This window comes from Rosa chinensis, chromosome 5 (genome assembly GCF_002994745.2).
Source record: "Rosa chinensis cultivar Old Blush chromosome 5, RchiOBHm-V2, whole genome shotgun sequence".
Taxonomy (NCBI): Eukaryota; Viridiplantae; Streptophyta; class Magnoliopsida; order Rosales; family Rosaceae; genus Rosa; species Rosa chinensis.
Window position 1 is genome coordinate 40,841,585 of NC_037092.1, and position 72,089 is coordinate 40,913,673.

Below are 72,089 nucleotides of genomic sequence, written 5' to 3' on the forward strand. Positions count from 1 at the left end.
AGAGCAAAGGAGAGAAGATGTTTGGTTGTTTAATCACGAGACAAATCAAGATTAAGAGATATTGACAATGAGGGGAAAATGATGTTTTTAATGTAATTCCCAAATCAGGTAACAAAACCAAATGAGAGAGATAATCGTGTGATCAGAGAAATAGGAAGATGATAAGAAGGAAGAGAGGTTCCAGTTTTCCACGGAGAGAGAGGAAAGAGATGGAAGGAGTCAAAAAGATATAATTGTAAGGGTAATGTCGGAAAGAAGTACAAGGAGAACAAAAGAAATTATTAAAAAGAAGAAGAGGGAGTGCAGAATGTGAGAAATTATTAAGTGGTCCTGGACCACCACGTGTCATGCTGACATGGTGGTCCTGACCAATACGCGCGCGACATGTGGACAGCTGCTAAATTGGCAGAATTCTCAATTATGTTTCACGGTTCCGTTTGCTATCCGTTTCAGAACTAATAAACTAAAACATAAACAGAAGTCGAGTAGTGAAACAATCAGAGGAAAAAAAATCCCCAGATCTAAACTGCTTAGCTCTTGTCTGTCAGATCTGAAAACTTCCAATCAGAGTTGGCTCATGGGTTGGAGTTGAGTGGAAAACGATTCCTCTGGGTGGCGAGACCTCCCAGAGCCGATGGTGCTTCGGGAAGCTTCTTCGAAGCTGGTGTTGATGGTGCCCTTACGGCGTCGTATCTGCCGGATGGGTTTTCGGAGAGGACACGAGGGGCAGGGCTGGTGACGGCGACGTGTACGGCCGACTTGCCCTATTTTTCTTGGTAAAGAGGAACCGTTTGAATACCTATCTGCAATTTTAGATTTTGTAGCAATCTGCGATTATGCCAACTTACCCATTTTCTCTTCTTATCTTGTGATTACGCCGACCTCAATGCCTATCTTTAAAGATGGTCCAAGCATAGCTATCTTTAGCAATTTCCATTTTGTTCATGATTTTTGTGACCAAACTTATGGTCCCAGCAATTTTGTTCTATCGGATTTTTCCTTGGTTGGGAAGGTTAATAATAATAGGGATTATATCTGTAGAAAACTGGAAATCTCCTTGATGATGCACTGTCTCTTTGTAGTCTTAGCTGGAAATTGGATTCTGGAAATTGGTTGGAAATCTCCTTCATTGTTTTTCTTATCTGTATTATGAATCTTCAAGTGAACCTTCGTGTGTTAATTGCTGGGTTAGGGTTATAAATTGAAGCTTTATGATTGCTTTTATGCTTATATTGGTTTCAATGTAAGCATTTGGGATTGCTGAATCAGATCAACTTGTTAATGGTGTTCCTTACGAATCCAGCTAGAACATGTAATGATATGGATTGTTGCGGGCCTGAGGCTGAATATTATGTTATTGAATATCAATAGTAATGTAATTGTACTGTAATGAATATCAATAGGATTTCTTAGAATTTGTTCGTAATGTCTTTGTTAAGGTGGTTTCTCCTAACTCTTCTTATTATGCTCAGTGTTCAAGATGAATATGAGGTTGTTCGGAAGGTTGGAAAAGGAAAGTACAGTGAGGTCTTCGAGGGTATAAATGTCACCAACAATGAAAAATGCGTGATCAAGATCCTTAGACCAGTCAAGAAAAAGGTGTGTGATTTTTTTTTAAGCTGTATAAATCCTACAGGTGTCCATGAGGTGTTTATATGTCTGCCGTATGTGTGTGTGTCAGAACAAGGTTTTTACCTTTTTGATGTATTGTTACCAAAACATTGGTAAGTAATAATAAATTTTGGGTATTCATGCAGACCTTTTAGATAAAAATATTACAGAATCTTTGTGGAGGTCCAAATATTGTGAAGCTGCTTGATATTGTCAGGCATGAGCTCTCAAAAACTCCTAGTTTAATCTTTGAACATGTCAACAGTACAGATTTCAAAGTGTTGTACCCCACACTGACAGATTACGACATTCGCTACTATATATATGAACTTCTCAAGGTTTCTCTCATCTGCTCCTCTTGCTACATATTCATTGTTTTTTCTATCAACTCTCATCCCCTTCCCCCCTTTTATACTTTGATAATTCTGCTGATGTGTAGAGCATAAATAGAATGGTCTGAGTGTAAAATATCTATTATCAAAACTTGTATTATCTCGGTTAGATTGTTGTTGCATATATCATTGTAGAAAAATAGTAGTTATGTGTGTAAATGAGTGCTTGCAGTGCAAAAATGATGAGGAAATTGTAGCTGTTCTAGCTCATGAGCTAGGCCATTGGAAGCTTAATCACAGTGTATACTTCTTCATTTCTATACAGGTATGTATGCTATAGTTTTTCTTGCAAATGTATGTCATTTTAGAAACTAGTAACATTTATGGCCGGTTGACTCTAAGTAAGCTCTTCAGTATTGTTGTGTGATTTTTCTTCATTGGTGCAGATCCGTACGCTGTTACACTTTGGGGGATATGCTCTCCTGAGAAACTCCAGCAGTCTGTTTCATACTTTGGGGGATATGCAGTCCTACTTTGTTGAATGGTCATTCGATGGGTTATAATAATAATGTGCTTCAGGGAAGCACCTTAAGTGGCTCAACATCAACAAATACAGATGACAAACCTTACGTGACATAAAAAGGTTAAACAAATGATCCAAACCTGGCTTGGTTGAGAATATGATCCGAATGGATGGTTTGGGACATAAGTGCTTCCAGATGTATGCTATGATCATAATGTACGATTAGAACTTTTAATTTAGATTCTAAAAAAAAAATGTCTAATTAAGTAATTGTAAGTACTTCAACAATGAGATCAACCAATACCTGACTCAAAAACATGCTAGTAAAAGAAACATTTGGCTGATAGAATGCTTTAGAATCAGAACCCTACAATAAATAAGAAAATTAGCTTACATAATTTTTAGTATAAATGAGATTCAAAAGAATCATAAAACTAACATACCATTTGGTCAATCATACTTGAACTCCTCAACACATTCAATGTGTTAAAGAAATTTGAATCATATGGTACGTGAAGGGAGGCCTGTAAATTGGAATCGTAAAATATTTAGGCTAGACAATGGAACACAGAAAGGTGAGTATCAGACATAAACAGCTTACTTGATTAGGTGGAGGCAAACATCCCTGAGTATTGATTGTCGACAAGCTCATAGATGGATAAAGCTACAAAATTTTGATCGAAAAATTAGTTTTTAGGATATATCCAATAACTAAGATTACTTAAATAAAGGCAAACTAAGTGTCAATCAGACATATTAACTTGCCTGATTAGATGGAGGCAAACATGGATGCACATTAGTGTTTGACAATCTCGTGCAAACCTTCTTACTAGATGAGACCGGATCTTCTGCTGGCCTCTCCTTTTGTTTCTTCTCACTATTACCTTTAGTAGATGAGACTGGATCTTTTGCTGCCCTAACCTTCTGTTTTTGCTGCTTTCCCGTACCGTCTTTTTTACTAGATGACACCGTATTCTTAGATGTATTCTTGTTTCGCTTCTCCACAGATGCTTTCCATCTATCATTACTCATCCCTTTTGGCCTTGCACATGGGGGATCCAATACTGGTGTCTCATTAACTGGGCAGCCACTTTCATTATCATCAGAAATAACATCATTCAAAGCCTCATTGCTTTCTTTGTGATCAAATCCTTTTGACTCTAGCTCATCTTTTTCAATTAATTCTTCCATCTCTTTCAACTTTTGCATTGCAATTTTACTACCTTTCTCTGTCATTGCAGCCTTGCTCAATATATCATAAGCTTTTCGAACCATATTATTTCGACGCAATACAACTGATGGTTTATCCTTTTGTTGTAATAATGCTTCATGTTCTTGTGCCCCAATTCCAGATTTTGCATCCTTTTTCCAACGCTTCAATATATATTGGGGTGGTATCTTAGTAACATTCCTGACATTCAATACCCTTAGAGCATGACGACACAACAATCCCATAGATTCAAACATCTTGCAGCTACATGTGATTGTGTCATCTGAAGAGTTTAGCTTCACAACATAAATTCTATTGCGACCCTCCTGACTCAATTCAAAAGTATGTACAGTTCCATTAGTATCAACTTCATCCATCTTGAATGCCATGCTAGCGGTAAGCTCAGTCCCAAATAAATTATAAATTTTTCTTGTATAAACTTTACCAGCATGATATAGTAGTTTAGTACTCCTCTTAGCAGTAGAAGGTACGCCATTTGTGCAACGAAAAGTCTCTTCTAATTCACTTGAGCGTGTGGCTTCTACTTGCTTATCATAGTGATGTACAAATTCAATAAGCCTCATTCTTGCAGCAGATATATGATGGAACACATTATTTGTGCTCTCACTTCTTTGTGAAGCTTGAATTCTAGCAGAAAAAGTGTCTAAGGTGAAGGCCGCACACCATTTTTCCCGTAGTGTATATAATCTCTTCAACCATTCATTCTCTGTAACATTAAATGTCACAAGTAACTCATCCCATGTAGACTGAAATTCTGCAACTGTTTCACAACCATAAAGACACTTATTGAACATCTTCTTAAAGTCAGGGATTCCTAAGTAGCTTGCTATATGTCTTGTTGCATTCAACGATATATGCCACAAGCATAAACGGTGACAAGTATCAGGAAAAACATCTCTAATGCCATTTGCCATTGCTTGACATTGATCAGTATAAATAGTCTTTGGTGGTTGATTTCCCATTGACTCTAAAAATGTTTCAAACAACCAATTAAATGAAGCAGTTGTCTCATCCAATAGAAAAGCACATCCAAATAATACATTTTTCCAATGGTTATTAACACCCACAAAAGGAGCACAAATCATGTTGTACCTGTTGGTTCTGTATGTAGTATCAAAAACTAATACATCTCCAAAGCACTCATAATCAAGTCTTGATCGGCCATCTCTCCAAAAGAAATTTGTCATTCGATTTTCTTGATCCACTTGCACTGAGTAAAAGAACATAGGATCTTCAGTTTGCTTACGCTTGAAAAGATTGATTAAGCTTTGAGCATCTCCAGCCTCAAACATAGCCATTTTCTCATTATTCACAAAATTATAGCAATCTCTTTTCGTAAACCCAACATTCTGAGATCCGCCAACTTCTTCTGCTAAATATGAGTATGTCTTTATGGTCCCTATACGAGCATCACGCATGGTCTTTATCACCCCTTTATGAGCTTCAGACATTTTTCTATTTGATCTTAAAAATGGTCTCTCTTCTGGCTTAGCAAGCTCGTGATTGTGCTCAGCATGAAAGTGAGAAACTCTCCACATGTCCTCTGCTAATGTAAATCGGATCATGGCTTTGCAACCTGTTCTTGTATCTAGCCTATCAGCCCTTTTGGTTTCTGAAGGATCACTATCCTGTTGAAAACCTTCTTTTGAACACATGAAGTTAATTTGTCGAACAACATTCTTTGCATCTCTTCTCTTTTTTCCCTTTCGAACACTAAACCCAATTCTTGTAGCATAACTATTATAGAATTCATAGGCTTCCACTTCACTACACACCATCTTTCCAAACAAATCATCTTCATCAAAACTTCCTTGACGATTCACAATGCTTGGATCTTCCCGGTTATTACCTTCATTATTCTCATCATCACTTTCCACATCAATGACTATAATTATATACAAGAATAAGAAAAGAAAGTTAGAACCAAAGTAGTGAGGCAGGTAGACATGGCAGCTAATTATATATCAACCAAGACTGTAGTATTTTGCTATATATATAGCTTTACTTACATTCTGATATCAACAATATATGGCCATAAATATATATATATATATATATATATATCAACCGTAGCTACTCAAGTATAAAAATAGCTTATCAACAATGGCCATAAATATATATATATATATATATATATATATATATATATATCAACCAGTACCGTAGCTACTCAAGTATAAAAATAGCTTTATAGCTTTATAGCTATATGATTGAAAAAATAGTTTTGTGATGGATGTTTCCCAAGTATTTTGCTATATAGCTTTACTCACATTCTGACATCAACCAATGCCCATAAAAAAAATAAAAATTCATAATGCTTTATAGCTTCAATACCATTATGTATACCAGTTGGAGAATCTTCACCATTTGAAGAGGATCATATCTACTTCACTCATATCCACAAAGAACTACCGTTAACTAAGGATCTTATGGTGTGTATTTTGTAAAAGATTTTTGTGATCAAACAAATCTCCAATCTAAAGGGACTGCTGTGTTTAAGTCATAGCATATGATGTCAAAGGGACTGCATGTTTAAGTATGCTATGACAAAGATAAAGTGATGGAAATTAAGAAAGAAGTTGCCTTTTCAGTTTTTCTCTTCTGAATGGGAAAAGCTGGAATCACAGCGGTTGCCAAAAAAAATAAACAAATCCCCAATCTAAACCTACCAAGGCCACCTTCGTCTTCAACAGAGATTACTGGTTTTTTTCCAACAGCTAAGGATATATACAACAGCTAAGGATATATCCCAAATTTAAAACCAAGCGTAACCCTAAAGTGGACTAAATATTCAATCCGATCCCTAATTATATATATATATATATATGTCGATTGCAAAAACGATCCTATAGCTAGATATATCGACACCATAAATTACATATAAAAGAAGAATGAAAAAGAACATCAATAGACCTACTTTCAATTTTCAGTAGTTATTTGAATGATTTTTCATTGATGACAACGTAGAATAAGGAGATAAAGTTTAACTTACTTGTATCAATTGCCATTGAAGATATTTGCTGAAGACCTCTCTTCTCCCGCTTCAGAGTTTTCTTTGAGATTGACTGTTCAGTAGAATAGAAGTGGTTTAGGTTTTTAGGTTTGAGACTCTTCAATTCTAAACGGCAAGCAAACGGAACCGTGAAACATAATTGAGAATTCTGTCAATTTAGCAGCTGTCCACATGTCGCGCGCGTATTGGTTGGGACCACCATGTCAGCATGACACGTGGTGGTCCAGGACCACTTAATAATTTCTCGCAGAATGTAATGTGGGGAGTGCAAATTTCACTCCCCTTTTTATATTTGTGCTAATAACGAGATTATTTTATTAATAAGGACAAACTTTAATGAGCTGTCATATGTCATGTTTTTTATTATTTATTTATATATATATATATATATCACATCAACAACTCATAATTACAACAACCAGTTTTCCTTGAGTTCGTCTTCTTTAGGTATCAATTATTGATTAATGGTTGTTGCCTATTTCTTAGGTATTTTTTTTCTTTGTAGAGAGGTAAAATTAAATGTAAAATTGTAAAAAAATTGAAAGAGATTCATAGAGTAAATTTGGAGGTGTGAATAGAACTACCTCTTTACAAAGTGAAGTCTCACACACACGACATTTTTTTAACCTGATTAACACTGATGCACATGGATCAGTTGTTGTGTCCTAATGTGAACAACAGAATAAGTCTAATGACTATGGTATTATCCGTGTTTTGAAATTCTGTCACACGTGTGTGAAAAGCTATATAATATAGTGTTAACGTCTTCGATCTCTTTAGTTGACAGTAAATTATCTGGATATATAGTTATCAGTAATATATTATTATTTCTCTTACTTACCATCAAACCAGCTTAACACTTGGGTCCTGCTTGCGTGAACAGCCAAACATCGTTTGTGAAAAAATTGCTGCAGAACTTTCTTCAACTATTTCCCCGAAACAGCTAACAGGAGACTATCAAAACAATATCATCAGAAATCTGTTGAGGAAACCACGCAAGTGTTCCATCTTGGTCTCAAGAGGTGGCCGAATGAAAGAAATAAGATAACAGTGAATTGGCCGGGCACACGAATTCCCACCAGAGATATACCAGTAGGTGGCAATGAAAAGTGGGTTTTAAACCTGTCAAATCTTCCGATTTAAATGCGGTTTATATTTGATTGAAGTCAAATATAGATGAAAGTTCCACTGAACCTCATAGCAATTGCTTCAAACTAAATAGATTTTCCGGAGTCTGTGAATTTGTTTCTGGGTTTGTAAATGGTCAATTGATATAACTTGCAAGTAGATACAACTTACTGCACTCTCTTTGGTTGGTCGCTCTTCACCATTTCTTCTGTACATCATTTGAGACCTCATTAGTTTAGTATGTCCCAATCAAATTCCTAGCTTCTACGTATGGATTTGATCAAGGATGGATTCGTGTGCAGTGCAGCTGTGGGCTAATCCTTTTCTTCCAGTCATCTTTATCAACCGATTTTGAACTCAATTAATAACATTAGTTAATTACAGAAGGAAATTCAAATAACTAATCTTCTCAAGGAAAATAATGAGAAATAAGAAGGAAACTGGGCACCACTAAGAGAAGCAATTCTTCAAGAAATCATGTAAAATTCTGTATAACAGCCGGCCATCGTATAATTTGCATTGGACTGTTGAAAACCAGATAACTAACCACATCTCTTGGAAACTGGTTGTTATGACCTTTCGGGTTCATTAATAAAACTCGCTATCGTAAAAGCAGTTGAACTTTCTGTGCATTAGGGTTACTCATTATAGTAAAGTTTCCCCTCAAGTTCCTGAACTAATCCCCCAGTTAATAGCAACTCTCGATTAGCTATAAATAACGCATTTCGGAGAGCAAAGTTATTTATCTCCAAAACCAACATCCTTTAGAGTTAAGACACAGCTTAAATTACATACCTAAGTTTACAGTTAAGCATGCCTTCTGCTCAGGACATGTTTGGGAAGGGTTCGAACGTACAAGGTAGCTCAGGAAATGGTAGTGTCTCTTCTCCACCATCTGGTCAACAGGTACGGGGCAGACCGAAAACGAAAACCAGGCATGGCAATTAAGCCATATGTTTTCAGGTCTCTGTAGCCTGTTCTTTTACTTCTGTCGTCTGTGTGTATATATATGTATGTAGGTTGATCAAACATACTTGGATTCTTGGTAACCAAAAAATAAATAAATTGTTACCATATGTGTGTGGGCTATACAAACAGATTACATTTGCATTTATAAATCATTTATTCTTTGTACAAATTTCAATACGATTCAAACGTGTAAACATTTAGTTTCAGTTGTTATACATTATTGTAGTGTGAGAATCCCACTTGTAATGGAAAGAAGAAATACAATGTATTTATTATTTCATTTTGTTATAAACTACGTTGTTGTTGATTCATTTCAAGTACGAATGTGAATCTATGCCTCTATATAATTTGTTTCGTGACCTCTATGAATGGCATCTACGAAGAGCAAGAGGAAGAACCATGAAAGCTTGATTCTAAACTTCTAATTCACATGGAGGTTGACAACGATGGAGGGATTTTATTTAATTTGGATCACGAATGTCTTTTTTATATGATTCTAGTTGTCTTGTCTCCATTATTTCATCAGAGACTGTACCGTGTGCTACTTGGTTTTGATTTTCATGTTGACATTACTCGTGACATTTATCCAAATGTCAACTTAATTAGCCATTTAGTGGTGTACGTGGTACGTACATATTGCTGTTGTCCGAGGTTAAACTCATCGATCTTTATGTATGTATACACATCGAGTACATCTTTTGGCATGAAATTTCTTAAGATAACATGCAATTGAAACATGTATTATACGCTAATACGAAATCCCGAATGTTCGTCGATCTCTCTGATCGTCAGTTTCTAATTTTAAAGATTAAAAAATTCTTTAAAAAAAATCAATTAAATTTGGGGATCAATAATGTCTAAATCGTCGGTTTGATTAATCAAGGCTTGAGGATAGCCGCACTGACCCTTATTAAAAAACAAAAAATGCAAATGGACTAGCCTCCTTCCATGCTTGCGGTTTGGTGGTGCCTATTTCGTATTATCGGACGGACGAATTGTCTATGTTTTTGGTTTGTAGGAGTGGTCTCTATTAATATTTGGCAAGCTATTGTAGGATTCATGGAGGTGGGATGCGACTCGTGGCAAAAGAAAGAAAAAAACATGTTATTATAACAATAGTCATTTGGAACACACCTACAAATAATTCACAAATTTTGGAGAAAAGCGTGTAATAGGTGCCCACTATTATTGAGAAGTTTTTAATTTCCCGACCAAAAAAAAAAAAGGCAAAGAAGTTTTTTAATTTCCCAGTATATTCCTTTGGGAATATTGGGAACAAAATCCGAGCGAAAATAGCGAGACTTTTTCAAATAAAAGAGAACGTGTGAGACGAATGGCGGGATTGGCGGTTTAGTGCTCATCCTGGGTTGCGTGAACAGCACCCAATCAACCACCGTCACTCCGTCAGTTCCAGCCGCAGCAGAATTTCTCATATATTTCGCAAACTGAAATAAAGAAATAAGAAACCAATGAATTTTGGGTGCACCTGTTGTATACCTACGTCGACGATGAACAAAGGTTTACAGACCCATCTGTCAAACCTTGCGATCTTAACGCGGTTTTATAAACCTCTTAGTAAATCCTTCAAGACATAATGCTTACAATATTCCAGACTCTCTGCAATATTTTTACGTAGACATTCACAAAGTACGACCTTGTTGCCTTGTTCATCTGTCTGGTTAATTTTCTGCGTCTGTAATTGTTGTTGTTTGGTCAGTACGTTTTGACCATTAATTTCTTCTTTAATTTGAGATCTTTGTTGATCCACCTACATACAGATCTTGTTTAGAACTGTTTTGCCTAGCTTGCTTCTAGGTTTCTGATCACGATGCACTTGTGATTTGTGTGCTGGTTTGGATAAAGTACATTAGTCAATTTCAAGGTTTTGAAATATCAAATATTAATCTGATTAAGGAAATTAACGAGAAATATGAGAGAAAGTACCATGAAGAAAATAGCAAATTTATCACGTAGATATTTTTTTCAGCCTTGCATTGAATCCCATGAGAATGTCCCGGTTGGTAGGACAGTTTGGTTTAGTTTCATAAAACTCATTAGGGCAAAATAAGTTGAATTTCATGTGTTGCTTGGATATTAGGGTACGTTACTCGTTATTGTAAAGTTCCCCCTAATTTCCCTGCCAAGCTCATATGTGTATAAATAGGCACATAATCAAAGCAGATAATTTGTATATCCAAAATCAGCATCCTTAAAGACACAAGATTAGTATCAACTAGTTACAAGCATAAACATGGCCTCTCCTCAAGAACTGTTTGGAAAGAGTTCAGGCGTACAGGGTAGTTCGAAGGGAAGTAGTGGATCTCAACCGACTGCTCAGGCGGTGTGCGGCAAATAAAAGGAGAAGCATGGCTGTGAAGAAAGGAGTTGTGCAGAATGATGTGTCCTCTATATATATGGAGGTTTCTAGTTAGCTAGTTGTTGTTATATGTGTGTGTGCTCTATAAACTGAGTAGATTAGATTTATATGTCTTCATTCTTTGTACACATTTCAATTCGATTCAAGATGTGAGCATTATTATTATTTCATTTAAGTTGTTATAGTTGTAAGTTGAATTCCACAATGTGTAATACATAGAACAAATATAATAGATTTATTTTATTTCAATTTGTTCATAAATTGTGTTGGCTCAATCACTTCTAATTTCTTGGATGGGGAATCTCAAAGGAAGAGAAAAACGCCATGAAAGCTAGCTCAGTTCTAATATGGAGCGAAGCTTTTGACTCTTACTTTAATTAGGGCCTGATCATTAATATGGTTCAAGTTTTGTCTTGTCTTCATTTTTCAATTAAAACCTGCTGGGAAAGGACATAGATTTGCTGCTTTTATTTTCATTCTGACTTGTATAACGCTTTCTTTATAAATACTAAGCCGAAAGAATTTTTCACCCACTTTGGCTTGATATAAATGTCAACCCTGCACGTGGATTGATTTCAGGGCGTAAAAGTTCGAATGAATTTCTTATGGAGTGTCCTACGAAATTATACATGTGTAGCCTTTTGGCATGAATTCTTTTAACACTCGTGTGTGTGTAGTAATCCCGAACTCTTAATCTTTTTTTTTTTTGATGAAACAAAGAAAATGCAAAGCTATAAAGTAGCTCCTCTAATACAAGTTATACAACATAAGTCAGACACATCAAAATACGAGGTATAAGCAACTGAAATAGGTAAAAGAGCAGGTCCAACCTCGTCACATCTATGGAATTACCTGAATGAGCCATAGAGTCAGCAAGAAAATTTACTTCACCGCAGAGATGTTTGAAGGAATTGAGTCAAAGTTAGCAGCAAGATGGCAGATATCTCAAACAAGAATACGAATCATTGATACTTTCTAATAAGATTTAGAATTTAGTTCCGCCTGCATTTTCCTAAAATCATGAAATTTAAGACTTCTTTTATAATTATGGTTATCTCAATCTCCAGTGTATCTTCAAGACAGATGAATGTCTACATCTCTAGATGTGGGTTCCGACTGTAGTAGTCTCCCTAAGACTATCTCCACTCTCCAGTAATGAAGCCCTTTTCAATATTTCATTATTGTTTGATTTTTTTTTTAATATATGATCTTATTAGTTTAATTATTCTAAATTAGATTTTTTTTTAGATGTAAACGTGTATAATTTCAATATAAGATAAAAGCACCTATGTGGCATCGTTCATAACTTTCGTACAAGATAAACTAGAAGATGAGAAATGATACAATGGTGTTCTTAGCTGACATTGGCTGCATAGCTTCAAATTGCTAGCTCTTGAGGTTGAGAATAATGTTAGCGAATGATGTGTTGTTTAATTTATTGTATCTTCTTGTTCCCTCTTCTTTTGTAAAAAAGTCCCATATTAATGAAATCTTCAGAGTTTCATTAAAAACGAAAAAAAGGTACATTTCAGATTTAAGTAAATGGATAAAGCATTAATTAGACTCTATATTGTATTACTTGCAATTGATTAAATTTGTGAACCAGTAGGTGCAACATTGTTTCCGAGGAAATGTTTTATTGCTCTTGAAGCATGTCACCACAAGAAGTTAGCAGATGGTAACCAATCTCAAGATTTATGCAGCTACTCGAAAAAGATGACAAATCTTACATTATTCAAAACTTACATCATCTTGTACATGTATTAGACTACTATTGATGAAGGACTACCAACTTCTAATCCTCAACTATTAAAGGATAAAAAAAGAAGTAAAAATCTCAAAATGATACAAAATATACTTCCGAACATCAAACTCATTCCACTACTAGAAAAAGGGCCTAAGGGGACACATACAATGAGGACATATGAAGGATTTGTGCCTTTAGATGATAAATAGGGACTCAAAGAAGATATATGTCCCTATATCATAAAAGGGACAAATAATGTGTCCCCATTTAACAAAAATACCCACTGCGCACAGGCAACCAGAAGTAATACGTATTTGTAATGCATCAATCACTATGAATCCATGTCTCATACTCTCTCTCTCTCTCTCTCTCTCTCTCTCTCTCTCTCTCTCTCTCTCTCTCTCTATCTCTCTCTCTCTCTCTCTCTCTCTCTCTCTCTCTCCGGAGTGTCATTTCTTCTATTTTCAACGTATATTATTGTGTATTAAGTTTTCAGATGCCTAAACACTGTGAGGTTTGTACGCGCAGCGAGAAAAAGAAGCTGATAGAGCGAGCGTTTTCTCTCCCGGTCGGACGATGCCGGAGTCCAGATCTGAAGTTAGATCAGCATAGCCTCTTATGACAGTATGGACAAGGGTTTGTGTTTGGTGGACGGAAGATCTGCTGTGCTGCTCTCCGACGTCGGGGCAGATCTACTATCTACGACTCTCTACCTCTGGTTCTCTCTCTCTGAAAACCCAAGGGTTGCAATATGTTGGGCTCTCTATCACTTTTACTTTTGAAAATGTTACTCTTTTCTTTTGAAAATAATTGCAAATATTTTGGCTTTCATGACTCGAATCAAAGAAAACTCTAGTTTGGATCCATGGTTTCTGTTTTGTGGAATGGAATAGAAACTCTATTTTGATAATGGGTTTTATTTTTATTAGTTTTAGGCAGATTTCAAAATTATTTGGGCTGCATTTGATGTGGGAAACCCTAAATAATTAGTTTTGGGCAACAAAGGACCCTCCACTTCTCTATGTGTGTTTCCTCTTCTCTAGTGGTCTATCTCAATATGAGTGAGGTGAACATCTCATATTACTAGTGGTCTATCAGCATTCTTTGTCCATACAAGATATATCTGGGATTTGAAGCCATTGACTTCAAGCAGAACCATGATTGCAGTAGATTGGACATTGGTTTACAATTGGTTTCCTCAAATTTTTTGCTACTAGCACATGTTAAGAATGCATATTTCTTTGTAATTTTTCTTGGGTTTTTGTTGGAATAGATCAATAGAACATATTAAGACTGCAAGTATTAGGATTAGAAGTGTTTTATCTTTGAAAGTTGATGGTCAGGAATTCAAAAGCTTATAAGAATTCAAGCTGTAAATAAGGAAAGGATATGTACCTGTTCATATAATTCAAAGTTGAATATTAACATCCTTATCTGGATTTCTTGTTAAAATCAGGGTTTTTGAGAAAACATCAACCATGGCTCTAGAAGAATGCTATTCACATCGATTTGTAAGTCTAATATCATGAGTGTAATGTAATTGGTGGAGATGTGGACCAAGTTTTGTTCCTGTATTGCATTATTCTAATTATTCATGCTTCTTCTAATGCTTATACATTTGTTTTGAAATTCAGAACTCTAAAGCCGGCCGAGATCTACTCCCGTTATTTATTTGTAATTTTGCCAGGTAACCCATTGTCAATGTAGCAGAAAGCAACTTTGCTGCTGCATTTTTACTTATTGAAATATCATGTCAGTCTTGTCTGATAAGGCTCTTTATATGAAGATGTTATTTGTTATTCGTTAGATTAGCTCTTTGTATATGTTCTGTGCTTGTTTCTCTGTTTTCATATTTTTCAGCATGATTAATACGATCCTTTCACATCGCGAGTATGGCCTTTGATACATATCCATATCTATACATATGTTCTTGTTAGCTTATATAATGATTTTGATATGAAATCATACAGTTTTGAGTGGTCGAGGAATTAATGAGTCTTCCACTTATTTGATAGGATGGTTAAGAGATTATCTATGGTTAAACTCTTCCCAACTTATTAATTGATATAACCCTTTTGGAATGAATAGTTTATCAGTCTGGGCGTGGATGTTCTTATTTGGACATCTTGTTTGGGCTACTGAATTTATGTTCTTAATTTCCTGGTGGGGTATTGGCAAGAATTGATTGAAACTTTAGCCTGGGCTCATGAACGCACACCTTTAGCTAATTTGATTCGATGGAGAGATAAACCGGCCGCTCTTTCTATTGTGCAAGCGAGATTAGTTAGCAATGTCTATTTTGAAATAATGCATTTCATTTTTTTTTTGTTGGGTGACTAACTATGTATATTTCTTGATACAAGTTGTTGATGATGTACATCATTTAACAATATATGCTGCCTGAAGAATGTCTGAGATTGTCTAAGGTTGTCTCTTATCATTTTTATTACTAGTATTCATTATTAACACTTACAAATATTCTGGCTTTGAAGACAACACTTTAGGCTTATGAAATAGTAGTGCATGTTACCTCTTATTTAGCAATACTTCTAACATTGTCAAGTTCTGTAATTCTCCTCTTTTATCATTTCTGCAGTTCAGAGAATGACTTGCATGCAGCCATGATGGAATTGATATAGATCATAACTTAGTTGATAGGAATTTGTAGGTTGGACTTCTAGAAACAGTTTTGGGGTTTGTTTATGTATTGCTGGATATTGGAACCTTAGAGATTGTTTAATGAAAAAGGTATATTGACAGTGTGATGATTGTGATGTATTCTCTTCTCTTATTTAGTGTATTCGGTTTTATTTTTTGAATTCTTTTTTTTTTTTTTGGCCTGGGTACTGAATTTGTTATGTTAAACTAGAAAAGAAGAAGATAAAAATAGACAAAAAATAAAAAAAATAAAAGATAAACCATGGGCACAGATGCAGAAAGTGTCCCTAATTGGTGTATTGTATTTGTAGAAGCGTGTAGTATTTGTAGGCATTTTTTGTACTCTATTTGTAGTTTGAGAAATCATGGGGCCCACTGTGTATTTTAGGGACATATAAGTTATTTATTCCATTTAGCAATAGGAACACCTGCAATAGGCACCCTACACTATCTGTCCCCTTTTGCATCAATGGGCACACATATCTGTCCCTATAGGTATCAATGGGGACACATATGATCTGTTCCCTTAGGTTCTTTTTCTAGTAGTGTTCCTTTATGTAGATGCAAGCATCTAATAATTTCCATTCTTCGATCACTTCCCTCTCTGCTGGTTCTTTAGGTTGACGCAATTTGATTTAGGTGAAAGGGTTTATGCAGGACTGTAAAAGACTTCAAGTCTGATAAATTACATGGGCATGGGTGCTTGGTCAATGGAGTTCTATATTGGCTATAGTAGAGACTTGTGGCAACGACTCAATCATAGTTAGTTGCACTTTCCAATTTGTACATATTCTTCATACGCTGTTCACTGAAACCGAAACTACCAAATAGAGACTGGATGATTGAAAACTTCAAAACTTGCAACACAATGCGTTAGTTCTATTTTGTAAACAAATCCAACATAGGTTCTCACAATCTCTTTTAATTAAACATACTATAAACTTCAACTTTTGGTTTACTTACTTTTAAATTTTATGAAATAATGTCACACACACACACACACATATATATATTTATTTATTTCTCAAGGAGATTTATATAGCAGTACAATCATGTACATATAAGGAAAAGTAATAAATCATATTCTAAGTTAACTATAGCACTAATGCTAATTGATACATAAAGTAAATTGTAATCAAACTAATTGATTTGAAACAGCTCATGTTAACACTCCCCCTCAAGTTGGTGCATAGATGTCCCGAATGACCAACTTGCCAAGTGAGTTATGAAATACTTTACTTGGAACAGCTTTAGTCAAAATGTCTGCAAGCTGGTCTTCAGTCTTCATGTGTGGCATGTCAATGATCTTTGACTCCAGCTTTTCCTTGATAAAGTGTCTGTTTACTTCAACATGTTTGGTTCTGTCATGTTGAACTAGATTATGTGCTATATGTATGGATGATTTGTTGTCACGAAATAGGTTCATAGCTTGTTTAGGTTCATAACTTGTTGGCATAAGTTCCCATGTACCGTTTTTCTCCAAGGCTTCCGTCTCAGTCTTCTTTGCTTGGGTCCATGCCTACCAAGGCTTCCTGCACTTTATTTAGAATGACAATGGTAGATAATTGGAATACAAACGATGTATATGACTCAGATATCTATGGGTCGATATATGATTGCTAATGGGATATTTAGCCTTGGCTTTAGGGTATGGTTCATAATTGATTTTGGCTTTTCCTCTCGTTGAGCGAGATGGTAATTGATATTTTGAGACCTTACTCCCTTCCAGGTTAGGTCTTTTTCAGGGTCACCTTCACTATGTATATGGTCATTAGACTCAATATTGGGCTCATCATGTATGGTATTCTCATTATGCACAACATCATTAGGCTCAAGATTAGGTATATCATGTATGTCATTATGAGGCTCAGGGTTAGACTTATCATGAAGAACATTATCTAATATGAGTGAAGGGTTTGAATTTACCTCAGGAGCATCCTCTGAAGATATAGGTACTGGTGTTGTATGAGTAAAGGTGTCCTCTGATGAGTTTGTCGTATCACCATTGTTTTGGCTTCCTTGAACATCTTTTTCCACAATAAAATGAAAGTCCTTGGATGTTGAAGAAGACTGCTCTTCCATATATATGTTCTCCCCTTGAAGAGGAGTATTCGGGGTAAAGAAAATATCAAGTTCACAAAAAGCGACATCCATGGTGACATGCATTTTGCGAGTGGAGAGATTATAGAATTTATATCATTTCTTGTACGAATTATATCCCACAAAAACACATTTTTCTGCACAAGCATCTAATCTACTCCTTTGATTCCAAGGAACATGGACAGAAGCCACACAACCAAAGATCCTGAGTGGAAGAGTGTGAGTAGGTGGAAGAGTAAAGAATTGTCCAAGAGCATCAAGTGGTGTTTTCTGGGTTATATGAAGGTGGTTTAAGAGCCCCTGTGGGTAAGCTATTCATAAGATAAGTGGTGGTAAGGATTGTATCACACCAAAGGTATTCAGGCATATGAGCACTGATCAAGATTGAGCGAGCCAGTTGAAGAATTTGGTGGTTCTTTCATTCAGCCACACCATTTTGTTGATGTATTTGAGGACATCTGGTATGATCAATAATACCATTTCTATGTAGGTACTCACAAAGGTCATGATTGACATATTCACCACCTGTGAAGACCCGAAATTTCAGTTAAATATTTTGTAATTCAATAATTGTTCAGTTATATGAATTATGAATTATGGGTGTGATTCGTATGTCGTTGCGAGAGAAATTTGGTTTTGAAATGATTTTATTTTCGAAACGAACGTTATTTAGGGGGGTCACTAAAATCGACTTTTTTTACGTAAGGAATTTGGGGAACTTCCTTCACGAAAGTTGTAGAGCTCGTCGATACGAGTTCGTGCATATGCGGAACGCAAATATCGGAATTCGTATGAAGAAGTTATAGCATTTGGAAAAGTTACCAAATTGGGTATATATATAAATGGAAAGTTTCCAAATTTAGAGTTTTCCATTTCTTTCGGCAGTACTGTTCATCTTTCTCTCTCTCTCTCTCTCTCTCTCTCTCTCTCCCCGAACCCGAGCTGAAAACAGAGCATAACTTCACCGGCCTATATCTCCCTCGTCCGGCCACCAAACGACTTGATTCCAAAACCAATTTTGCTCACCTTGACATTGTCTACAATTTCCCAGAAGATATCAAGGTGAAAAACGAACTGTGGAGATCGCTACAAGGCCGAGAAGCTACACAGCTCGAGCTGAAATCGCCCGAGCTGTTCCTCCCTTCGCCGGCTGATTTCTTCCTCCTCCGGCCACCAAACCACTTCCTTTGGCTTTGCCTCAACTTTACGCAGCTGCCTGTGGTAGCCTTGCCTAGTCTCGTGGCTTGTGCCGGTGGCGGCAGCACGTTTTTCCTTTCCGGCCGACTTGGGGTGCAAAGGGAATATCCCGAGTTCTAGGTCACCAATCTTCGAGATTCTTAGCTTGTTGAACTGCCCTTGAGTTTCTGATCAAGATTACAAAAGACCCGGACCGGAGGTGAACGTTTTCAGGCTCGTTGGAGCTCTCACCGGTTTCTGCAAAAATTCCAGCCAAACCGGACTGTTTTAGGTAATTTCGACCACTTCCATTCATTTTCTGACTTCGTGCTAGTTATGAAAGTTTCTCAGATCAATGAAACGAAGAGGAGTAGTCTGGCCCCGACGCCGTTGGCTGTTGTCGGCGGCGGCTCTGCCTCTAACTCCGGCGGCCTTTTCTGGCCACTTCCGGGAGTCCCAAGGGCAGTTTCTGCCCATTTTAATGTTCTACATGTTGTTACGATCATTTTGATATATATCATGTAAATTTGGAGATCGTATGATTAAGTTATGAATTTTACGATTTCGATCGATTTCGATCGTTCGATTTGTGATCTGTAAAGATCGGACCGTCCGATAGACTTGTAGTTTTGAATTATTGATCGTAGGACTGTCCCGATCACTTTTTGTGGTCACGGGTGAAGATCCGACCGCTGGATCTTCGTATAAGTGCGTTTTATGAATAGTGTGCTAAGTGGAGACCCTATTTGATTAGGTGATTGACGGTTTGAGTGGCGAACGATTGTGAATCGTATTTTGAGCTGTTAAGAAGACGCAGTAGGATTTGTAGTGAGTAAATCTCACATGGTTCATTTACGAAAGGAATTTCATTAATTACATTTAATTGTTATGTTTGAAAAATGATTTTAAGAAAATGAGTTTTTAAGTATATAAAAATGAATTTCTCGGTTTTTACTACGTGTGAACTATAGTTGGTATTAGTAGTCATTCCTGTCTGGGTGACTACGTATATATATATTTACGTGGAATATATATATATTGGATGTTATGGCATTGGGTGAAGTATTGATTTGAATGATTGATTTATCATTCCGAGCATTTCTCTTGAAGATATAAATTATCATATATTGTTGAGTTGATGTTGATAAAAAGTAATTGAGTAAAGTGTGATCCTTTCATTTATTGTCCATGAGAGACTTGAATCATTATTGATTGTGGTGTCGATTTATATCACTTGATTGATTTATGATTGGGGAAATTATTAAGCATGTGGGATTTGATTTTGATGATGGCTTGGAGACAAGAAACATATTATTTGGAATTGGTTTTGCTATTTGTTGAGGTTGTGGGAGATGAGGACATAATATTATGTGACGATCTGCGTGAGTACACGTGCAGTGATCTGTGTGAATACATGTGTGGTGACTAGTGTGAGGGTAAGTGATCGGACGCCATAATCCTAGGTGGATGACGGGTTACGATTGAGTAAGTGGGATCGGATGCCATAATCCTGAGTGGATGACGGGCTACGATTGAGTAAGTGAGTGGGACGCCATAATCCTGAGTGGATGACGGGTTACGATTGAGTAAGTAACTCGGACGCCATAATCCTGAGTGGATGACGGGCTACGATTGAGTAAGTGAGTGGGACGCCTTAATCCTGAGTGGATAACGGGCTACGATTGAGGTGTTTATATTGGATGCCATAACCCTAGGCGGTGACGGGCTACAATTGAAACTCATTATTTTGTGAGATTGTGTATGCGGAGTTGAAGGGTGAATTCTTGATTTTTGCGTGAGTTGGTTGATTTATTTATATATATTTCTTTTTCATTTCTATCGTGTGATTTCTTTATCTACTTTCTTTTTCATTCATTTGTTTGATTTTAATGTAATCTCCTGAACTAAACAATATGCAGGGGTTACTATGATTTTTATTGATTGTTTGAATGTGATCTCCTGAACCAAGTTTCTATGCAGGGATTACTATGATTTTTATTGATTGTTTGAATGTGATCTCCTGAACTAAGTTCTATGCAGGGATTACTAATTTTGTTTAATTCTTATTGTGTGTATGGTTGTGGGTTGTGATCCGTAGCGATCGTGAATGAGTTGAGATGCCATGTTTTTTGCAAACGCTTTATGTTGAGGGGAGTGAGTGTGATTTCGTGATTGTTCTGTTGAGGCAAATGATTGGTGATCTGATGGATTGTGGGGACGTAGAGTGTTTAACATATATATTTGGAGTTAATTGTGTAGTTGGAGTTTGTGGGAAAAGAGATAAAATGAATTGAGAGACAGAGCATGCGGGTGTTAGTTGGGTTGAAATGATTAAGCATGATATTGATTATTATGAACTTGACATTTGTGTTGTGATGATTGCTTATTGATTTTGTTAGACTGAGGTAGTGAAAGCATGTTTTTGTGGAATTAAATGTTAATGCTTTAATTGTCTCATGAATTGAGGAATTATAAGCATGAGTGACCTGAGTCATTTTATTTGAGTTTACTCATACGAGCTTAAAAAGCTTACCGGGATTGTTTTGTTCAACCCGGTGCACTATTCTATGGTGTAGGATTTATTGTGCAGGTTAGAATATCGATTAATCGTCGTCGAAGCTGAGGGGTACGTTCGGTAGCGTGGACGTCGAAGGGTAATCTTAGTTTTAAGTCTTCCGCTGTGTAGTGAGTTGTGGTGGGTGTGTTACTTATTGAATTGTCATTCAGTTTAATGTGTAAACTATTTATAATGTAATATGTGACTCTAGAGAACGGGTCTGTATTGACATTGTGGGTCAGGACATCTTTACTTGTTGTTCTTTAAAGAAAAATTTTCCTAGTGTTTAGTATTGATGTCTGAACCATCACGCCCTGTGTATTTACTCTGATAAGTAATTGTGTTTGAAAATTGGGGCGTGACACCACCATTGTTAGAACGAAAAACCTTGATAGGAGTTTGAAATTGAGTTTGAATCATGGCATGAAAAATCTTGAAAACATAATAAACCTCACTGTTATGTTTAATAAGTAAACCCAACACATTCGTGTACATTCATCAATGAAGAGTATAAACCAACGCATACTAGGAGGAGTAGCTGGGCAAGAGCCCTAAACATCAGAATGAATCAAATCAAATGGTGCACTGCTTTTATTGAAACTAGAATGGTAGGTTACACGATGACTTTTTCCCAAGATACAAGTCTCACACTAAAAATCAGATTCCTTACAACGTTGAAATATTGAAGGAAATAAATTTCTATGATAACTAAAGGATGGGTGTCCAAGTCTCTTATACCACAACCAGACTTTATCCTGATCAATAGAAGAGGTCTGGACTTTATTGACTTCACAAACACGACGGTCACCAGCAGATGTCATCTCCATGAAATGGAGCCCCCCTTTCTCAACATCACGACCAATCATCTCCCATGTGAGGATGTCCTGAAAAACACAATACCAAGGGTAAAGAATCACACAACAATAAAGAGTTCTAGTAATCTGACTGATAACATGTTACGGGAAAGGGAAGGGACAGGCAAAACTGTATCAAGAGTCATAGATGGAGTAACAGATACTGAACCAACACCAATAATGGGATATGAGTCACCATTGGCATTAGTGACACATGATCTGTGGGGTGAAGACAGGGGGTGGAGTATACTTGGGTCACGAGTCATATGATCCGTTGCACCCGAATCAATTATCCATGCATCATTCCAATTAAAGTCAGAAAGTTTTAGAGAACTAAGTGTACATGAATCAGTCATGAAGGCAATTAGTGCATTTGGATGTCCAGAAGTATCATCCTCTAAAGCAACACATACGAGATTAATCTCTGAATCTAGAAAGGCAACCTAGAGTGAGGCTTTGGCCTTAACTCTTGGTTTTGGACCAGTAGCATTCTTGAGAGTGGCTGCAATCACTAGTACAAAATCGAAAATAGACAACGTTACCTAGATAACGGTTTAATAAAAAAAGTTGTGGTTTTTTTTTTTTACAACGGTATAGTCAAAACCGTTATCTATAGATATTAAAAAAGTGTTGGTCTCTTGGTTAGAAATTTTCTCATTTTACTTGTACAACGGTGTGGTCGAAACCGTTATCTATAGTTAGTAACAAAGTGTTGGCCCCTTGGTAGAAATTTGTGAATTGAACTTATACAACGGTACTATCAAAATCGTTATCGATCTAAAAATATTAAAAGTGTTGGTCTCTTGATTAGAAATTTGTAAATATAACTTATACAACAGTACGATCAAAACCGTTATCGATCTACAAATATTAAAAGTGTTGGTCCCTTGGTTAGAAATTTATAAATTTAATATACAACGGTACGGTCAAAACCGTTATCAATTTGTAAATATTAAAAGTGTTGATCTATGATTAAAAATTTGTTTATTTAAAGGATTTTATTCTAATTCATCAAATCTAGGAAGTGAGAAACAAGATCCCAACAAGATCAATCCTAAGCTGTCATTAAAAAAAAAAAAAAAAAAAAGATCCCAAGCTATTGCGTTTAATTATGCTTTAGCTGGCCTTTTGATCCACCAAATTAAAAAGAAAAGTTTAATTAGCTAGGCCTGAATTCATCCACTAAAGAACAAAAGATAAGGCTTCAGACCAAGTAGGAACAACTTTCCAGAGTTAAACTTACTCTCAAGACTTTTCGGTGGACAGCAAACGTGACTAGCAGGGCTTCAACATCTAGCTCGAATAATGCGGGTCGATCTCTTTGGCAGCGCCTTTGGAAAGCACAGGTCCCGCCCAAGGTTAGATCTTTTCTTTGGAAACTTCTTAGAGGTATTCTGCCCACTCGTGCGAGGTTAGTACAAAAATGCTCCCTGCCTATTATTAATTGTCCTCTATGTGACCTTGAAGTGGAGGACGACATGCACTTGTTGAAAAATTGTAAGTTGGTCAATGAATTTTGGTTCTTTGGGCCACTGAACTTGAAGCCAAAGAATCAACAATCTACAAATTTTCTTGATTGGTTTATTAGTGTCTGCAATGCTCTACCTAGGGCCAAACAGGAGCTATTTTTCATGTTTCTTTGGGCTATTTGGACTGAGAGAAATAACGTGATTTGGAGGGGTACTTCTTTCCATCCACTTAATACTGCATGCTGGGCATCAAAGCTATTGGATGATTACAAGAAGGTGCATACTCCTAAGGACAACGTGAAGACGAAAAGGCCTCAGACTAAGTGGAAACATCCACCTAGTGGCAGACTCAAACTCAATACGGACGGGGCTTTCCACTTACATACTGGTCAGGGTGGTATAGGTTCTATCATTAGAAATGAGAATGGTATGTGTCTAGCAGCTATTGCACGTCCCTTTCACCATGCTGGAGCAGCACTGCAAATGGAACTGGAAGCTATGAGAGCTGGGCTACTTCTGATTATCCACCAAGGTTTGAATAATGTTGATATTGAGACTGATTGTGCAACGGTGGTTACTGCTCTCTTGAGTGACATGGAAGACTATTCAGAGGTAGGTTGTATAGTGGAAGATTGTAAATCTTATTTGCGAGCTATTTCTTCCATTCAGGTACAATCTATTTATCGTGAAGCAAATGGTGTTGCCCATAGATTGGCACCTCTTGCTAGTTTATCTTATTTAGATGATTATTGGTTAGACGAGACTCCTGTGATTATCCAGGATGTTCTCTATGAGGATTCTTGTACTAGTACTCGAGGTGAAGGTTATATGTCCCCCTCGACGTACAATCATCCTTCTCTTATTAATAATATTCGGGCGTGGGACTGAGCCTCCCAGTCAGGCTGGGTTCCAAACCCCTTTCAAAAAAAAAAAAAAAACTTACTCTCAAGGACAAAAGATAAGGCTTTAGATCAAGAAGGAACATCATAACCTTATTACCGATGCGGTAATATAATTAACACATCACTTTTGGCCTTCAACAACCTATTTGGTAAGACAGTTTGGTTTAATTTAATAAAACTCATTATGGTAAAGAAATTGAAGTTTTTGTGTTACTTGGACATTAGGCTACGCAACTCATTACAGTAAAGTTCCCCCCAATTTCCCTAGCAAGCTCATTTGTATATAAATAGGCCTGAGCAACATACTTATAGACACAATATTAGTATTAACTAGATACAATCATGCCTTCTCCTCAAGAAATATTTGGAAAAAATTCAAGTGTAAAGGGTAGCTCTAATGGAAGTGGTGGATCTCCACCGACTGCTCAAGAGATGTCTGTGGCAAATAGAAACAGAAGCATGGCTGCAAAGCAAGGCCGGATTGCAGTTGTGCAGAATGATTTCTCTTACATATGTTTTCAGGTTATTGTCAATTCATAAATGTGCATAAATTCATGGCAAAGTATTTGTGTTTGCACTAAACAGACTTATTTCAAATCTTTATTCTTTGTACACATTTCAATCAGATTCCCAGATGTAACCATTTCATTCAAGTGTTGTATTGTAAAATCCCATTGTGTGATAGATATATAGAAAAGTTATAATATATATGTTCATTATGGAAAATTCTAGCATATGTTGACGTATGCAATACATCAAGTTTTTTGAATATTTTAAACCGTTAGATTTAATTAAAAGTTTAATATATCTGATGGTCAGAAATATTCAATAGTGGTGACCTGCTTACCAGGTAGCCTTTTTAAACTTTCTTTTTTTTCTTTTTCAAAATTATGAATTACATATCTACAATGAAATTTAAAAAAAAAAAAACTCTAAATTGAAAAAGAGGAGAAGACGAGGAAAAGTGGAAGAACAACAGTTTGTTCATGTACAAAGCGAGAACATTGGATACACACAACTAGTTCCAACAAACACAGGATTGTTTTCTACTCGGATCCAAGGCAGTTTATCTTCCTAGCCTGATAACTTTGTTTTACAATTGACTCTCTAGCGAGATTTGGATATCAACACATACCTACACCCTTTGATTTGAATACACAGACAAATCTGAGTCCATTCCACAGTTCCAAAGCCTAAAGTCACAACCGCCCAGCTTTCCTTAATCTTTGGGCTATGGTACTTCCAGAACATTGTCTTCAATATCTACAACAAGAAGGCACTGAATGTTTTCCCATTCCCATTCCAGAACATTGTCTTCAATATCTACAACAAGAAGGCACTGAATGTTTTCCCATTCCCATGGCTTCTGGCTTCCTTTCAGCTCTTTGCCGGGTCTGTCTGGATGTTGATCCTCTGGTCTCTGAAGCTCCAGCCATGCCCGAAAATCTCGAACCGTTCTTGGCCCTGCTTTGTTCCACACCATAGGCCACATCTCGGCCTGCGTCTCATTCTCTAAGGTGGCTGTGTCCTTCACCCATGTCATCAAGTCTGCGGAGCCTGTCTTTTCGGTGGTGTTTTCGTCGTTCCTAGGGGAGACTTACCCTATACAGGTCTGGCTTTCGATTCTTCCTATTGTTATGGGTTGTTCTCTAGCTGCTGTTACTGAGGTGACATTCAATTTGCAAGGCCTGTGGGGGGCTTTAATTAGCAATGTGGGGTTTGTGTTGAGGAATATTTATTCGAAACAGAGCTTGCAGAGCTTTAAAGAAGTGGATGGGTTGAATTTGTATGGTTGCATCAGTATAATTTCTCTGTTTTATTTGTTTCCTGTGGCGGTTTTGGTTGAAGGGTCGCAATGGGTTCAAGGGTATCATAGAGCTATAGCATCTGTGGGGGAACCATCTACATTTTACTTTTGGGTGTTGTTGTCCGGAGTGTTTTACCATCTGTATAACCAGTCGAGTTATCAGGCTCTTGATTAGATTAGCCCTCTGACATTCTCAGTTGGAAACACAATGAAGAGGGTGGTGGTGATTGTGTCTACTGTGTTGGTGTTCAGAAATCCAGTTAGACCTCTTAATGCACTTGGGTCCGCTGTGGCGATATTTGGGACATTCTTGTATTCTCAGGCAACAGCTAAGAAGAAAAAGGAAGCTGAAAAGAAGAATTAGAAATAGGCCTCAGTTTGTTTGTTGTAGGTGCTTAGTTTTTGACCTGGTAAAATTTGTGAACTTGCTCTGGTTTATTCATCAGCTTCCAAATTTTAATAATATCTCCAGGAGTCCAGGTTTCTTTTCATGATCTCTCCTTGCTTTTATTAAAATGAGTGTATGTCGATGGCAAGTTTCTGTTAGGATTGATGAATCTTCCTTCTCTGTTTTCACTTATTGTTGATTTCATGTTTATCTGAGATTGGGACTGAGATTGAGGTCTTTGGAAATCTATGTGGGACAGGCTCAACAGCATTGGCAATGTCTATCTCTGCAGGGACTGGGGAAAACCACCTTGAGCTCATTTTGGGCTCCCAGAATTGTGAATGTTGTTTTCTGGGTTTGATTGATCTGTTTTATAGGGTCGTTGATAGGTGTTTAATGAGAGTTGTTTCTAATTTTAAAAGAAATTAAGAAGACAATGGTACCAGACTAATAAAGGTTTCGGGATTTGGGTTTATAGGTTATATTTGATGACTTGAAGTAAAATCTTTAAGAACTACTAAACATGCACCAACATTGAGGACAATTTTCTGCTTTTCTACATAGAAATTAACTGTTACCGATGAATAGTGTGAGAATGTGTTATTCTATGAGAGCTTTCCTCTCAACCTAGTTTTCAACGGCGGCCTAGCCTCAGTCATGGCGACCGGTATCGGCCTCCCTCTACGTCATCTGCTGATAACACTTAGAAGCCGACTTTGTGCGGCTGCATCTGGACTGGTAGCGACGGCGTCGGACGTGCTTGGCAGTGGAGCGGCAAGTGGGGTGGGCAGATCGCTTTGGGGGCCCAAATGGTTTGGGTGGCCCAAATCTGTTTGGGTGCTCAAATCATTTTGGAAGCCCAAAAGATTGTGGTGGCCCAAATCAGCTTTGAGGCTAAAATCGAATGGGCCTGGAGTGTCCAAACCTGCTCTTAGTACCTTTTGGCACTGGGCTCTTTGGTGGACCCTGCGAATAGGTTCCTTTTCTTCAGGGTTTCGTATTTGGGATCCCAGAGGATCATTACCCTACAGCTGGAGGCTCGAGAAAAGGGCAAAGGAAAGCTTTAGGTTTTCCTGGTCTTCTTGCCTATTACTAGAAAGTTGGTCTTCTGTTACTTTCATCTTAGTTTTCTCTAGTTGTACACCAATTGAGGTCTCTAGGCGACTAAGTTTACTTTTCAAAGAGAGGTTAGTAGTGAGGATTCGTTTTCTTGTAGTTAGGCTCAAATATGTGAGCGTATGTGTTAACAGTGAGGGTCACCTGTCCTTTGCTCGGTAGCTTGTGCCATTTATGATTTTGGTATGAGACAGCATCTGATGTACGTGCCTTCTGACCATGGATAAATTAATGAAGTTATCTATTTTCTCAAAAAAAAATAGTGTGAGAATGTATTGTAGTCAAGATTTCGATTGCAAGTACAGAAATTGAGTGCGACAAGCAACTGATTGCTAAGCAAGAAGTCGAGAGAGCAAGTGAGATTGGAGGAGGTATTTGGGGCTGAGGTGTTAGGTTTTTTGATTTGGGTATTACGGATTTTGGGCCAAGATTGGTTTCATAGGAAATGAAGCAGGATGTGAGAGGCTAAGAGAGAAGGATGACGAAACGGATGGCGAAGGTACGATTCAGATTTGGTTGTTTGGTGTTTGGTATGTTTTTCGATCTGGTTTTTGAGGGTGAGAGCGACTGGAGGAGAGATGAGGAAGTAAAAGATAGAGAAAGAAGAAAAATGACAACAAAAGAAAAAAAAAAGAAGCAAATAATCTGAGAGCCAAAGATTAAGTAAGAAGGAAGAAGGAAGAAGTAAGAAGGAAGAAGTAAGAAGGAAGAAGGAAGAAGGAAGAAGGAAGAACTAAGAAGGACGCTGGAAGAGAAAGGCAAATAGAGAACCCAATCCTCAGTTCGAAAAAAAAAAAAAAAAAAAAAAAACTTAGTTCACTTTTTAATACTTCATTATTACAAGTTTTCAGAACCACTTTACTAATAAAACAACGAATGTGTTGCTATAATAGTAAAACTTCATATATTTAAGTAAATTTGCGGTGAGTCCATTATGGTGTAATAAGGTTGTCTATTTTGTAATTACTGTCCTTTAGGAGTTATTTACTTATTTGACAATGTTTTTTCTAGATTTTACGGCAATTGAGGTCCAAAGTAATAACCAAGGTTGTATTTGTGGTAATTCTTCAATATTACAAGTTTGACAACGAATTGTTGTAGAAGTAGTAATCAAACTCTTATTTGTGGTAATTTTTTATATTACAAGTCTGAGAACCATTTTACTAATGTGACAACGAATTGCTGTCAAAGTGGTAAAACTTTATGTATATATTGTAAATGAGGCGCGAGTCCTTAATTGTGTATTAAAGTTCTATATTTTGTAATTAATACTTTTCTTGTGTAAATCTGATGATCCATGAGAGAATTACTCGTTTGACAATGCATTTTACTATAGATTACAACAATTGAGGTATAAAGTGGTAATTATGGTTGTTTTTATGATAATTACATGAAATATGATCCATTTACAAAAAAAAACGATCCACTTACTAATGCTACAACAAATGATTTGTTTATATGGTAAATAATCATATTAGACCTAAAACTTTTCAAGTCCTTATTCTTGTAATCCAGTTGTTCTTTTTGTAATTAGAGTCTTTTTTTTTGTAAATTATATCATCGATGAGGCATTTTACAACAAAAGACCACATTGGACGTATTTAATGATAATTATACTTGTAATAAAAGTAATTACTATATTTACGATATTCATTACAAGTTTTTGAACGATTTACGTATAAAAGAATAAATGAGTACTTAGTATGGTAAATTTTTTTTTTTTTAAATACACATGTCAAATTATAATTGGATAACCTGTTGACCTGTACAACAGGTTTCACCAATTAATTTAATTTAATATATATTAATTAAAAAGTTGATGTATGACAAACATCAACACACCTTAGACTTCCCCGTTCATTATTTCATTTTGTTCATTAATTATGTTGCTTTAGTTAATTTTAAATAATAGAATAAACCGTCGCTTTTCTAATTTGTTGCAAATGGGAAGCCAAAAACCATGCATGAAATTCTAATAAATCCATGGCTCCATTTAATCATCAGTATGGAGCTAGATCATGAAATGGACTTTTAGTTTTGGACGCTAATCAATAATGTTTTCGTAGCTATAGATATAATCATGTCTTTGTCTCTACTGACCAATTAAATTTTTTAAATTCCAATTTTTTAAATTCCAACTTTAATTAATTAGGGCATGATCATCAACAATATTCTGCTTTTGATTTTCTTTTTGGCATGTTTCTATTCTGTTTACGGCGATCATGACTTGTGAAGTGACATTAATATTGCGAAGGAAGGACTTTTAATCCAATGTCAACTTGTTAAATGTCAACTCCCACGCGTAGTAGACACAATGTGCCGGTTCGAATATATTAGAATTTTTGTTGCAAGTATTCCATTTTTGGCATGAATTTTCTTAACACCTCGTCGCTAGACACCTATGTCTATGGTTAGCCCGATCTCTAGTAGATTTTGAGGACTAGCTTCATTTCAATAATTTTACGCCAGCATGTGACCTTAGTCTCTTCTTTTATGATTTCGTATTTATGTTACTTCTCAGATCAAAATTTATTATGTTTATTAGTTATTTGAACGGTAAACCATATAGCTTTTTTGAATTTTGTTTACATTTTTAGGAGGCTCTAGAAATGACTTTTTTTTTTTTCATTTGTCAAAATTTTAAGAAAACTTCATTCACAAAAGCTATAGAGAAAGAAATTTGAAGGTCTCAATAAAATATAAAATAAAAAAACTCTTAGTTGTCTATAGTAGTAATTTTATACAAAGAAAAATAAGTAATTAAATAATTTAAAAAGAAAAGAGGTAAAATGAGAAATTTGGAGGTCACAATAGAAAAACTCTCATTTATACGTGCAGATTTGCTCACCTAAAGGACAGTTTTAAGGGACTGTAAGAGACAAATGCATCTCAAATACATGTATTAAATATAAAAGTAAAAATTAAAACAACTTAAACCTATGCATTTATTTTCAGCCGTCAGACATGGGGGATAGGTAGACAATCTCTTAATCTCTCATCATCAATCTCCTAATCTCTCTGTTTCTCATTCATCCTTTGAAAGTGTCAAAATTCATATACCAAAAACTCTTTTAGACAAAGACCGAAATCCATATGATAGGATAAACTAGAGAAGAAACTAGAATACGGCGAAGCCCACTAAATCCACTAGAAAAGGCTAGACAAGAATACTAGAACAAGATATCCAACTCACATGACCAATAGACTTGGCCCAAGGACAAGCTCAAACACCCAGACCCAACCACCAAAGCTAGCCCAGAACCTTGGCAACGAGCACAACAGCAGCACCATGCACGCCCAAAAAACCATTGAAGTCGTTGTCACCATCTCCATAGCACATAGGGTGACCACCCCACCAACACACATTGACCCAGCGAAACCAGCCTCTGAGAACCCCCACCAGAATAGATCTAGTAAAATACGTCCTCCCTCCACATAACCAAGCCTCGGAACCACCCTAGCCACTTGCATTTGAGCCACATCCTCTTCCAAATCGAGAGGTTACGTCAGATTGCACCCCTCAAGCACTACCACCAACTGCCGGCAACCACATGCAGCTGCCAAACCTTCCGATCCCATCACCAGGCCGTAATCAAATCGAAATTAATCTGATCACTAACTCAATTCAGGTCTCCTTCACGCCTAGAGCCTCGCCGCTCATCTAGAATCATCCCATAAATCTAGTCTCGCTCGACCACGAACGACGCATGCCGATAAAGCCTTAGGCTCGCCCAACATGGCGGCCAGTCGGACGAGCGACAAAGCCAAAGTGAAGTAGACAGTAGTAGGTCACAGAGACGCGTACGAGGTTTTTTATTTTTATTATTATTTTTTTGTTAATGATTTTGTTAACGTAGCTCTATAGTATATGATGCTTTTGGTCTGGTCCTTGTTATGCTATTGAGACATACACTTGTTTTGGACCCGACCTGTAATTTTTTTTGGGTTTTTTTTTTCCACTTACACCCATTAAGTTTTTTTAATTCTCCTTTACCCAAAACACTCTAAGGAAGTCTTCCCTAATATCCAATAAAGTTTTTTTTTTTTTTTTTTTGCTTTTTGTTTATTTTTGAGACTATTTTACCCTCACCCTTCATTACTTAGAGAGAGAGAGAGAGAGAGAGAGAATGAAAGAGAGAGAAACCATAAGAGACTTCGTCAGAGTCCTGTCACCGGCCGCTGGATTCCAATCACTGACCGCCGGAATTTAGTTACCGTCCGCTGCCCACCAGACTTTTCTGAAAATCTCGTATGAGGTCCCCAAAGAGATCGTCGGACATCTCATAGGTTGCCGGAAATATTTATTACCCCCAATAGATCCCTATTGCCCCTTAATAGACATCTATTGCCCCTCAATAGAGGGGTAATAAACGTCTATTGCCTCCCGATAGAACTTCCGGTTTGTGAAATGGGAACTAATCTTTTTAAAATTAGATAAATAAAACTTTGACTAAAGAAAGAAAACGAGGAGATTACATCAATTCAAAACGTCTACTGCCCTCCAATATAACCTTTTTTTTTCTTTCCGTCTGAGCCTTTTGCCCCCATATTATCAAAAAAAAAAAAAAAAATTGATTTGCATCGCTTTCCAGTACCAAAAGCATTTAATGCACCAACTACGGTGCCTTCTGATCTAGTACTACCTCCGGCCTTTGCCAGCACCCGGACACAAGACTCGGATCCCAAACCGGCCATGAACAGAACGGAGAAAAGCTCGAGGTTGGCTTTGATTTTCGCTTGTGCTGCAACTTCATCATCTAAGCAAAGCCTGACGTAGTCGTGAGCCCGGACCTGAAACAATTCGAAACGTTGCTACTAGAATCAAAATGCTCACTGACCGGAAGCAAAGCTCGGACCTGAAACGCTGACGGAGTTTCCGTTTTGTGGCTTCGACTCACTTGCATTACAACTTCATCATTCGAGCAAATCCCGCTGGCCTACCTTGCACGATCAATGGCACCGCCTCTATTCTATCTGGACCTTCACCGAAGTATCACCTCTACCAACATCATTGTGACCTCGTCTCACCGCTGCCCATCTAGACTAGAGACCAGAGCGGAGGGAGAGAGAGAGGGAGGGGGAGAGAGAGAGAGAGAGAGAGAGAGAGAGAGAGAGAGAGAGAGAGAGAGAGAGAGAGAGAGAGAGAGAGAGAGCATATGTAATTAATTGATTAAGTTAAGGATAAAACTGTCATTTTACTTTAAACAGAGTCAGTGGGAATAAAAATTTGTTACTGAGATAAGTGAGATACTTTTAGCCAATTTTGATGGTTCGGCTGCTGATTCTAGCGTCTCAATGATGACAGCATTGTGGGGCAGGCTTGACATCCCATTGAGGTGGAATGTGTAATTTCGTTAATGCACGCATAAATGAGTTCAGACTATTCTTTAATTACTTGAAAAAAAAAATTCAGAAAAGGTGAACTATGATTTTTAAATCTATGTATTCACAGTGGTTGGGAACAAATACGCGGGAACTTTACCCTTGACTATTTCAAATAAAAGCGTACGTGTAAGTAAGACGTATGGCGGGATTGGCGGGGTATAGTGCTCTTCCTGGGTTGCGTGAACAGCACCCAATAAACCATCGTCAGTCCCAGCCACAGCAGAATTTCTCATATACTTCGCCGAAACAGGAGACTTCATCGTTAGAAGGCAGGCGAGCCTTGTGTTCGATCCTGCAGGTCTGAAGAGGTGGCGACCAACTGAAATAAACAAGTAAGAAACCAATGAATTTAGGGTGCACGAGTAGTATACGTATGTTGACGATGAACAAAGGGTTATAGATCTGTCTGTCAAACATTTGCGCTTTTAACGCGGTTTATCAAATCCTTCAAGACTTATTATATTTACAATATATTATATATTATAGAACGTTGTTTCTCTGAACATCTGTCTGGTTAATTTTCTGAGTCTGTGCGGATAGAAATTGTTGGTCTTGTGGAGTTGTGGTCGGTCTTGACCATTTCTTCTGTAATTTGAGATCTGTGTCAATCCACGTACGTACAGATTTTGTTTAGTTACTAGTATATAATTTAAACAATTTCCTACCTAGCTTGCTTCTGGGATTTTGATTCACGATTCCCTTGTGATTTTTGTGCAGGTTTGTCGATAACGTACGTTAGTCAATTACAAGATTTTGAAATATCAAATATTAATCTGATTAAGGAAATTAACGAGAAATATGAGAGAAAGCACCATGAAGAACTGAAGAAGCTAGCAAATTTATCACGTACTTATATTTTTCAGCCTTGCATTGCATCCCATGAGAACGTCCTGGTCGGTAGGACAGTTTGATATAGTTTTTATAGAATTCAACAGGGCAAAATAAGTAGAAGTTTATGTGTTGCTTGGACATTAGCTAGGGTACGTAACTGTAAAGTTCCCCCTCATTTACCTAGCTACCAAGCTCAATATGTGTATAAATAGGCACATAATCAAAGCAAATGATTTGCATCCATAATCAGCATCCTTAAAGACACAAGATTAGTGTCAAGTAGTTACAAGCACAGGCATGGCTTCTCCTCAAGAACTGTTTGGAAAGAGTTCAGGCGTACAGGGTAGTTCCAAGGGAAGTGGTGGATCTCAACCGACTGCTCAAGCGGTGTGCGGCAAATAAAACGGAAGCATAGCTGTGAAGGAAGGAGTTGTGCGGAATGATGCGTGCTATATATATATATATATATATATATATATATATATATATATATATATATACAGATCCTATCCAGAGCGGAGCTCCGCTTTGAAAATTAACGTGTGAAGTTCGAGTTTTGGGTCACTTTTCGGTCGCATATCCACATCTCGACCGTTCAGTTTTTAGGTACTAGTGTATAGATCGTCTCTGCAAATTTTCAGCCAAAATGATGATCGTTAAGGCATTGACAACTGCCTTAAAGCTAGTACGGTTCAGGTTGACAGATTCAGTCCGTCCATTGGTTTAAGCAAGTTAGATACCTTAACGATTATCAATTTGGTTGAAAATTTGCAGAGATGATCTATACACTAGTACCTAAAAACTGAACGGTCGAGATGTGGATATGCGACCGAAAAGTGACCCAAAACTCGAACTTCACACGCTAATTCCAAAGCGGAGCTCCGCTCTGGATCGGATCTGTATATATATATACAGCCCCTCTTGGCTGCGGATATCTGCACCTACGCAAAAGGTGCGGATTTCCAGTTTTTACCCACTTTCCGATCATATTTTCACATCTTAACCGTTCAGTTTTTAGGTCCTAATGTATAGATTACTTCTGCAAATTTTCAGTCAATTTGGTGATCGTTAAGACACCCAAAACTGCAATTTATCATTATAAATACGAACGGTTCTGGTTTGACAGATTCGGTTCGTTCGTGTAAATTGTAGTTTTTGATGCCTTAACAATCATCAAATTGGCTGAAAATTTGTAGAACTGATCTGTACATTAGGACCTAAAAACAGAACGGTTAAGATGTGAAAATATGATCAGAAAGTGGGGAAAACTGTAAAACAAGAGCTATATATATATATATGTGGAAGTTTCCAGGTAGCTAATTGTTGTATATATGTGTGCGTGCTCTATAAGTAGAGTAGATTAGATTTATATATCTTCATTCTTTGTACACATTTCAATTTGATTCACGATGTAAGCATTATTACTATTTGATGTAAGTTGTTATAGTTGTAAGTTGAATTCCGACATGTTCAATTTGTTCATAAACTCTGTTGGTTTAATCACTTCTAATTTCTTGGAAGGGGACTCTCAAATGAAGAGAAAAACGCTATGAAAGCTAGCTCAGTTCTAATCCATGCATGGAGCCGAGCTTTTAACTCTTACGTACTTTAATTAGGGCCTGATCATTCATATGGTCCCAGTTTTGTCTTGGTCTTCATTTTTCAATTAGAAACTGCTGGTAAAGGACATGGATTTGCTGCTTTTGATTTTCATTTTGACTCGTGTCACACCTTCTTATAAATATTAAGCCGGAAAAACTTTACACCCAATTTGGCTTAATATAAATGTCAACCCCGCACGTAGATTGATTTCAGGGCGTGAAAGTTTGAATGAATTTCTTATGGAGTGTGTCTTACGAAGTTATACGGGTGTAGCCTTTTGGCTTGAATTTTCTTAACACCCCGTAGCTAGGCACACAGAGGTTTGTGGGGGTAATCTCGATCTCTTCAATTATTTCTTTTTGTCGAAATAAAAAATTATAAAGCTACAAATTAGCTCCTCTAACAAAACTTAAGCCACACATACAAGACATAAGGGCATCTCCAAGAGACTAGCTATTTCAATAAAAAGTTAAAAATTTGGCTAATTTGAGATAGTTTAACACTCCAGCAGAATAGCTATATGAAAGTCAAATTTAGCTTTTGCTAAAATCTCTAGCTAAATTTAGCTAGGGAGGAGAGAGAAAATAACGAAAAGCTAAACACTCCACGTTCAATTTTTTTAGTTTAGCTAACACTGCTGGAGGAAAAGCTAGAAATTTACTACCTAAATTTAACTTTTAGATGATTTAGCTAAAAAAATAGCTTTTACTGTTGGAGATGCTCTAAGCAACTGAAATAGGTAAAAGAGCAGGTCCAACCTCGTCACATCTATGGAATGATTGAGTGAGTCACAGAGTCACACTACAACAGAAGTCTTTTTAGCGACTAAGTTTTTTGCGAGGAATTTATTTTCCTCAATAAATGACACATTTTACGAGGAATATTTCAATTCCTCACTAAATACTATTAAGTTTTCTACGAGGAATATATTTTCCTCACTATATATCATTTTCTAAGTCGAATATTTCAGTTTATCACTAAAGGTGACCATAAGTTGGTCTCTCGAAACATCATGTTATTAGCGAGGAAATATGAGACTTAGTTGACGAATTGTTTCATCGTGAAAACGGCATTCAGCGAGGAAATAACGATTTTGTCGTTATTGTTTTGGCGGAAAACTGTGTAAGACCCGCCAAATTCAAGGGTGACAAAACTAGTTTTCCTCGCTTAAAGTCTGTGTTCTACGAGGAATCATTTCCTCGTCAAATGCAGCAATTAATGAGGAAATAACACTTTCCTCTTTATTAGTTTGGCAGAAAATTGTATAAAACCCGCTAAATTCAATGGCGAAAAAACTATAGTTTCCTCACAAAAAGTCTATATTCTACGAGGAACCATTTCCTAGTCAAAAGAAACAATTAGTGAGGAAATAATGATTTCGTCGTTATTAGTTTGGCGGAAAATTGTGTAAGACCCGCCAAATTTAACGGCGACAAAACTATAATTTTCTCGCAAAAAGTCTATGTTCTACGAGGAACCATTTCCTTGTCAAAAGAAACAATTAACGAGGAAATAATGATTTTATCGTTATTAGTTTTGGCGGAAAATTTAGTAAGACCCGCCAAATTTAATGACTACGAATTTGAGTAGTCTTCGCTAACAGTATCATTTAAGTGATGAATGATTTCCTCACCCCTGATACATTTAGCGATGATCTATTTATTTAGTCATGCATTCTAGGTTTTGCAGGGGAAAAATTTGTGGTATTAAAACTGAAAAGAGTGGGCATATCTTTTTTTTTTTTTTTTTTAACTTACCTTGCAACAATACTCAAATAGAAAATGTTAGTTTCGATTAAAGAAAAAGGATGCAAAAAAAATGAATAAAAAAAAAAAAAAAAAGGCCTGGTTAATTCACAAAAGGGACTCGAACCCTAGATAGCCACAACAATACCCAATTGCTTAATCAACTCCCCTGAAATTTTTATGTTGCATTTGTAAGACCCTTTTTTTATTTTATTTGAGTACTTGACTAATTACAGGAACAGAGACCTGTTGCTACTACGCTAGCCGAACCACCTCACCCTGCTAATAATAAATAGGAAAATTTGAGATGAAGAAATAGATTGACCTGCGATAAATAAATATTTAAATAATATTATACTACAAGTAAGTTTAATCCACATGTGCTAGGTGTTTGTATTTGTTGTAATCAGTTTTTTTTTTTTTCCTTTTTAAGTGTGAAACGTGCTATATGATATATTTGATGTCACACTCATTATTCACATATATGAGCATTATTCATATTTTTGCTTTTAAAAATATGATTGAATAACATGAACTTCTCTAAAATCATAAGGCGTATCTGTAGGAATGATTTCATAGTTACTAAACAAGTTAATAAACATCGATGGTTCTTCAGGATACTAATTTGGTACGTTAGTTTCACTCTACTTTGTTTCTCTCCTACATAAGAATCACTACATTCCACATAGACAATAATATGACAATAACTCATTACATGACCTATATTGTATGTATGTGGATAAATTGTTGTTCAATAATGGAAGTCTTCCTTTTTGCAATTTTAGGGACCACACATGGAACTCACTATAAAATTGTATTCTGTCGATGTAAATTTGAGAGATTATACATTGGACATATTATGCAATACATACTTGACGATGCAAATTATGTTTAATTTAAGTATTTAGTTATAAATTATAAAAGGAAACATTCGAATCATTAAGCTATATGTTTGTGAATAGACACCTTATACCCTAAACCCTAAACCCCAAACCCCAAACCCCAAACCCCAAACCTTAATTCTATTTTTTTTGTTTTTTTATAAACGGCATAATTGAGGATTAGAGAAAAATAAAAAGAAAAAGAATTAGAGAAGCGGGACATTTGGGTTTTAATTGATCAAAGGCAGGGAGAAAAGAAAAGGCACTGATCCAAAGGAAAAATAAACGAAGATAAAAAACCTAATGTTTAGATGGAGTTCTATCTTTTTCACACTATTCCATCTCTGACGGCGTTCTCCTGTTGAAGCTCCGTCTCTGGCTCCCCCTCTGAATCTACCATATTTGAAGCTCTCATATCTGTAAGTAGGATTAGATTCATCTTTCTTCCTCCCTGAATCTCATTCTTGTATAGCTTGATTAATCAAGGTCTTTTTATTTTTTGCTAAATCTAAATGTGAGATGTCGTGGTTTATATATTTGGTTTTATTTCAATTAAATGCACCCCAATTGAAGATCAATAGTTACACAGATGGGTATGCCTTCGCCTCTTAATACAGACTTGCCATGAATGAGAAGAAGACAAGAAGCGTGAGAGGTATAGTTTCTTATTGTTACCGTCCGTGGTTGCATTAAATAGAATGGTTCAAGGTTGTTCCCCTTTAGTTACTGGGCTATCTCATCGTTGTGTGCTACAGAAAAATGTATTAATCTGATCACATCAATTACTTGAGAGTATATTGTGGTGACCTTAATTGTAAGGCTGCAAACAGTTATCTTGACCGGAGAATCCAAATCCTTTTCTAGTTCATCAGATGGGCTATGCAATGAATGGGTCTAAATTGTTTGCAGCTAGAAGATTTCTGTTCAATAATACGTTGTGGCACTGTGGATATGTTTTATGAAAGGGCAACGTTTTAGAGGCCTAAAAAAGCTTTCTATCTCCCCCATGTTTTTGTCCAATATTATTATCCATGTTAAAATTGCATAGTGTTTGAGAGAAAACAGCTGTTACATACTAGTGTTAAATTAACAAAGATTGTTCTGGTTTTCTTGTGAGTCCAGGTCAAGGAGTTGTTGATTCAAGCTTTTCTCTGGCTGCACCACCAATTGCTCTGTTATTCTGGATTTCAATTGGGTCTGTGCTACCATATTTTAGTTCCATTATTCAAGTTGGGTCTCAACTTTCACAAGGTCAGTTCGTATTCTCACTCTCTAATTTGGTGCCTGCATTTTTGGATTTCTGATTTTGGTGTGGTTTGGGTGATTTGGTATTTTGATGGGTTAATTCTCAGTGACTAATGATAATTGGGCTATGGTATTCTTCTTCATGAATGACAGAGATTGTGCAAAGAGAAATGCAGGACAATTTTCCTCAGATATGGTAAGTCCAATGCTTATTCTCATATTGACTATTTTGTTATCTTTCCTTAGCATCATATCGTGTCCTTTTTAACATGTCAGGAGGTCTCTTTTCTCCTTTTCAATACCTAAGCAGTGGAAACTCTGTTGCCTACCTTCTAATCTGCTAAATATGCATAGTGTATGAAGTGAATTATATTTGAACCCTGAACCTCCTTATTTATCAAATTTACAGATACAGTATTTGTTAAGAGTCTATGAGACAAGGATGGAACTTTTGAGAGCTGTAATTGTTGGAGCTGGGTACTATTTTGTCATCGCTAGTTGTTGCCAGTGTTTTTTGCTTTTTGTTTTTTACTTCTTGTTTTCAGAAGTTTATGTTGCCTCTTTGTATAATGAAGTTGCTTAAAGTATATTTTGTTGCATTCTCCTTAACATTAAATCATATTTCTTTATCCTTTTCATTTGCAGAGTGGTGCTGGGTGGTAAAAATTCAGAAGTGCAGCACTGTAGCATCTGCATCTCTCAAATAGTTAGATTCTTCACATATGGTTTCTTTTAGTGCTATCTCTGTTAGCTAGGTGTTCTTTTGAAGATTATTCATTACAAATGTTCAAGTGTAATGGAGACCAAAATTAAAAGGCTTGGAAAGCCTATTTGTTTTTTTTATTCGCAGATTTATATTTTCTTTTCGATGTTCAATGTGTTAGCTGGCTGTCAACATTTTCACTAATATATGCATGCCAATGAGGTTTAGCGACCAAAAACTTGAAAGCTATTTATAATGACGAAAATATTTTTGTCCCAAAAACTGTAGTCCATACACCGACGAAAAACACATTCCTCATTGTTGAGTATCTTTATCGAGAAAATCTTTTCTCATTGAAAAGATACATTTTATGAAGAAACAAAATTTCCTTGCCAAAAACAATTTATAGCGAAGAAAAACTTGGTCGCCCAAAGCCATTTATAACGACGAAAATATTTTCGTCCCAAAAACTGTAGTTCCAACGTCGATGGAAAACATATTCCTCGTTGTTAAGTATCTTTAACGAGAAAACTTTTTCTCGCTGAAAGAATACATGGTACAATGAAACAAAATATCCTCGCTAAAAAAAGTTTACAGTGAGAAAAAGCTTCCTCACCCAAAGCTTATAACGACGAAAATTCGTCGCAGAAAAAGTAGTTTAAATATTTTATTTATTTACATTTTTTAATTTTAGTTATTATTGGCGAGGAAATAATTAATTTCGCAATGAAATCTAGTATGTCGGAAAATATATTTAACGACTATTTTCTAATCGTTGAACTTTTTTAACAAGAAAAAAGTATGGGTTTGAGTGAGGAAAGAAATTGTCGCTATAGAATAACAGCGAGACAAATAGATTTCATCACGGAAAGGGTTTGACGAGGACATTGTTTTTTCGTCGCTGAACCTTTTCCTAACGAGCATTCTCCGACAAATTGAAGACGAAAAGAATTTTCTCGCGGAAGTACTTCCGCGACGAAATGTCTGTTTTTAGCGAGGAATTTGTTTCTTGCAAATGAGGTTTTTTGTTGTAGTGTCAACAAGAAAATTTACTTCACGCCAGAGATGTTTGAAGGAAATTACGCTGGGACCGACTTAAGCCCAAACTGAAATTTGTTGGACAAATTTTCCAGGATTTCAGGCCCAAAGTAGCTAAAAGAAAAAAAAATATAAAAAAAAGAACACGCCATCTCAAAATGACTGAATTCAACGTTCCTCTAGCTTTGATAAACCTCTTCGGATGACAAATATATATATTTCAAAATGCTACATGCTATGATTACAGCGACAAGGCACAACGCCTAGCCAATTAGCGAGTTGAAGCAGAGTCGTGAATGAGGTCTTCAGCTATGAACTCAACCTCATCAGTGGTCATGGATAGAGTGGCGTGGTCTAAGAGCTTGTTTTCTTCTCTTTCTTCTTAGTACTACTCCATACTCTGTAAATTTAACTCCGGCCTCCACCACTTTAAATTAGGTTCTTTCTCTTTTTGGGCCATTTGTTTCTATAATCAAGTTGAAAATGGACACTGGAGACTGGGGACCTAGAAAGATTGAGATGATGGAGTCGAGTTGAAGATGAAGGGTGGAGAGACGGAGAAACAGAGAAACAGAGAAAGGGAGAATGAAGACGATCAAGTGAAGTCGAGTGCACTACATAATTTTGGACTTGATTTTATAATAATTGATAGTTTTACCTCCCTAATATTTAGATGTTAAATCAGTTACCTGTACTTTTAATTTAATCACATGTACCACTATGCTCTCCAATTTAATCAATCGTGTCTAAAAATTCATTTTTTTTGTCAAGGTATTTTGTAAATTAAAAATGTGGCTCTAATGTGCTCCCTTATATGATGATGATTCACTAATGTGGCATGCGAAATTATATCGTATGTGACTTTAATTTCAAAATACATCACACAGTAGTAGGAAAAAAAGCCAAAAGTTAGACAAGATTGATTGAAATTGGTAAATACATGGTCACACGTGATGAAACTAAAAGTGTAGGGGCACAAATGATTTAGGGTGTAAAGATTAGGGGATAAAATGAAATTTTCCCTAAATGATATGGGGACACCTATCCTATGATTCAATATCGATCCACCATTCAGGCTTTATATTTTATTTTCTTTTTACTTCTTTTGGCTCGGTGCCAGATCGTTTTATACTATCTTCAAGTTGGATTTTGTAGAACACTATAAATTTTTTCAAAAAAGCCAAACTGTCTGGGTCAGTCCGTAATAGACCTGACCGGGCTTTCGGGCTAAAACATCCAGTCATAGGTCTTAGTCAAACCACATTTGAGAATAATCTTTTAATTGATCCAGAGTGATTATTAGGTAGGGCAGGCGTGTCACGTGGTCGTACGCTCAGCCAATCATTGCCTATGCAGGGAGGTGTTTTGGATATTTCATTATAATTAAACATGAGTTGTTTTGGAATACAATTAAAAAAATAAAAAGATATGATTGGTTGGGCATACCATGTGGCTAGTACATTTGCCCGAACTAAGAATTTCTCAGTGATCCAAATACATCATTTACCATAGAAAAACGAAATAGAAAGAAAAAAAAACGGAAAGAGGATAGAAAATTTCGACCGTTGAAAACCTGCTGTCATGTTGCTCATATATTTCCCCTAAAGCCAGCAGTGACAGTTGGCTGGCTTGCTCTAATGGTCACTGTCGACATTTTAGGTTCAATTTTTTGCATGGGCTCATTTTCGCAGAACTGTATCCAGTAAGAGACATGTATACCTTGTACACGTCGATTCCTTGTGCCTCCATCTCTCCAGCTCTGGTTTGTTTGGTCGTTGGCTTGTGTAGGCATGCCATGTCTGACTGTTTCTCGGAAGATAATAAGAAAATGCCTGTATGGTCGACCAAAAAATTAATTGCTGATCTGTTGAGTTTGATTATTTCTTCTGTAATTTGATAATATACATCTTCTGATCCACATACCTATCACTAATTTCTATTCATCTTCTTCGATGGTTTTCAAAGTCAATAACATTTAATTACAGAAGCCATTTCAGATCAAAGATCAAACTCCTAATATGAAAACATACAAGAAATAAACCTCCATGAAGTTAAATTCTAATCAGCCAAAAGTTTCTTTTCCTTTTCCTGGAATGTGTGATTTAGGAGGAGCAATCCTAGAAGCAATCATGTACCATTCAAACCCAATTCTCTGAACACCAAACCAGAAAACTCGTTGGTATGAAAAGTTGGTTCAATTCCATAATTTAAACTCTTCATAGAAAATGAAACTAATTAAACTCTTAGGACTGTTCTAGAATTCTAACATTAGGGTCAAGAAGGAAGTTAGACTAACCTAGCCGCTTATTAATTAAACCCCTCAATCCTCACTGTTGATTTGCTCCCAAATGATCAACTAGCTGAACGTTGGCTGACATTGGCTGCATAGCTTCAAATGATCAACTTGCATGCTGAACAAACACTAATCTTACAAGAGTACTTTTGTCTTTGAGAGTTATATGTGTAATTGTGCTTAAATATTCTTATGGACGCCATTGCTATATATAAATCATTGTGCCTTTAAAGAAATGCCTGATAGGTTCAATTCGATCTTGGGCATCTCCATGGACATGATGCATGTGCTTAATGGTGACAGTTCATATTCTATATGTTAAGAGAGTTGGGAAGTTTGAAGGTGTAACTAGTTTCTCTGTGGATTGTTGACTTTGAGTGGTTCTCTCAAGCCATCTAGACACCAGTGAGACAGACAACGAGAAAGGAATCGAAGTTTCGATGTAGTAGTTTTCATAGAAAGATGCTAGTCCAGAGAAATTATTTGAAACGGAAAGTTGATAGCAGTTATATATAGAAGTTGCTTGAAAAAACATGGGGTATTTTATTGTGAAAACAGTTTATAGCCTTCTCTTAGAGTTTTCTACATGCCAATAGTTGTACATCCTCAATATCTTTGCTTTGGTTTGTCCATGGCTATGTCTTCGATCTTGTTTTCCTCTTAGCCAATGTTTTTCAATAAATAAATAATGGTCTTCCTCAACCAGTACTCCACATAATACATGCCTCATCAATAAACTAATTATTAATAAGAGAAAAGTTCATAAAGTCAAATTTTAATTGATACTTGAAATTTGAAAAAGCCGTAAAAATAAGATTTCTAAAAGCACATGTAACCCAATCAAAATCTAAAAATACAAACTTGAATAAATAGTACATGAATAGCTATGGCCGGTTTGCTTTCCAAACGGGATCAAAGAAATAAACTTGATCCTTGACCAAAAACCACAAAAAACTGTAAGCAATACGTCAGACTTGTTGTTATGCAACTTCTAATAAACAGCATGGCAACTCCTTTAGTTAGAAAACATTGCTGATTGATTATGGGTCAACCAAGCAGATAGAACTTATTGATGTTTGGTCTGGTCTTGATCATTTCTTCTATGATTGATCCACATCCAGATATTTTATACAAAATAGTTCACCTGTAGAGTTTACATCCGCGATGCCTTTGTCAACAAGTTAATTTTGATATCCGGCCCCTTAATTCAATCTGCTTTTCCAAGCAAACACCAGTAATTACAAAAGGAAATTCTCAAAAATACCAAATTGATCCAAGGAAAATAGTGAAATTATTGACTTTTAGGCCCCCATAGCCCAATCTCTTTTGGTTAAAATAGAGTCTTCATCCCACTAACCCATGTTAAAGTATTCAATTTAAATATATAATCTACAATTATTATTTTTCCTCAATAAAATAATTTTTTTTTTTTTTTGACATACAGACTGATCAATTGAAATGTTATTAATATTCAAAGTTTAAATGTGGTGTTTAACTAGTAATTACTTCTATTATATTATTTTTATTTTTATTTTTCATTACGCCCCGATATAGATAGAATCCTGAGTCCGCCACTGGTTGTAATCTCTTGTTGGGTGCTAATTACTGTGTAATTGCAGTTTATTTGAATGAATTTTCAATTGATAAAAAAAATGTGATATGTATGGTAAGGTTCCCCACAACTCCAAGCCAACATCCCACCTAATTTCCCAAACCCTAAATTACTAGCATCCCCTGTTTGCTATAAATATGCCCTAGATGGCACAAGAAAATGCAAAAAAACAGAGAAAATCAACCCAAAAATTATTACTATTGCACGCAAAGTATGTCTTCAAAAAACAACCATAATCCCCAAAACATTTTTGGCCACTCTAACTTTGAGAAGGGGAACGAAACTTTTGATACTAGTTCATCATCATCTCAGCATAGTCCTCAAGAAGTTCGTGGATCCAACCAAAGATAATTCGTCGTCTTCGCAACAAACTGGTCAGGACATTCTGGGAAAGTCAATTGGGAAGAAGAAGGTAAAGGGAAACAGTGAATAGTACGTTACATATGCATACATATTTGCAGCTTATGTATACATATGTAGGAAATTAAAGGTTATGTCGTACATTTGTAGTTGTCTATAGATAGCGAATAAATAGGTCACTAAAGGGCCTATTTCGTTTAAGTTGTCATAAACCTTCGATCAGAACAAATCGATCCCTTTGCATATGTAATATTATATATTCTTGGATTCCGTTCATAAATGATATACTTAACTTCAATACTAAATAAAAAGCTGCGCCAGAGACTATGAAAGTTTGTTTCTAATCCATGGCAATGTTTTTAATCTTAACGTTCAAGTTCTTTTTTAATGATTTTGCTGAGGTTTAGATTTTTTCTTCTTCTGGTATATACACGATTGATTAATGATTAACCAATAGTAACGAAAAGTAAAATCATCAAATGGTGATCTCTGGATACTACAGGAACTGACTTAGAAGGAATATCAAGCTAAACAGTGAGCAACTCAATTACATTGACAATAAATTTGTTCAATTGAACAACCGTAAAATAATCATTCAATAGTTAATTGGTTAGGAAGATGATGAGAATAACCTATGGTGTTAATTCACTACTACAAAATTTGAATCAGACGACGGCTAAAAACTGTCGTCTGATATGGAGGCAAAGCGTCGTCTATCGAGGCGCCGTTTGATGAAGATCGATTGTAGGGAACCGTCGTATGAAGGGCTCGGCAGCATGGCGCGCAGCATGTCGGCAGCATTAGCTGTTGCGTGACTATTCTTCAGACGACAGGCGACTTTAGAAACTGTTGTGTGAAGGCAATTCAGAGGTCGCTTTATTTTATGCCCATTGTGTGACTTTCATTCAAACGACAGTTTTTCAAAGTATCCATTATCTATTACATTCAGATGACAATTTTTATGTTTGGGTCATTGGTGCACATACGACAGTTTTTTTGTGGTTATTGTTGTCCTAATAGAATGATTCAATGCATTATATTTGGTGGATGTGGAATCAAAAAAGACCAAATTAACTGATCAATATATATATATAGAAGAAATTGTTATAATTTACATCATGCACCAAAATGGATTGTGCAAAGTTAATCTTTTATCCCCAAAAGGAGTACATCTAATAGTACTAGTAACTTTATCTTCATATTCTGAAACCACATCTTCCTTCTCATTTTTGTTCCTTGTTGCTTGAAATCTTTAGCCAACAGCACAGCATTAAAGCACCAGTCAACATTAGAAAACACATGAAATGTGGCACAAGGGTAATTGTTTTTAAGAGAAGGCTTTAATGGGGGAGGAAGGGGTCCTGCATTCAGAGTACTAATGGAGCTTACTGAACTAACCTGCGTTATCAGTCTTATCAACCAATAGCTCAATCTTCTCTCCACGGTCAAGAACCTGCATAATAGATGAATCTCCATGACCTAAATACCTGATGAATCATTGCTATATAAGGAAAACTAAGACACAGAAGAAAAAAAATAATGGACAATAAAGAGATGTAAGCCACAACAGTATAAAGAAAATTAGTCAAAGATAACAACAGAGCTAAAAAATCATTTTGGAAAGCCTAGTAAAAATCAGATAGAAGTATGCAAATCAGGTTGTAACAGAATCGGTCATCAACTTCCAGATTTGTTATTTGTGAGCCTTAAATATCACATTTCATGAAGTTAATGATAAAAAATATGACTCCATAAATATAAGGATATATTGAATTGTTCTAATTTTAAAGTACCTTTCTTAACCATTTCATTAAAGGACAAAGGAAATAATTTGTCATATCCAACTTTCTTGATCTATGATCTAACAAAGTCAGCGGTTAAATTACCTTACAATTCCTTGAGGTTCAAAAGGAGCACCATTTTGGAAAGGTCCTTCATATGGGGAATTCTTAGTGCAAGCCTGGCAGTTCAGAGTACATACACAAGTTAAATATGTAAACCTGACAATGTTATAATATCTTGATGATCAGAAAGTGATTAAACGAAAGAAAGAAAGATAAAGTACATACTTTTGATCTTTTCCAAGCTGGATGTTGATATACATGATTGATTCCCAACACTTGTCTATCAATGTATCCTACTGCATTACAAGGAGGATCCAGTTCTCCTCTAATGCCACAAGATACCTGAAATTGAAATGGACGTTTTCACTGAAAGAAGTGTGATATAATTTAATATTTTAAACTCCAATCACATACAAAGTTTCCCAACTCAATAATTTTCTAATGATTTTCAGACATGCCAATTATTTATAACTATGTGATTTGAAAACCAGAAGCTTACAGTGAAACTCTTCCCTTAATCACTATTGTCTCTGTCAAAGACAGTAAATTTCCAATCAGGAACATCTGTCCTATAAATAACAGCAAAGTAAGTAGTGAGAACACATGCTGCAATCAGCCTGCTAGGTGGCACATCTTTGGTTTGTGCAGTTCTCAAGAAAATTTCTATCAGTGCCACTACCAGATATGCAAGAGCAATTCTCTACAGAGGGTGACTATAATTACTACGTACTGACATGCATCTTTAAACTGAATTATGTAATCAAATACTAACAGGTACCTATGCATATCAATAATCAATCTTACCTAGCGAATCCTGCACCATCTTATTTCTTTCATGTCAACACCATATGTTAGGTTGTCAGGAGCATGTGAAAAACCTCCTTCCCAACATATTGAAGGCATGTTAACAACACTTCCGGTCCTTGAAAAATGACAGTATCAAGAAAAAAAAAAAGAATTGAAATGTATACATATGCCTTTAACTTCCAAGTGACCTCTAGGCCTAACAGAAGAAACTCCAGTTTCACCATCTAAACAAATATCTGAAGAGTACAGCAATAACCCGGAAGGAAAAAAAGAACAAAAAAAAAAAACCATAAGAGAAATTGCTAATTCTGTAAATCAACTAAGGAAGAAAAATCCCACAGATGCAACAAAAGCACTGTCAGCATTTGCATTTGTCAAATTTGACGAACACAATTTTCAGTCACAAAGAGATGTAATGTGAAATACAGCTTGTACTAGACATGTTTCAAAACAGATCGAGGTCTCGACATTTTATACTCTCCTTGTTTTTTCAATGTTCATGTCAGTGGTATTTGACATGTAAATACATGAATTAGGATTGTGGATGGCAGTACAAGCACATTTTGTATTCATATATATGATGCAGAGAAGAAAATAAAATATAAATGATTTTTAAAATGAAGATGGCTTTACCTTACAGAGGCATATTCCCATAACTCTGTTGGTATGATTCAGAAACCGAAGTACAAAAGTATGTTGGTGGCTTTCATATCTCGGTGGAATGGAGATAAAGAAGTCCTTTGGCTGAACCCAAGACCCAAGCAACATGTAAACTCATATTGAAGTCCAGGCTTTGTGACTCATATCAAAGTAAGTAAACAGAATTAGCTAGATGAAACTCCAGCCAGAAAGGCATCGTATGGGAGGAGCCACTATAGAAACTTCAAATGTTGCAAAGTCCGTATCGCACAACCAGTCACATTAGGTACCATTACCATTAGGCATGAACTCATAAACCAACATCTGCAGAAGCAGTAATAACACAATTCGATTAATGATATATCATGTAGCCATAATACATTGAACCATTCAACAATACCAGCATGCCACACACATTTATGTTACATAGAAACAACTATGTTTAAGTGAAGAGTCACTTTGCGGAACAGCAAAGTGGATCCATTTATGAGTTCAACTTCCAATTGATAAGGTTCAGACTAAACTAACCTTGTTCAGAATGAGAAGGAAGAAAGATATGTATCTATAACGTACAAAACTTACCCTATGGTTGGCTCAATTGCTAAACAAAACAATATGAAACTCTCTACATTTAATTGCTGCTTATCTCAAGAACATATGATTTATAGATTTAGACAATAAGTGCAAGTTGCAAGCAATGATTAATTATTCAGGAGTGCAAGCTTCATACCTGCTCCCCTTCTTCTTCACAGTATCCTACCAAAGAGACTGATTTTGATGGTGTGGCCTTCATCTCAGTTATCGGTCAATAATTCTTCTTCACCTTATAGGACTCCTCCTTCTGCACGTTTTATGGCAATAGTAGAGAGATGGATTCCATGCACATCCAAGCTGGGGGAGAAAGAGAGAGAGATTAGAGATAGCAGAGAAGGAAAAACGCAACCAAACCTATCAAAACGCAAATTCTCAAGACGGATTGAAGAAAACTAGACCATAAAAATGGGATTTTGAAACTAAACAGATTAGGGGAAATCAAAAATTGAGAGAAAGATGAAGTAGATAACCTGGTCGGAGACCTCAGAGAGCACCTCCGTTTCGAGGAATTGAGCCAAGCTTTTGATTGAGATGACACGGGTTTCTCCGGTGCGTTTCTGGAGTGCTTGTAGTGCTGAAATCCCTCCTTGTCCCTTACTACAACAAAGAATACAATCGCTCAGAATCCCTAGAATTCAAAAACCCCAAACCCATAAGTTCACACAAAAAACACAATTCAATTCCTAGGTCTTAGAAACGAAACAAGAAGACGGCGATGAAGAACAGGCGTCGAAAATTGCAAGAGAGAGGTCGTTGTTACCGGAGATTGTTGGATTTGACGTTGGCCTTAGCGCGGTCGGACTAGAGCTCGGAGTTGTTCGGGTCAACAGCGATTGCCTGGGTAGAGGTCAACGGCGACGACGAACTCAAAGTGGTCATCGATGACGGCCTTTGCTACTTCCTAGATCAAATAACCCATTAGGTTTTGGTCTGGGTTTGTCGAGAAGAGAGAGAGAGCTTTGGTTGGGGTTTGTAGAAGAAGAGATAGGGTTTGACGAGAAAGGGTTTGTCGATGGGAGAGAGAGGTCGGGGTTTGTCAAGCAGAGAGAGTGTCGGGGTTGCCAGTGAGTGCCTAGTGTGAGGCAAGTCGAGAGAGGGTTTTGGTTTTGAGTTTGGGTTTGTCGAGAAGAGTTTGGGTTGTCGAGAAGCCTCAGTCGAGACTCGAGAGTAGTTTTATTGTTTTTCGTCGAATGTTTAATACATGTTTGAATGTGGAGTTTGAGATGAGATTTGGCACCATAGACATGGTGGAAAATTTGCCGCTCAATATTTTTATGGTCATACAACGGTTCTGTCCTTAAACGTCTTCTGAACTCATTCGCAATTTCTTATCAGACGACGGATTTTATAAAAACGACATCCAAAAAAAAAAAAACCAATCAGACAGCTGAAAACTAGGATGTGTTGTCTGATTCAATTTGTGTAGTAGTGATTGGTTAGGAATCTGAATATTAATATTATGAATCTAACATGTGATGAGAAGTGTTTGTCTGTCCACTGTTGAATCTTGTCTCCATTATTCAATTAGCTAGCTAGAGATTCAACGTTGAATTCCATTATTCCTTTTTGTCATTTGTTTAGGCTCTTGACTTGTGAAGCTTAATATTAATTTGTTAAGAATCGTCAAATCTATATCAACTTAAATGGTTAACAGTATCAAATATAAATGCATGTGTAAGTTCGAATCAAATGTAGTGTTGTAGACGTGTATGCGTGCATTTAGAATCCAAGATGAAAAATATATACTGATTCATATATGTTGGGACCAATAACTATTTTAAATTCATGTTAGATTTGAACTCATTTTATATATGAATATAGTAAATTACAATGAAGAATATATATGTTAGATTCAAACTCATTATATATATAATGGGACACTATTTCAATCATGTGTTATTTGCACAGGGTTACTTGCTTTGATATTAAACCGTCAAGTACTTCTTGTAATTACGACATGGACTTTTTGTCCATACGTCTAATTGAGTTTCTTACCTTGGGAAAATTTTGTGCATAAGTTTCTTTTATGTCATTTTCATCAATTTCATTGACTGATCGGTCACACGGCCCATTGAGAGCCCTGACACTATTTAGAAATCTTTTATTCAGCTTTATATATAGAGTTTTACATATATAATAATGAATAAGATTCAATAGGATTTTACATTTTGATTCTGATCAATTTAATTATAGTCCTTTTCTCTCTGGCTAGAAGCATTATGAAGGTTTAGGGATTGAATTTTGACCTTTGAACGTGGAACTATATATATAGGCCTAGGCAATTGGCATGAAAACCTAATTTTCACTGGTGAGATGATTGGCTAAACATCCTTTATTTCCAAGAATTTATACTTATTGGTAAATAGAGGGTCAAACCATAGAGAAGTTTCAGTTAGAGTACTAAAGTCATATATTCAAATATCAGTTTGATTAGCCGCGTCTCATCGAATTCAAATTAACTATCTGCAGCGGATTCTCTCTTCATTATCACCTTTTCCATGTTCAATAGCTATTCGCATAATTCTACAAATTGGGTAGATTTGTTGTATTCACTGGCTGACTGGCATATATAAGTACATGTTTCTTTCCAAAAAAAAAAAACACTTGGGTTCATTTTTTTTATACATTTCAATGCAAATGTAGAGATTCATAAGTAATCTCCAGGACGTTAAATAATCATTTAACAAATCAACCAATTCACTCAAAGAAAAAGTCGAAGTAAAAATTTCTTTCTGAATACTTTCCTCAAATTCATGACTGAGGACTAGTCCAAGCAAATGGCAAACTATTAATTAAAGCGTTCAAATTCACTTCTGTTTAACGGCCAGAGTAGCGTTCTATCTTACCATCTAAAAACTTGTTGGTATAGGAAGGACGGTCTCATTTTGATCAAAAAATAACGAAGACTATCGTGTTACGTGCTTTGATATGTAAACCGTCAAGTACGTACTCCTTGTCTAAGTTTGATCTATTTATTTATATGATCTTTTGACTGGTCATACCAGTAACCCTCGACTACATATGGATATGCATATGAGGCATTGGAAATAAGTACACAAATTTTAAAAATTTCTTAGATTTCAGGGTTATGATCGTATCCGAAGTTTTGGATAACAAAATTTTCTGTTAAACTTCTTCTATTGGATATGATAATACAAACTCATATATGAAGTTAATGGAAAACAAGAAAGAAAAATTCAAATTGATAAATTTTTCAATAACTCATACATGTACCGTTGAAAAGAGCGATAAAATAAAGAGTTATATGTGATTCTTTGTTGTAAGTGCACCCACTCAAACGTCGACGTACACGTCAGATCTGTGTGTGACCATGATGCTTCCACAAAACTATAGTTGGCATTAGGTTGTAGTTTCTATTGCCAGCTAGGACGCACTGTTTGGTTCAATTTAACAAAATTTACTTTAGTAAAAGAATTTCAACATTCCATGTTACTTAAACATTAGGGAAACTCGTTATAGAAAAGTTCCCCCACAATTTCACAAATTAATTCCACGACACCTGCAACCCTCATCTATGTATAAATACACATAGGGCAAAGCAAAGGATAACAAGATATTCTTAAGTAGTTGTAAGCATGCCTTCTCCTCAGGAAGTTTTCGGAAGGGGTTCAAATGGACAGAGTAGCAGGTCCAAGGGAAACGGTGGCTCTTCTAAGCAACCAACTGCTCAACAAGTGCTCGGCTAGCCAAAGCCAAAATAGAAAGGGAAGCAATATGCCAATTAAGTGAAGAACAATTCAGAATGTTGTCTTATATATGTTTTAAGGTCTGTGCAGCTTGTTGTTAATTTTAGTACTTCTGTCATATATATTCACATTGATCGATTACATATTGTAACAAATAAGCTAAATTTACATTTACATCTCTTTATTCTTTCGATACATTGGAATTCGATTAGAGATGTAAAAAGATCCAGCAGGTTATATATATTGTAGCATTCTGAATTGGGTGGCTAGTGCCCCTAGAATAAAACTAGTGTAGTAGAGTAATAGATTGAAGAAATAAATATACAGTTATTCATCTCAGTTTGTCCATAAGTGTGTTGCTGTTTATGATATAATGAATTATAGAATGAATTGAAGCTTGTCTAAGTTTTTGGACGGCAGAATCCCAATTGGAGAGCACAATCCATTAAACATCCATTCTAATATCAAATGGGTCTGCGATAGATCTGATCAATTCGAGTGCATTTCAGTTATATTCGGACACCAATGGCAGCATGCATGCAGCTGGTTTATTATCCAAATTGTGTACGTCTAGCTTGTCTCCATTCTTCAATGAGCTCTCAATTATTCAAAAAAAAATGAAAAAATATATATTAGCCGATTATACGATAATGTCAACCATTGCGGTACCAGATAATTATTTGCGTTTTTATATATAAATGTCCTTGCTAAAATGGGAAATGAACTCTTAGTTAGAAAATTGAATAGTTTGCAGATCGGTAAAAAGAAAAGCTTTATTATCCGTTTACATTGAGTCCAACTCTTTGCCAAAGAAAAAAAAAAGTAGAAGAATTTTGAGTGCAAGTAATGAGTAGTCCTTATTGTCTGGTACGTGGGCATTAGGGTTTGAGTTTTGACCTATGTCTGATAATTGTCGCGCAGGTGGGTATTATACTGTAGAAGGATTTTAATTGTACTTTATTGTAGAAGCAAAACCAAATAGCTAGTAGAACAAACAACATACCAATTACCTTAATTTTGGGCAAAAGAACGAACTTAAATTAAAGATAAAACATTACTGAGACAAAATCTCAACTGAGCCTTCCAATAAAATCACAAGCAAAGAAGGATATAGACTCAACTTTTACCCAAATAAAGCAAAAAAAAAAAAAAAAAAAGACTCCAAATGCCCAAATTAGGCAAGCCCACAAACTTGACCACTAAAATGAAAGCTTAGAGAAATCTTGAAAAACTAAGCCAAAAGAGAGAGAGAAAAATAGAATCTCTTTGTATATATGTATGTGTCTTAACAATTACAAGTAACTAGGATTAGGTACTTACAGTAGCCTAATTAATAGAATTAGTAACAGAAGCACTACATGATCTCCACATGTCAAGATAAGTTCAAGCACATGCATATGTACAGAGACTTATAGCAAACCTAATAGTAAAAGTAAAATGTAAAGTCATTTTGACCGTATATCCTAACACCCCTCCTCAGCTGGATGGGTGGATAAGTCATCAAGCTGAACCAATTGGACGGATGAAGAAGACTGAGTGGGGCCGAGTTGCAACTGACGACAGAGATAGGTATGAGGAGGAGAACAAAGACCCTTAGTGAACAAGTCAACTAGTTGGTCATGAGTAGAAACAAACTGCAATCTGATAGAACCATCCTTGACCTTATTTCGAGTAAAGTGAACATCCACTTCGATATGTTTGAGTTTGGAGTGATGAACAGGGTTTGAAGCAAGGGCCGAGGTAGAGAAATTGTTACAATGAAGAGTTGGAACTGTAAGCAAGTCAACATGAAGATCTTGGAGAAGATGAGCCATTGCAATTCAAAGGTGGTGTCATCCATGCTTCGATACTTAGCCTCAGTAGATGACCTGGAAACTGCAGTCTGTTTCTTACTACACCAAGAAACCCGTGAAGCATTGAATAAAATAACAAAGCCTATAGTAGACTTCTAGTCATTAAGATCCTTAGCCCAATCAGCATCACAATAAGCGTGAAGTGTGAATTAGCAGCAGAACTACCCCTCCTGAAGAAGATACCATAATCAATAGTACCTTTAACATATTTGAGAATACGTTTGTCAGCTGCCACTACTAAAAACAATTGCTTTTGCAACGCCTATTTTGTGACGGCAAATTGAGCTTTTACGACAGTAAAAACTTTTCGCGACGGTAAATTGAGGTTTTTGCAATGGCAAGACAAGTGTTGCAATAGGTGGTGTTACAAAATCCAATTGCTACGGCAATTTTCCGTCGCAAATACTTTTTTGCGATGGTTTTCTCTTGTTGTTGCAAATTTATTATGGCAGAAAGACGAATAAATACTTTAAAGACCAATCACATTGGTCTCTGAAAATTTATTGTTGAATTTTTTGTTTGTGCCCCAATGTGATTGGTCTCTGAAAATTCAACAGAGTTATAATTATAAGAAAATACATTATGGTAGATGCTAATGTGATCGAGTAAGCATGAACCAACAAGCCATATGGCAGATTATAATACATCAAACTAGAAATCAATGTATCTTTCTCTTAGAAAGAGTTTGCACATCAGAGGACTTATTCCTGTATAATGCAAGATAATGTAATGTTATATGCCTACATTCAATAGAAGTAGTAACTTAAAAGAATGCAAAGTTCCAAGTATAGCAATGCAAAGACAGGGTTTTCAATGATCATGAACCGTTAAACTAATGTACCTAATCTACATCCAATAGAGTTGGGACCTTGCCTCCATAAACAAGAAACCTACCACACGGTTCTGGTATACAAAGGATACTATATTACACTATAGAACCTCTCTAAAAAGAGGAATAAACTGTAAACATAAGGCTGCAGAAAAATTGATATTCCAAGTCTCTAATCAAAGTTTCCACTTAAAGGAAACTAACACTGGAAACTTGTTGATTCCATGAATGAGAAGGTGGAATTATTGTTAGATTAAGTGCACTTTCTGCCTCTTCCCTTAACTACATTGTTTAATAATTGGAAATAGTGTGTTCTGTGTATTATTTTACCAGAACTTTACATATCACTATATAACATTTACTATTTTTGACCACTTCGTCATTCACTTATTACACTTTATTTTGAAGACTGAAAATAGTAAAGCTCCAATTAGTTGGATCAAATGTGAATAGAAATTTCAGAAATTATCCACCAATAAGGTTCACAGAAAGCATAAGTACATATAGTTGTCCCCAATATAAACCCTCTATAAAACAGGTTTATTGAGAAAGGTCTATAACAACTGAGTGGAAAGATATAGTTGTTTTTAGGTTGTTCAGACGAGCAGACAAAAGAAATAAAAAAATCCAACCAAAAGTAGTGATTTATTTAAATAATTTCAAACTCAGAAAGCCATAGTTCCAACTCTCACTTACATTACTAGAAACCATTCAAATATGGATACTCACCTTGAGGCTTATACGAAGGGAACTAATAGATGTCTCAATTAAGCATTTTTCAGCCTCATTTTGACATATCAAAACCTGTAATAGCAATTCCATGAACAGAAGACTGATGTCAAACTCCTGGAGAAACAACCTTAACAAGCTAGGTAACAAAATTATTTTTCCAGAATTTTCAAGTTTTATGTGTTCACTGACAATTTTAAATTCCTGTGAGTTGTAGCTTAAACTATGAAGTCTATATATTAACTTTTCAGGTGAAGACTACATTTTGGAACCTAAAAAAAAAAGTTGTTCCTACTATATGGCATGAATACTCAAAAGTATGTTTCCACAAAAACAATATTAAAACAAAAATGGAGAGGAACTGCTTAGGATGTTTCCACTTTATTAGCTCTAACTTCCACCTTTTATATGCCTGTTTAACTCTGAAATTCTTCATCCCTACTCAGAGAATTTTTCTAAAAATGGTAAAGATATTGTTAATAAGGCTTAGGCACAAATAAGAACTATCTTTGCCAAACTTTGAAACTGATACGACAAAGTTTACATATTCCAACATGCTTATTTAGATTAAGTGTGGGAAAGAAAAAAGAATGTCAGTCCTTGCACAAGACAAGGCGGTAGAAACAACATATATGAAAAGAAAAAAAAAACCATCTTTTGCAAACATAACCATTAAAGTAGGAAGGGTGGGATAAGAAAACTAATTTTTTTACTATGTCAAGATGGTTCTCACAGGATTTAGTAGAAGTTCTGGGCTGGTCCTGCAAAATATGAATAGAAGATTACAGCCTTCCTCACAAAATAATTCAATCAACACTTGTCAATGGCACTTTAACTTTCAATCATATATCTATCTAACAATGAGCAACTAGATTGTTCTATGAGACCTTGTTCAATCTGCACGCATACTTGCAAAAGAAGTTTATTTAGTTATTCTGAGCTCTATTATTTTAGTCTACTGCTGACCTTTAGTTAATTTAGATACCATTAGTATAAAGTAGGCCTATAAAATCCAGAAGAACACTTAAATTTACGATCTGATGCATCATTAATTTAAGTTGCATGCAATAGGAAACCCCAAATGTATAGGTCAAGTTCCGACCCCATCAAATCAAGCTCAACCTCAAACTCGTCAATGTATCGATGTATAAGAGAAAGATACCCATCTATTTACTACACATGAAGATTATCTAGGAGGATTGGCCACTGGTGCTCAAATTTGAAACAAAGCCCAATTAGTTTCATATCAAAATTGAACTCACAATCTAAATATTGACATCATATATACAACCAATTGAATTAACAGAGCCCAATCTCAAACTAAAATAAGATTATAAATATTAATATTCAACAAGAGACAAATGGAAAGAACAAAGGGATTTACCTTATAGATTCCTAGAGATATTGATCGGGATTTGTTGTGTCTAGGGTGTGAGAGAGCTATTGTTACAGTTTATTTGGTGAAGGAGGAGCTATTTGATGGAAATGAGGAGCTCGTCGGTCTCGGTGGTATGTTCCGGCGCGGGACCTCATTAACGTCGACGAAGGAGCTTCTCACTGTCGGCAGTAGGTTGCGGTGCGGACCTCGTCGATCTCGACGGTAAGTTCCAGTTTGAGGAGCTGCAAAGCTTGGGAGGGAGGGGGAGAGAGAGAGAGGTGTTGCGGTGTTGTTTGGGAAAAAGAGGGATAAAGAATTAGGGCTGCATTGTTGGTGCGAACTTTGGCCAATAAAACACAAAAGAAAAACGGGGGGAAATAATTGAGTTAGTGCCAAGACTAAGAGTTTGTTTACGACGGTACGAGAAAAGTTCGTCGCAATTGATTGCAGAGTTACTACGGCAAACATTTTCAGTCGCAAATGATAAAGCTTAATCGCGATGGAAGATTTTCCGCAGCAATAGGGTCTCAATTGCAGCGGCAACTGTTGCCGAAGTAAAAAGGCGAAGCAATTGCAATTTTTTTTAGTAGTGTGCAAGATGAAGATCAGTTGAACAATGAAGAAATTGACAAACTGAGTTCACACTATATGCTATATTAGGTCTTGTAAAGGTGAGATATTGCAGGCAATTAACCAACAAGGCTTCGAAAAAGTTCAACCTCACCCAAAGATAAATTAAGGAGTACCATGATCTTTGAACAATTTGACCCCATATTGACAAGGAGTGAGCTGGGAATGACAATCTTCTAAACCAACCTTGTGAATGAGGTCTTTGGCATATTTTTGTTGAGTGACAAAAAGATCTGATGCAAGATACTTAATCTCCAAACCAAGAAAGAAATGAAGATCACCTAAATCCTTCATGTCAAATTCTTGTTGGAGAGCAGTTTTAATCTCAGCAATTAAAGTCTCACTATTTCTAGTAAGGATGATATCATCCACATAGAGTAACAGATAAGCCAAAGAAGAGCCAGACACCAACACAAAAAGAGATGGATCTGCATAAGAACACTTAAAACCAAGACTTGGTAAAAAGGCAGTGAATCTTTCATTTACATGCATGCAGTGCCTATTTTAGGCCATAAAGAGAGTTGTGAAGCTTGCATACATGAGTGGGACAAGAAGGATCAATGAAACCAGTAGGTTGTACCATATACACCTCCTCATTCAATATGCCAAGCAAGAAGGCATTTTTAACATCGAGTTGATGTAATTTCCATCCACAAGTGGAAAAGAGACCGAAAATCAACCTAACAGTAGTATGTCGAACCACAGGGGAGAATGTTTCATCATAGTCGATGCCATAGTCCTGACTAAACCCCCTTGCAACTAGCCTAGCTTTGTGTCATGCCACTGAGTCATCTGCATTCCTTTTAATTTTAAAAATCCACTTGCAAGAAACTAAGTTTTATAAGGAGGAAGAGGAATCAAGGTCCCAGTATTCTGGTGTATCAAGGCATTGTATTCTTCTTGCATGGAAGACTTCCATGCAAGTATTTTAAGAGCAATTTTATATGTATAAGGTTCAGTGCAAGATGAAGAAAGTAAAGAGAGTAAAGCTTTCTTCTTAAAAATACTTCTCTTAGACCGGGTAAGCATGTTGAAGATCCTAGAAGGAGCCTAGAGGGGGGTGAATAGGCTCACAGCCAATTTTTTTGTCAAAACTTTCTCAGGGATTGCAACTGGGTGATCAATCCTGAGTGCTGATATTGAACAGAATACATTGAACAATCAAGCAAACCAACTAAAGCATTAAAGAACACAGATTTTTGTTGACGTAGTAAAACCCTATCAAGGGAAAATATCTGCGTGGCCTTTACACTTGACAGACCAAAACCAAATCACTAATGAAAAACATATTACAAGTTTCCACTACAGGGATTGAACTGACAACGATAATCCTTCCTAGACTGACTCACTAGGTTGTGTGTAATCACTACTTGCTAATTGTTTATACTAGTGATACAACTCAGAAATCTCAACTATGAAACAAGCTATGAACGGAACAAGTTCGACTTGGAGATTTCACCTTTGAAGCTTACAATTCCCAACTGAACTCATGGGATGCAAGAGATGAATATGCATGAATGGTTTTGTGTTTTTCAAATTGTTTTCAACATGGAACAATACACTTTGAAAAGCAGAAAACCAAAGAGATAAACTTTAGATAAACAAACGGACTGAAAAGCACAAGTGTTTTCAATACCCGAATAGGAACAGAGAACCAATATATATAGAGGAGGAAGAGAAAGAACAGTTCACTCAAAGAACCCTTAAACTCAATTTGAGAAGGTAAACCCATACCCTTAATTTCAGATTGTACGTATAAACCCATGCTCCTAATTTCAATTGGGAACACCAATTCTAGAAGCCAAACACTCCAACTCCTTAATCAAAACTGACACCCAAATGGAACCCATGAAAAACCATTGACTTTTGTGAAAGAGATGACATGCATGAGTTTACCTATGCTATGAAGAAGATGGGGCTTCTTCTAATCTGCAAGGTTGAAGCTTGATCTTGGACAAGACAACAAGATGAGATGGGTTGGGGAAGCACGACAGCAAGGCTGCAAATTGAGATGAGATAGCAAGTTGTAATTGAACTAATCTTCAAACTTGGTCTTGGTCTTCGACAGCAAGGCAGCCCCCAAAGAGAGAAAGAAGCAATTTGCAATTTGACAATTATGCTAAGATGGGAAAGCTGGCAGCAAACTAATCTTCCAGACTTCATGAGGGTCTTTGACAGCAAAACAACCAAGTCAACCACAACAAATGTATTTAAACCAGTATGGGCTTGGGCTGCAACCTTGGGCTTCTTAATGAGTAGAGTTTTGTGAAGAAGGAGTGCCAACACTATACCTACAATCTCCCCCTTTGGCATTCCTAAACAAAACACTACTTTGCAACACAAGACTAGCCTAACACTTAGACAGAAGCTGCAAAATAAACCTGAAACAATTGCACAAGCAATACCAAGTGAAGCATGGGAACAAGATAAACAATGTAACCAAGCATTTGAGTTCACATGGAGCATTATCAATAAGGAACAGCCACAAAAGCTACCAAGAACACCCTAAAAGCACCCTAACACTTCTCCCCCTTTTTGTCTAGGAATGACAAAGGGAAAACACTATCAACAAAAATAGATAACATTCATTCAAGAGCACAAATCAGTAGAAAAATGCAAATGGCCAACTTGAATAACATTTTCGAGCTAACAACCTTCAATTTTGAAGTACACAAGGAAGACCATATGTATCAATGAATACTGCCCCTCAATATATGCAGCGGATTATTGAGAATTTAAAAATGCAAGCAAGCAAGGATGAAGGACATAGTCAATCCTAGATTTATCTTGACAAGCTAGGCAAAGAGCCACAGAGGATTGCAGAGAACATTGGAATCCCTCCAGATCCCACAAAGAAACTCAAGACAATTTGACAGATCCTTTTTGTAAACACAGCTCAAAGATGACTTGTAGCATTTCATGATTCTTGAATTTTTTTTTGAGAAACTTGAGCTAAACCATCCAAGGGATAAGAATTGATACATAAGAGATTACAAAGGAATGAGATGAAGTCCTATTTTTTCAATGTTCCTTATCTCTCCAAATTTATTTATTTATTTAGTTAGCTCATAATCATTGGCTTTGTTCAGCTTGAGCTTTCGGAAATAAAACCATATTTTTGACCCATGTAACAAGTCTTATGTCAATGGCTCTCAAACCAGTTGGTTTTAAGGCATTAAGTGTAACAAGAACACTCCAAAGGACATTTCAACTCAAGTCAAAAAGAGGATATCAAACAAGAAAATACCACCGAGGTGACCAAACCATTCCCTTTTCTTCCCAATCCTCATATCGTTCACCACGACCGAGACCCGTTTACTTCTGGAATAGCCTGGCCAAGCTTCTCTAAATATTTTCACGAAGAAGCATAAACTACTCATCTCAAACCATCATAAAAACTGAGCACAATATAAAACCCCACAAGAGATTTAGGTGCAAGAGTTTAAGATAATAGACTTTTCAAACAAAAAATGAGCAGTGAACAACAGAAAGCTGATGCAAAGAGTCTTGAGAACCTTGAGTGACGAAGGAAAAAGAAATTTTGAACAAACTGTCATCTGATCTTAGGTCAAGACATGGTCAATCCTTATCAGGATTGAAACTATGCATGCAATCCCAAATCAAAATAAAATACTTATTTTTTCACATCCTACACTAAATGCAGCACACATAATATATAACATACAGCCTGCATATATGAGTGAGAAGATTCAAGCAGTAGAGCACACTCTAATAGACTTCCTAAGAGACTCAAAACGAAGGTTGTCTAAAGGTTTTGTAAACAAATCAGCCAATTGATTTTCAGTGGGAATGAATTCCAGCTCAAGGATATTTGCATGAACAAGATCACGAATGAAATGATATCAAATATCAATATGCTTTGTGCATGAGTGCTGAACAGGATTCTTAGAGATGTTAATGGCACTAGTGTTGTCACAAAGGATTGACAACTTACCTTGAGGGAAACCATAGTCGTTCAACATTTGTTTCATCCGTAACATTTGGGTGCAACAACTACCAGCTGCAATGTACTCGGCTTCGGCAGTTGAGAGAGACACACAGTTTTGCTTCTTGCTATGCCATGAAACAAGATTGTTTCCCACAAAGAAACATCCACTTGAGGTGCTTCTTTGATCATCCACATTTCCTGTCCAATCCGAGTCAGTATAACCTACAATCTCAACATTGGAATCAAAGGTGTACACCACCCCATAGTTAGAAGTTCCAGAAACATATCTAATGATGCGTTTAACAGCCTTTAGATGTGATTCCTTAGGATTAGCTTGATATCTAGCACAAACACCAACACTAAAAGAAATATCGGGTCTGCTAGCAGTAAGGTACAACAAGCTTCCTATCATGCTTCTATACAAGGTTTGATCAACACTAATTCCAGTCATATCCACATCAAGTTTTGAACTAGTTCCCATGGGATTTCGGACAGCAGTAGCAGCATCCAAACCAAACTTTTTCACAAGGTCATTGGCATATTTGGTTTGAGAGATGTAGAGACCATCACTCCTTTGTTGGACTTGCAGACCAAGAAAATAATTCAATTTTCCACACAAACTCATTTCAAACTCATTTTTCATGATATTAGTGAATTCTTCAATCAATGAATCTGAAATTGAACCAAAAACAATGTCATCCACATAGACTTGAGCAAGAATTAAATGATGAGAAGTTCTTTTTACAAACAAAGTTTTGTCAATTGAACCTCTAACATAGCCTTTATCCAAAAGATGAGAGGAAAGTCTCTCATACCAAGCTCTAGGGGCTTGTTTAATCCCATAGAGAGCTTTCTTAAGTCTATACACATGGTCGGGATGGATAGGATCTATGAATCCTGCAGGTTGTTCAACATAAACTTCTTCTTGAAGAACACCATTTAAAAATGCACTTTTCACATCCATTTGATAAAGAGTAAACCTCAAATGACATGCAATGGCAAAGAGAAGACGAACAGATTCAAGCCTTGCAACGGGGGCAAAGGTTTCATCAAAATCAAGACCTTCAACTTGAGAATACCCTTGAGCAACAAGCCTTGCTTTGTTGCGGGTAATCTGACCCTTTTCATCAGATTTGTTTTTGAAAATCCATTTTGTTCCAATGACATTTGAAGAGTCCGGTCTAGGAACCAAATACCACACATCATTTCTAGAAAATTGACTCAATTCATCTTGCATGGCATTTATCCAATTAACATCACACAAAGCCTCTTTAGCATTTTTAGGTTCTATAACAGAAACAAAACCATAAAATGTAATGATGCTAATATCTTCTTGATGCTTTGCAATGAAGCATGAAAGAATAGAGAGATATCTTACAACCCTTTTTGCTTGTCTCCTTGTTTTCAAACCATCATTTACATCACCAATGATGTCAGAAAAGGAATGATCCTTATGCACTTACTGTTGTCCAGTTCTGTAAACAAGCTGGATTGTAGAGGTATCATTAATCCCCTCTGAAGCTTCCTCGTCTTCTTGGCCTTCAGCAGTAGCATCATCATCCTTTGCCTTCTTGAAAAGTACTTGATCAAAACTTATAAAAGGTGTATGTGAGAGCACAATTGAGTCATCAATAGATACATTAATGGTTTCCATCACAGAACAAGTTCTCTTGTTATACACTCTATAAACTCTACTATTCAATGAGTAACCAAGAAAGACTCCCTTGTCACTTTTAGCATCAAATTTGGCAAGGTATTCTCTATCCCTATAGATGTAACAAGGGCTGCCAAACACTCTCAAATGGCTCACATTTGGTTTCTTTCCTTTCAAAACCTCATAAGGAGTTTTTTCAGTTCCGGGTCTAAAGATGACTCTATTGATGGTATAGCAAGCATTACTAACCGCTTCTGCCCAAAAAGTATGAGCAAGACCAGTAGAGTTTAACATAACTATCCCTATTTCAATTAAGACCCTGTTTTTCCTTTCTACAACACCATTTTGTTGAGGAGTTTTGGGAGCCGAAAACTCATGCTTAATTCCCATTTCACAACAAAACTTATCAAATGAAGTATTTTCAAATTCAGTTCCATGATCAGTTCTAAGTCTTACAATGCATCTATTTGAAGAGTATTGTTCATTTAAAATCATTTTGCACAAGCTTTAAAAGTTGTCAAAAGCATCAGATTTTTCACACAAGAATTTCACCCAAGTGAACCTAGAAAAATCATCGGCTAGAACAAGCATGTACTTCTTACCACCTAATTAAGCTTCTAGTTTGAACAGGTCCAACCAGGTCCATATGCATTAAATCCAAAGGTTGTGAAGTAGACATAGAATTAATGACCCTATGTGAAGAACGAGTTTGCTTACCAAGCTTGCAACCCTCACACATACTAGTTGGTTTCCCATTCAATTTGGGCAAACCTCTTACCCCTTGTTTGGTGGAGAGCTTCACCAAGTCTTGGTAGTTCACATGGCAGAGGCGTCTATGCCAAAGATTGAGAGTATCTTCAGTTGAGGAAGAACTAAGACAAATCTGAGAAGAGATAGAATCATTAGCATTAACACAATAACAATGATCTTTGGATCGTAGTCCACCCATGACACTCTTACCCTTACCATCAAGAACAAGACATCTCAACTTATTGAATCTAACCTCTTCAAAGTCATCACTCAATTGACTCACACTGATGAGATTAGCTTGGAGTCCTTCAACATACAACACATTTTTTAAATTTGGGATACCAGGAGCAGTTACAATCCTTTTTCCCACAACCTTTGCTTTCTTTCTGTCACCAAAAGTGACAGAACCACTGATAACCTCATCATAGAAGGATGAGAACCAGTTTTTATCACTTGTCATGTGCCTAGAACACCCACTATCCAAATACCAAGTATCAGCTCTTCTAGATGATAGAGCCGTAAGAGCAACCAAACAAGTAGCAATGGAGTCATTTTCTTCAACATGTGAGAAACATAAAGAGGATAGAAGACACATTTCAGAAGGTTCAGAATCAGTTCCACAAATGTCAAAGGGTTTAAAATCAGCAGAAGCAAGTGGATGAAATGACTTATTTTTCTATGCCCAAACAACATTTTCTTTTCTCGGGATTGCAACAAGTTTAGCAATCCTACCACATTCTTTCAAAGATTTTTCCAGAGTTCACTGTAAAGAAAGAAGCCGAGAGTTTTCATGAGACCTTGTAGACTTTTGAGGACCATTTATGAGTTTATGACACCTTGGTATAATGTGTCCAGTAATACCACAATGGTGACAAATGGGAATGAATTTTTTGGATGACTTAGGGACATTTTTTTTAGGCAGCAACCTACTTTTCACAAAAATAGTTGGCTTTTTAGAGGATCTTTCTCCAGAATGAAAACCAAGACCCTTTTTGTCCCTATCAACTTTGCCCATTCCAATCATTTTGGAAACTTTATCAGATCCAATTGAAAATTTTGAAAACTTTTCTTGAGAATCATGTAAGGATTTTTCAAGAGAGATTTTTTCAGAAGTTAAAGAATTGACTAACCTTATTTGAGCATTCAAGTTCTCTTGCAGAGTCTCCACTTGACTTACCAATGCATTTCTTTCAATTTCACACTTCTTCTTGCAGGATTGCAACTTCTCAGCGATCCCAAATTTTTCTTTTTCACAAACAGCAAGTTGATCCTTCAATTCCTCAGTCCTTCCAATCATTATTTTTGAGGTTTTGTATAGTTGCTGGAACTTGTTAGAGGCTACCTCCTTGGAGTGCTCATCATCATTAGATTCATCTGAGGACTCATTTTGGGTGGTAGTAACAAGAGCAACATTTTCCTCTTCATGGTCGGACTGAGTTTCAGATTCACTATCACTCCAAGAGGTTTTAAAAGCTCTATTTGATTGAGACTTATATTTCTTGTTTGCACAATCAGCAGCAAGATGACCATATCCTTGACACTCAAAACATTTTGGTTTTTCACTGAAAAACTTCTTTTGAAAAGGCTTGGAAGACTTTGAGTATTTGTCATTAGAAGCATCATCGATTTGATTTCTTTTGGAAGAAGTGGAACTAGAAAAATTTTAAGAAGAGAATGACCTTCCGGATTTAAGAAATTTTTTGAACTATTTTGTGAGAGGAGCAAATTCTTCTAGATTAAAATCAGAAGGGTCTTCTTCTTTTTTCAAAGTGCTTAAAGCAATTGATTTTTCTTTCTGACCCTTTCTCCTTTTTGACTCAAAGGTTTTCAAATTTCCCACAAGCTCATCTAATGAGTATGAATCAAGATCTTGAGCTTCCTCAATGGCAATTTGCTTAGCCCCAAAACTAGGAGGAAGAGCTCAAAGAAACTTTTTTACAATTCTATGCTCTAAAATAGGATCACCCAACCCATGACATTGATTGGTAACATTGATGAGCGACTACGGAAGTCATCAACAGATTCATCCTCTCTCATAGTCATTTCTTCAAATTCAAGCACAAGGCTTTGAAGTTTTTGTGCCTTCACCTTTTTGTTACTCTTATGAGTGATTTGAAGTAATTCCCAAGAAGCTTTAGTATTTGGACAATTTGTAATTCTTTTTCTTTCCTTATCCGACAAGGCAGAGAAAAGGCTATAGCGAGCTTTAGTATCACATTTGTGATCAGATTGCTCAGCAACAGTCCACTCACCTCTTGGTTTAGGAATAGGATTTGAAGTTTCAGTTTCCTTTTTAGTTGGTCCTATCCAACCCTTCTCTATAATGTTCCATAACTTATCCTCTTGAGATTGCAGGAAAGCCATCATCATTACTTTCCATTGAGAGTAATCTTTCCCATCAAAATATGGAGGAAAATTAATGGAACTAGAGACTCTATCACGGTCCATTCTAGGAGGCCAGAGGAACACACTAACACAGGTTAGTGACCCGCTCTGATACCAATTGAAGATCCTAGAAGGAGCCTCGAGGGGGGGGGGGGGTGAATAGGGTCACAACCAATTTTTTTGTTCAAAACTTTCTCAGGGATTGCAACTGGGTGATCAATCTTGAGTGCTGATATTGAACAGAATATATTGAACAATCAAGAAAACCAACTAAAGCATTAAAGAACACAGATTTTTGTTGACGCAGTAAAACCCTATCAAGGGAAAACATCTGTGTGGCCTTTACACTTGAAAGACCAAAACCAAATCACTAATGAAAAAACAGATTACAAGTTTCCACTACAGGGATTGAACTGACCGCGACAATCCTTCCTAGACTGACTCACTAGGCTATGTGTAATCACTACTTGCTAATTGTTTATACAAGTGATACAACTCAGAAATCTCAACTATGAAACAAGCTATGAACGCAACAAGTTCGACTTGGAGATTTCACCTTTGAAGCTTACAATTCCCAACTGAACTCATGGGATGCAAGAGATGAATATGCATGAATGGTTTTGTGTTTTTCAAATTGTTTTCAACATGGAACAATACACTTTGAAAAGCAGAAAACGAAAGAGATAAACTCTTGATAAACAAACGGACTGAAAAGCACAAGTATTTTCAATACCCGAATAGGAACAGAGAACCAATATATATAGAGGAGGAAGAGAAAGAACAGTTCACTCAAAGAACCCTTAAACTCAATTTGAGAAGGTAAACCCATACCCTTAATTTCAGATTGTACGTGTAAACCTGTGGTGACCTGAAAGAGGGGTTCCACAGCGCTGCGACCCCGAGCCAATGAGTAACCGACATGTCACAAATGACGTCCCGATAACTCATCAACCCGAAATTGCAAGGCCTTTTGGGTTTAGACTGTTGATTTACAAAACACTTTCTTGGACAAAAGTCACAAAACATTCTAGTAATCGAAAACCAGATTTTTGAAAGCGGAATTTAAAGCGGGCTAAAAGATTTGGGCTTACAATAGGAGCCCAATTTGGAAAATAACAAATCACTAGATAAATACAAGTATGAGAGACGCGCCCCAAGATTACGGGTCTCTCGAAATCTTGTAAATAAGCGAGTAGAAAACAAATAATTAAATAAGAAGTAAATAAATAAGTTACTTTAAAAAAAAAAATCCAATAAGGGACCAAAACCCTCTTTTAACAAAGTCAGAGAAATGCACCAAGCCGGGCCATGTGCCTCCTCTGTATACTCCCCGACCACATACTCGAAACCTGCACACTGTTGTAGGGGTGAGCTTTCATCCTCGCATGCCCAGTAGGGGCCGACCCAACCATGCTAGGTTTGAAAAATAATAATAATAATAATAATAATAATAATAATAATAATAATCGAAAATATTTACTACATAATATTGTGCACGTTTATCGAAAATACTTTAAAAAGAGGCAACCACAAACATTTGTTTTCTTTTATAAAACATATGCAGTATGCTTCACACAACTTGGAGCTCCGAGATACTTACTTGCCGGCTAAACTCAAACAAATCGGTGACTGACCCGGTTCGTCATCCTTCGAGAACCGGCCAACTACTCTGTAGTCCTTATGACTACAAGTAGTGAAAGTGTCCATTTCCTGGCCCTGAGTCCCCTATGACTGGTTCACTGTCTGTACTCACTCTTCCTCGACAAACATACGAGCACGGCCCCCTCCGAAGGTTCACGGTTATCGACACCGTGGGATCCCTAGGAATCTACGCGTCTAGGTCCCATTCACTTTCAGGTCACAAATACAAACATACGATGGGTACAGTATCTCAACATGCATGTCTAGCCTCAGTTTTTGTAATAAGCAATTATCAGTTATGGAAACACGAATATCACGAGGCATCGACTAATGAACAACCAAAAGCCTACTTGCAGGCAACATATTATTATACTAGAGCATTCCACACACAGAAAGCCTCTAACAAGGAAGGGACAGCTCACCCTACCTGGAAATGGAGTGCTCGCCCAAACTTAGCTTCGTTTCCGACTTCCGATCATTTGTTCAAATCCAAGTGCACACGCTCGAGTCATTTATAATAAAATCGAATCAATGAGTAAGTTGATAACATTACAGCTCAACTAACCGAGCAACCCAAATCTTTTACTCAAATCCCTTTAAGTCCAACGAATTATCTTTTGATCAAAACAACGATCTAGAACTTATGCTTGAAAGAGTTTCTTTTAGTAGATAAAATCTATTATCCATTCCTAAATAATCCAAATGATGCAGCATTTGAATCATTTAGGATATGGTCATTATACTTGGCACTTTGACCTTTATTTGTTTAGCAATTCTACTTTAAGAAAACAACTTACAATTACCATTCCCGAATGACCACAATTCTTAGAGTCATTCCGGGATATGATAGCTTTAAAGTACTTCGCTAGTGACCTAATTCCTTAACCAAACAAGTTTGGCCCAATCACACCATGAATTTCCACGTGACGTGGTTATTCATTAAATTCCTTACTACCAATTCCTTTAAAGAGTTTACCTTGCAAAACAACATTCCAATATAGATAACAGATTCACCATTTTACTAACAAAACCTATTATGTCCATAGTAATTGCCAATTCACTCTTATACACAGTATAGCCAAGTTCTCATCAAGCTTGACGACTAACTCAAGCATTAATCAATCAAGTGACCTTCCAAAATGTATTTCATTCAGTAACAATCCACTAGAGTTTTAAAATACAATCACCACACCAAAACCGGTGGTTTGGCAGAGACCAACATCTTACCATTTCTTCATTCCCAACTTGGAAACCAATTTCGTCATGACTGTATTGCACAACCATCAACCAATTTAATCCCTAGCAAACATAACAATATCAATACTCAATTCCCACAACCAATTCCAAATCCAAAACACAGTTCAAGGTTCTTACCCTTTTCTCGAGATCAACCGGACTGACCCAACCAGTGTTACCTGGATCGCGGATCGTTGCGGTACGGATACGTGGTACGGGTACGCGGTACGCCAATATCTATGGTACGCGGTACGCTAGGATATATTAACTAAAATTTTAATTAAAAATAAATTATATATGATAAATATAATTCCTAATCATAATCCTAATAGCATATTTGAAAATATACTTCTTTACTTAAATAACCCTCATACATATACTATGAAAACCCTATTAGTTTGAAAGGGTAAACAAGTAAAATTAGATACTAAAGATAATTATTTTTTTTCGTTTAATATTAGAGGTAATTTGTGATGCCCCGGGAAATTCACAATTATTTTCTGAGGATTTTTCCAGAATTAATTTTATAACTATTGGACGGTTTCGTGGCTCGTGGATGGAGCGGAAGTGTTTCGGGCGAATAATTAATTGAAGAATATGGTTTTAGGGGGGTTGCCAAAGGTTGACTTTTTATTCGTTGGGATTCTCCGAAAACTTCCTTCACGAAAGTTGTAGAGCGCGTCGATACGAGTTCGTGGACATGTGGAACGCGAGAATCGGAGTTCGTATGAGGAAGTTATGGCTATTGGAAAAAGTTTCCATTTTAGTATATAAAGGAAAAATCAGTTTTTTTTTCATTATTCCTCATTTCCGTTTCCGGAAGCTTTTTTTTCTCTCTCTCTTCTCTCTCGTCCGCTCCCTCAGTATCGAAGAAAACCGCCTGACCCGACCCGAACCCGGCCGATCCGACCCGACTTTTCCGGCCAACTGCGGCTGTCTCCGGCCTTGAAACTTGGCCAGCAGGGTCGTCTCCTCCGTCTGGTCGTCCCTCTGGTGTTCTCTTACGGCGATTCTCCGTCTCGGTGGCAGTTCAAGGCGGTGCAGACTGGAGAAATCGGACCCGACCGGAAAACACAGTTCCGACGTCGGCACGGCTTCGATTTTCTTGGGTTGAGTTCAGAACAAGCTCGCTGATCGATCCATGGTGGTTGTTTGGATCGATTCACGTGAAAATTCGATCAACTCAGTTGGGATTACTGTTCACGGCTTGTGAGGTAGTTTTCGATCCCTTAAGCTTGTTTTCTGACTTCGAGCTAGTTATGAGAATTCACAAGCATGCTTAGATGAAGAACTTTGATGTTGGGAGTTTTGTGAAATAATGTGTTTTGGCCGGTGGCGGTGCACCACCGTCTGTGGTGGCGTTCCGGCCACTTAAGGAACTGTTTTTGGTATTATATATGTTCTACTCGTTGATACGAGCGTTTCGATATATAATATGCAAATTTTGGAGTTCGTATGGAATTGTTATGATTTTTGCAATTTCATACCGATCGATTATTCTATCCGTGAGGATTTGAGCGTCCGATCGACTTGTGGTTTGGTCACATCGATCGTGGACGTATTCCAGAGACTTTGGGAGGTCTCGGATGTGGTTTTGCCTCGATTGGCGCCACTTTGGGGGATTTTAGTTCAAAACAGGGGTTTCGGACTTAAAATTGGTTATGAATCGTTACTGATTTGAGATCATTGGTGAATAGGTGCTTCTAGAAGGTGAATTGGACGAGTTGTTGGTGATAGTGTACTAGTTCGGTTCTGTATAGAAGACGCAGCGGGATTCTGAGGTGAGTAATCTCACGAAGTTCATTTCACGA

The 72,089-nt window shown here is 36.5% G+C and overlaps 1 protein-coding gene, 2 long non-coding RNA genes and 1 pseudogene across 3 annotated transcripts; 2 read left to right on the forward strand and 2 right to left on the reverse strand.

Annotated features, from left to right (window-relative positions):
- The first annotated feature begins 420 nt into the window (after positions 1-420).
- Positions 421-2,563, forward strand: LOC112166412. Its single transcript, XR_002923238.2, has 4 exons — positions 421-776; positions 1,473-1,599; positions 1,758-1,949; positions 2,390-2,563. It is a non-coding gene; the product is annotated as an uncharacterized LOC112166412 (long non-coding RNA).
- A 165-nt stretch (positions 2,564-2,728) lies between these two features.
- Positions 2,729-17,743, reverse strand: LOC112203823 (protein FAR1-RELATED SEQUENCE 5-like). The gene is made up of 4 exons (XM_024344736.2): positions 17,341-17,743; positions 3,232-5,582; positions 3,068-3,130; positions 2,729-2,833 (listed from the first exon to the last, which is right to left on the reverse strand). Exons 1-4 carry the CDS (start codon positions 17,741-17,743, stop codon positions 2,729-2,731), a joined length of 2,922 nt encoding a protein of 973 aa, XP_024200504.2.
- A 5,838-nt stretch (positions 17,744-23,581) lies between these two features.
- LOC112203824 lies at positions 23,582-26,945 on the forward strand (annotated as a pseudogene).
- Positions 26,946-49,182: 22,237 nt separating this feature from the next.
- Positions 49,183-50,104, reverse strand: LOC112167485. The gene is made up of 3 exons (XR_002923793.1): positions 50,020-50,104; positions 49,674-49,834; positions 49,183-49,267 (listed from the first exon to the last, which is right to left on the reverse strand). It is a non-coding gene; the product is annotated as an uncharacterized LOC112167485 (long non-coding RNA).
- Positions 50,105-72,089: the final 21,985 nt, after the last annotated feature.

Excerpts from the sequence above, each read along its gene's own strand:
- LOC112203823 (XM_024344736.2), bottom strand. The coding sequence starts at position 17,743 with ATGGATGTCGCTTTTTGTGAACTTGATATTTTCTTTACCCCGAATACT. Across the intron at positions 5,583-17,340 it reads TGACCATATACATAGTGAAG|TCATTGATGTGGAAAGTGAT; the intron begins GTGACCCTGAAA and ends ATATAATTATAG. Across the intron at positions 3,131-3,231 it reads GTTTGCCTCCATCTAATCAG|CTTTATCCATCTATGAGCTT; the intron begins GCAAGTTAATAT and ends AAAATTTTGTAG.